The sequence below is a fragment of the Ruditapes philippinarum genome, unplaced genomic scaffold (genome assembly GCF_026571515.1).
Source record: "Ruditapes philippinarum isolate M1 unplaced genomic scaffold, ASM2657151v2 ctg4490_1_1_1_1, whole genome shotgun sequence".
Lineage (NCBI taxonomy): Eukaryota > Metazoa > Mollusca > Bivalvia > Venerida > Veneridae > Ruditapes > Ruditapes philippinarum.
The window spans coordinates 33-72121 of NW_026857414.1; the positions used below are offsets into that span (position 1 = coordinate 33).

Here is a 72089-nt window from a genome sequence, read left to right on the forward strand (position 1 = left end):
ACCGCATAAACAAGACCATTTAAAACACATACGATAGTTTGTATCTAGTTTCTTGTTGTTGTTTGTTGGTTTGTTTGTTTTGTGACCACTTGACCAAGCATTAAAGGAGACATTTAGAAACGTAGATTCAAAGATTTGTAATTTCTGCCAAAAACGCGTAAAATCACGTTCTGTTTAACAAAAGGCGGAAATTGTGAGCGATTTCCACGCAATGCATCCACCCTGCGGTCAGGCCTTGCCCTGCTATTTCAAAATCACTTCAATTGATTATTATGCCGTGGCAATATTACAGATTATCATTAACCAAGATTATCTTGGGCATAATCTTATACAAAGAAAGAAATTGTAACCTAGTCTAACTTTTGGATTATTTTGACAGGACGGCCATTTAAGAATGCCTTTTTCATATACAATGTTTAACTTATATTAAATAAGGGCAGGTGCAAGAACAAGTTGAATGTGAGCCTCTAGCATAATATTATTTCTTTTCTACAAGTTCAATAATTTTTGGTATTTAACCGAAATGAATATAATATCTATTCTATTCATCACATTTCCAAAACGGGTTAAAATGAATCTCATTTTCATTGAAGCATCTAATCTGTAGCGTAGCATTATCATTTAGCGCGTCTTTGCTTATTATGCAAATGACGTCACGGCAAAATATGTGCACGGACGCACAATACTATTTCTAAGGAGTCGCAAAAGTGACAATGGCATGTGATAATATAGTGCCATTTATCACAGACATTCGGAATGCTGCTTTAATGCTATCTCAGGTAATCAATCGGAAAACAATTCTAAGCATTATTATTGGTTGCAAATTTTAAAATGGTTCAAACTCAGTCATGCAGTGCGGCATTGATTGCGGTCTACAGTTTTAAGAGTGGAACTGTCATATGAATAACGATTGATTATAAGGAAATGGTGAATGTTATGAAGATAAAAATGAACGGAAGAAAATATTTGAATATTGTCAATGTCATTACGTTTATGTTATTTAAAGGTAAGATTTTTTTTCCAGAGATTATCGTTTTTTTAGAAACTAACTGTAAATAAGTATTTTAGTACAGAAATGATTAATTTTCCCGACGCTTCAGTTAAGATAGTAATATTGAATCATCCGAAGAAGGAAAACAAAATATTGCAAGTGAGATGCGTTTATATATTTCGAAACGTTTATCTGAATCTTAACCCGAAGCGATTTCTTGAATACATATATATATGTGTTGATAGAAAAAAAAACTTGCATTTTATCTGGTTTTAATTATCTATTTTCATATAATAGCTCTTAAAATGGCTGCCTAAAACAAAATAGTTTTCTATAATATTTTCTTAAACTATATGTAGAGTTGTGTCGCCGCTTACAACAATTTGCAAATGGATAATTAATTATGTATAATTATATCACGGAGATAACAGTCGATTAACGATGTCATGAATTGTGTATATGATCAATTAGAGAAACACTGGTTACATAGCATCATTTACAAATTGCTTGCCTTAAAGGGACTCCCCTGGTTTTTTTTTGACATGATGAGACTGGAAATAATTTTTCGAAATTAATTTTCAATTTGTTGTATGTCTAGACTAACAGAATATGTGCAAAATTTCAAATAATTCACTTGCTCCTTTTTATCTTCGAAAAATGGCAAAAAAAAAGAGATGAAAACGCTTTTCACTAAAATCGGGCTTATAACAGCAAAACTACGATTTTCAATTTATTTCTAAGTATATTTTTTAATTATTTTTGGAAGTCTGTCTGTTTTAAGTGTCTAAACTGATCTTTGTAAGAAATTCAATTTTAAATCTTCTTAAGCCTTTGGACCTCAGTGGAGTTCCTTTAATTAACCATTACACTACTGACGGCCACATATTTTCCTTTGCTACGATTGCAGTGCAATAACATATTCAGTCAGTACAGATCTTTGAAATTAATTCTCGTAAATAAAGAATGGCTTATCCAAATTGAAAGATGGATAAGTAAATTTATGAGAATTTGCGAGGGAAAGAGTTAAGGATAATTTATCAGACGATTTATCGGTCCCTCTCCAGGGAACTTAATCAAAAATACAAAGGAGGTAATTAATTTTGAAACGAAAAAATTTTGTACACATCTTCCATTACATGTATGCAATGTTTTTGCTAGTTCTAAGAACCACAAGTCCCGTCTTTGTCATGATTTTGCTTAATTTTTACACTCTACTTCTTCATTTGCAGACATTGCTCTAGGTCTTGCGTGTAAAGATGACGAAAAAACTCAGGAATGTCAGAGTGTGGATATATGTTACGGTATGTGCAATAACTTTTTATGAAATATCTCAGTCAAGGTTTATGATGTTAATATACGGGAGAGTAGGACTGGAAGGTGATAATCTGTCCGGTAAATGAATAATTGGCCCGATGGCTTCTGTCCGAGGTTTATCAGTTTCCGGCCCGTCAAGGTTCCGTCACACCATGAAGTTCTTGTCAACGCTCTTTGAACGTTTCAACCATTCAATTTTGGAACGTTCTTGAATCTATAGCGTATGATAAATGTGCGTCTAACGAATAACTAGAGTGTGTTTAACGCACCAGAAGCGTGCAGCAGCGACCAAGTAACGTCTGAAACCTAACGTGCCACTGGCGCGGGGCTAACTATTTGTCAACTCCTGACGAGCGTTGTGAGCCCGTGACTAACGCGTGAATAACGAAAGAATAACATCTTGATGGCGTGTTATTTTTACGGCGAAACGGGTACAGAGCGCTGGAAATTTCATTGTAAATTCAGTTGTTCTTGTGAGTTTGAAAAGTCAGCATCATGACGCCAATAAAAAAAATGGGTGAGGGCTTTCCTACTAGCTACATTTTGTATTTCCAAATACTCGACGTCTTTATATTTATTATTCAGTCCAACAATGTCGTCTTCATCGGGGCCTTCTCTGCGGATGGATTTCCTAGATGTGTTCAGCTATGTATAAGTTCAGTACATCTACTTGATTTTTGACTTATGATTACTAGTATAGCCTAATAAATCTTTCAGGATATTCAATAGTAGGTGTTCTCTACGATAGCAAAAAATCAAATGAACATTTCAATTGACATATGTATAGACGTTCGTTAAACGGTCGAATGATGCTCAAAAGATGGACGCCAAATGGACGTTTGTTTACCTTTAGTCACGCGCTTTATGCACTTGAAAACCGTCCAGCGGTCGTTGACAGGTCGCCAGTGAGTCGCCAGTAAGTCGTTCACAGCAAAGCAAACGCTTAGTAACAACCAAGTAGCGATTCAGTAACGACTGATTAACGATAGCCGAACGTGTGCAACGCTCGGCGAAAGTTAGTAAAACGTTTCATGAACGTTCTTAACGTTCTTCAGCGTTTGAAATTTAAACGTTGAAGAACGCTGGTCTGAGTGAGAACTTTTGCGCATGTTCAAAACTTAATTTCCTTACCAGCGTTCTACGTCGGTTTACACAACGTTCTTCTGGCGCTATCCCAGCAACAATGGGCGCCTTCCAACGTTTCCTTAAATGTAATAGAACTCTGACAGGAACGTCATGGTGTGACGGCCATGTTTCTTAATGTATATAATACATGTACTCGTGCTGATACATTAAATATTGTTTCCAAAAACTTTAATATTCTGTCTTCTAGAGACCTCCGCCCCTGGTTCCCACCCTTAAACTAGTACAAAGGCCAGTAGAATCTAGTTCGCTCTGAATAAAACTGCTCTTTTTATTTTTCCATTTCAATGTTAAAAGCATTGGTAAGTCAGCGTATTAAAGGCAAGTATTGTGTTTTGTCGAATGGATGAACAATAACGCATATGATAAATGTTCCTTGTTTTTGTTTCCTCCGTATGGTGGCATATTTCTGCCACCAGATAACCTGATAATTAACTAGTTAATTAAGAGGTTAACTAGTTACGTAACTAGCTGACATGGCCGTATATAAGCTGTTCGGGTTATATTTCCAACACAGCCGTATATAAAAGTTTTATAACCTGTCAAAAAATTTTTATAACTAATATTTTAAACGGTGGTTTGTATAAATATCCAGAGCTGGTATTGCAACTGTTTATATACTATTTATAACAATTTATGAATTTATGATATAAAATACTTCATTCATTTGTAAAAAACTTGAAATGACTTCATAAAATAAAAGCAGCTGTGTACATATATTTTGTGAAGTCACGATTATAGTATGAAAAACTTTGTTATAAACGTGCAGTATTATAAAAAAGAAAACTATGGTGGCTGATTTGGAGCGTTTTGGGGCGTCGTGTTGGTGCTAGCGACATCAAGACAAAGCGCCAAACGGCGCGTTGTCAGACTTTCGACTTGTCATCCTGTCGCTAACGATGTACGCTAAGCGGCGCTTTGCCGTGCGGCGTGTTGTCGCGATGTCACATTGTCGCTCGGTTCAAATCGAAGGATTGGCTTATATGCCAAGCGACAGGGCGACATAGCGACAATGCGCCGCACGACAACGCACCGTTTAGCGTGCTTCCCTAGATACAGGACAACAAGGCGACAGCGCGACAACGCCTCGTTTGGCACTTTGTCGTGTTGTCGCTAGTATATTTTAAATTGTTAAATTCAAATTCACAACAGATCCCGAAGTACTATTACATTGGTTCGAGAACTGACAAAATATCTCAAACACGACAAAGGATTCACTGTAGTTCACTAAAGGAGTCTTTGAAACAGGACCTATACTTTCCATTATATCACAGTGACCCCTTACTTCACTTTTTGTGTCTTCATTCTGATCTCCTCTTTTTCCCTCTCTTCTGTTTGTATCTGTCTTTCTCTCATGTCGAGAAATTATCTAAATTTGTTATATGCATTGCATTTTACACATTTGACATGCACAGCTCTTCTTTATGATACTTTACAAGTTACTTCTTTCGTAGTAGGTATTTGTTATCTTCTTATAAATATATGGAAATACAGCTAACATATTCTGTATACATACATATATTCATAGTATTTTAAAGCAATTTTACCTAGCACTTACTTCCAGTCAACATCTCAATACCATATGTTTCCATTTTTAGTATTGTTCTCTTTTCCCCTTAGTTTTCTCTCTAGGATGAACACAACATTAAACGAGGATCTTATAAGATGCTGGACTTTGTTAATGTATATACCTGTACTTCTTTCTCTCTTGTTGGTGGCTGTTAAATTTCTATTTCTGTTATTAGAAATTACATGAACCAAATTAAGCGGCCAGCGCCAACAACGGAGAGAGTGTTTCGCACTCGCTTTATGTTTAGATTTCTCCTCTTACACCAGTTTTTATTTACATTCACTTACCTCAGCTATATTCCTCTTAGCATAAGATTGTGCATCTGTGATCATGACTTAATATTAAAAAGTATATCTTTGCCTCTTTCTCGTCGCAAACATCCACCTAGTATGAAACAATATTTCAACTTTGTCTTTTTGTTCAATATTCTCTGTTCAATCATTTTGCTTTTCTTGTCCGTTCAAACCTGGAACATTTGTACTATAATTCTTCTGTCGGGTGATGTTCATAAAAACCCAGGACCTGATTCCGATGTCCTTAGTACTTCATCAGTATCTTCTGTCTCCTCAGACAATGAATATATTGATCTTTCCCGGAACCTTTCGTTTGTCCATTACAACGTCCAAAGCATTGTTCAAAAACTTGACACCATCTACTCGGAACTCAAGGATTTTGATATCCTCTCATTTTCAGAAACATGGATCGGCCAACATATTCCATCGTCAGACCTGATGATATTAACAATCGAATCCTTCGTGAACTCTCACATGAACTCAGTGGCCCTCTAAGTTCTCTATTTAACTATTCCATTCAGGTTTCTCAAGTTCCAGACGTATGGAAAGAAGCAAATGTTTCACCTCTTTTCAACTCGGGTGATCCTTCTCTTGTTAATAATTACCGACCAATATCTCTCATAAGTACTGTCAACAAAGTCTTTGAAAGAATCGTATTTAAACACACATTTAATTTTCTGCGTGATAATAATATCATTACATCTCTTCAATCTGGTTTTGTTCCCGGAGACTCCACTGTCAACCAATTAACATACTTATATAATCTGTTTGCACAGGCCATTGATTATGGTAAAGAAGCCAGGGCTGTGTTTTGTGACATCAGTAAAGCGTTTGATCGGGTCTGGCACAAGGGACTTATTTATAAATTAAACTGTATCGGTATTTCTGGCCGTCTTTCCTCTTGGTTTTCTTCTTATCTTAAGGACAGAAGATTAAGTTTTTTTAATTAATATTCTTAAAATAATTTGTTCTTTGAAAATTGTTAACTTATTTGTTTGTTTTTTTATGTTTTCTTGATCTCTAGAAATTAACTTTTTTTTCTTCTTTTTTTATGATGAAATAAAGGAAAATATTAACTGATAAAAAAATTTCGAAAAGATTATCTTTACATTTAACAATAATTATTTTTTTACTTATTAAAAACATTACAAAATTGTTGAAGTAAATTATAACTTACCCGACTGCAGTATCCGAAAACTTTTTAAAAAGTGACAAGAAAATATATTGAGCGAATATTTCCGAATATTGTTTCCTAAGGCGTTTTTCTTTTAAAATAAAGTAATAAAAAGTCATTAGATAACATCTCTGACCGGACATCTCTGACCGGATATTACCTTAGGTGGTTTTTCTTTTAAAATAAAGTAATAAAAAGTCATTAGATAACATCTCTGACCGGACATCTCTAACCGGATATTACCTTAGGTGATTTTTCTTTTAAAATAAAGTAACAAAAGGTTGATGTATAACATCCTTACCTTAGGGGCAAAACAGATGTCAAGTTGGTTTTAGAAAGAGTTTGAAATGTTTGATATTTAATACTTTGTTTAATACTTTTTTTTAAATATTTTTTTATGTAAGAAAAGGAGGATATTTGTCGTATAGCTGGTTGCACAGGCTAATGAGTCATACACGCTATATTCAAAAAGAATGACAAGTCAACATGTGTATACATATATTAAGGTTTTTATTTCATAATGTGCACTATGGAACATGACTTTGATTTATGAATATTATAGTGCAGGATACATGCAGACTGAGCTTATGTCAAAATGATTTATACATGTAACTCTAAAACGTGTGTATTTATATGCATTATAAAATGTTCTTATGTCAGACAGGTTGTCATTATATATACTATTCACAAATGTCCAGCAAACAGTTCGGCTTTGGTATTCCACTCGTACACTGGTGTATTTATATTTGTATATTAAAAGTATGTAACATCCGTGAGTTCTTTCTCCGTTATACGACGACAAAGAGTTATTTTACCAGGTTGTAGATCTTCTCTTAACTCTATTGCGGCTGGTGTGCCACAAGGGTCAATTATTGGGCCTTTGTTGTTTCTTTGTTTATATTAACGATATTATTATCGACATCAATGCCAATATAAGACTTTTTGCCGACGACACTAACCTTTTTATTGTGGTCGAAGACCCCGTGACTGCTTCAGCTATCCTTAATTCAGATCTTGATAAGATTACATCTTGGGCCGAACAATGGTTGGTAAAATGTAATCCCATTAAAACAGAATCACTATTAATAACACGAAAAACAAACCAAAATGTAATCCATCCTACTATCTTTATGCATGGCACATAAATAAAAGAAGTACGCATTCATAAACACTTTGGAATTCCTTTCGCTCATGATTTAAGATGATCCACTCATATTGAATATATCACAAACAAAGCTTGGAAAAGAATAAATGTTATGAAAATATTAAAATTCCAACTTGATAGGAAATCATTAGAAATAATTTATCAATCTTTCATAAGACCGATTTTAGAATATGGAGATGTGCTTTTTGATAATTGTACGCAAAGTGATAAAAAGGACCTCGAACAAATTCAACAACAAGCCGCTAGAATAATTACTGGAACAACTAAGCTCGTATTAATCGATAAACTCATGAATGAAATTGGCTGGGAATCCCTAGAAAAAAGGAGATACAAACATAAACTTACTCTATTTTTTAAAATGAAAAACAACCTTACACCACATTATCTTTCTGATCTTGTCCCTCCGTCGATTGGCAGTGAGCACCGTTACCCTCTCAGGAACGCGGACGACATACAATATATCCGTACAAATACAGAATTTTACTATAAATCATTCTTACCTTCTGTTATTAGTGATTTCAACTCTCTTCCACCTCAAACACAAACTACTACAACGTAAACACCATTTAAGCGACTTCTTAATATTGATATGCCAAAAGTACCTGCCCATTTTCTATGCGGTGAGCGTAAATTACAAATTTTTCACACAAGATTATGTACTAACTGCAGCTCTCTTTCTGCCGATTTATTTGATAAGAACATTACCGACTCTCCTTTGTGTGAATGCGGTGCGAGAGAAAATGCTTATCACTACTTTCTGGAATGCCCTAAATATACTAACCTACGACCTGAATTAATAAGTACTATATCTCAATTTTGTAATCCTTCCATCAATGTCATTCTTACTGGTTGCACTACTTTACCTTATGATTCTAATGTATCAATCTTTAAATCAGTTCAAAAATATATCCGAGATACAAAACGATTTTAGCGTACTTAAACCAGAGATGTCTTAACATACTTGACATTTACTAGATTATGCATCTTAGTTCCTCGTTATTGTTCCATCATTGTTCATCCATTTCTTCCTTCCTTTTTCTAATATCTTTTTTTTCTTTAAATATTCAGTGTATATCTATTGTGCGTATCTGCTAATATACAGCTGTAAGATATTATTTTTCTTCTTCTTACTAAATTCTAAAACAAAAAACAAAAAAACTAAAATAGGTGTTTGTCTATTTGTACTTTTTTGTGAGTTGCTTTATTCTTCAATCATTTTTTTTCTTTTTTTTCTCCTTTTTACTGTTTGCTCTTACATATGTTACATTGCTAAATACTTAACTCGAATGTCTTTGAATACTTCAACTAACCGTTTTGTATGATAATGCCATGAACTGTGTTATTGTAAATTATTATAACTGGGAGAGGACATTCATAAGCTTTATAGCTTTCTGCCCAATCCCAAAATGTACTTTGTAAATATTGTTCACTTGTTGAATAAATATGTTTAAACCAAATATATGGAAGGAATTAAATCGTAATGTAGGCATAATGAACTGTAATTACAAAAATTATATTATGCTGTTACTAAAATAAATTGTTGAAATATTTTTACAGAGGAGAGTTTCATATAAGCTTTAAGCTTTCTACTCAACTCTGAATGCAATTTATGTTTTGAAATTTTGTTTGTTAACATTAAAGAAGAAATATATATCATTTAAACCAACCGGCTGCACCCCCACTCATTCTTTACGGCATACCGTGTCTCAAATTTCATAAGAATTTCAAAAGCCTACCTACACTTCTGGAATAAGGCGTGGTTTTGGACTGTATTGGCACCTTTTTCATGAATGTAATAGCTTGTAAATGTGCTCCTTTCACAGGAGGTTCGTCTGGGATTACAGCGGCAGACGTATTGTGTATTATGAACAACGACTGTGACGACACATACCGGATTGATGCATGTGACAAGTGCGAGAAAAACCCATCGCAATACGATTATGACTCGCAATATAAAGATTGTACAGGAAATTGTTATGAAACAGGTTAGTTTAGCTTAGAATGTTTGACATATCTATGGTGGCTGATTTGTGCCATTCGTGCTTTCGCCCCGCGACCCCGCCAAGCGAAAAGTCGAGAATAAACAAGTTAAAATGGCGGGGTCGCGGAGCGAAAACACGCTAATTAGCGGGGGCGCGCGGCAAAGTTTAATAAATAAAATTTCGCCACGCGATGCGCGGAGCGAAAATTATGAAATAAAACGGCGGGGAGCGGGGCGAAGTTAAATGAAATAAATCTTCGCGTCTCCGCTAATTAGCGTGTTTTTTGTCCCGCTACCCTGCCATGCGAAAAGTCCAAAATTAACAACTTAAAATGGGTGGGACGCGGTGCGAAAACACGAATGGCACAAAGCAGCCACCATACATATCAACATTTTGATGTAATTTATAATGTTATGTTAAGGTTATAAATAAACTGTGTATGGAAACAATTATATAGGTCGCTGGGCTGCCAACTTCACTCAACTATTAGTACAAACTCTCTATCACCCGTTTGGTAAATATAACATTACTTATTTCTTATGTTAAACCTATATCTACGAGTTTCTGTTTGTATCATTTATCTTCTTATTATTTCTTTAAATACAATAGATAAAATGAGCGAAATGAAAAAAGTGGACAAATGTGGGGTTTGTGATGGCACGGACAGCACGTGTAATCCTTCTGTGACGAGTCTAGACATTACCGTGATTCCCAGCAATACAAATATCGTAAGAAAATTATTATTTTTATACTATACGTCTCGTGACTTCGCCTCGGTATATGCACCAAAAGGTAATTCGTAATATCATTAGGTGATATGACTTTTTTACCCTCACGTGGGTCTCACCACAGACACATGGAGTGTGGAGCTCAAAACGCCTTTTAAATCCAAATAAAATGCATATTTGTTAATCCCAGCACAAGTACTTATCATATTTAAAGCCGTCTTGAATTATAGATGTTTTGAGCTTCACACCGCCAAGTGTCTGTGGGTTTTACGAGAGACAGACTATAAGAAGTTTTTACTGACTTCCGGTGTACAAATCGGAATATCCAGCTGGGGAGTAACCACGAAGTTACTTCTAAACAGGTACCAGAGAGCAGTGTTTACATACTATTGTTATTTATAGATTTAATTTTACTAATTTTTACAGAATTATTTTTCATTTTAAAAAAAATGATTGATGTCATGCTTTAATCATAAGAAAATCGACGTAATGTGGCAAAAATTTGTTAAAGCATTCAAGAATAATTGTATTTCACTCGTGAACTTTATATGTTATATTTCACTCGTGAACACAGTCTGTGTTATTTCAGTGAACATCATCTGTCATGCTTTCACTCCTTCAACTGCCACTCATGAAAATATGGCTCTGGTATTTGATATGTCAAATATATTAACTTTACAAATTTAAACAGAATCGCAAGTGTAGTTTAGGAAGAAATATCTTTCGTCGTTTACATTTTCATTTCCTGTTTCGTTAGAAGGCTACGTTATCATATTCTCTCTATATAAAATAGTCGGTCAATATAACCGGACAAGCAATGATGACGGCAAATATCCAAATACTGCTCCTCGAAGTTGTCATAACTAAAAGTAAGCGAGAAGCGCCTAATTATATAGAATATCAACACACTGAAAGTGACAATGCAGCATCTGGTCATAGAATAGTAAAAAGAGCGACTGAAAAAACTGTCATACGTACTCTAAATATTGTCAAAGTCTACACGGACACATCATCTGAGATAAGACTGGATGATATTGAGGCAGGTATGTAAAGTGAAGAATTGTTCTAAAGAGTTCTTAGATAATAACAAATAACAATGCAAGTTTCTTAAGAAGTTTCATTATATTGTCATATTTATCATGTGTAATACCTCTTTCAATGTCTGTATCTATGTAAATTCAAAACGAAATGTATCAAAATGTAGCAAACCAAAATATCACATGAAATCAATTACCAATCAAATAACCGTTTAATTCAAACGTATGGGTAAAATCAAACTTTATCTCTCAAAGAAAGGAATACTTTCGAGCACTTTACAATTGTCATTTAATTTATGTGCAATCTGCAACACTACATGAGATTTCCAACAATTAGGAAGAAGAATTGACATTTTAAGAGACTTTTGTTACCTTAAGGACAATAAAATAGGATATGGATTTTTTATCCTGAAAATGAAAATAACGCTAGATGGAGTAAAATGTGCATTTGAAATAGATATTTATGACTATGAAAATGAAAACGAGGTTAAGAGGGATAAAATATATGCATTTGATATGGGTTGCTGGACTCTGGAAATGGAAACGAGGCTGAATTGGTAAGATTAGGTCCTATAATGTATATATTAGAACATCACGTGGTTCAAATGATGGAACTCCATTGGTTATATTTTGTATGGTGTGAAATAGATAAACTATTGAACATACACAGATTATCATAAATGATGATACTGATGATGGGGATGATAATGATAATAATAATAATATAAACAACATGAAAAAAAAACACACTTTCTAATAGTTATATTATAATTGACACATGTTGTACACAAGTCATGTTTTCAATTTTACTTTCAAAAATGTTGAACACAGTTATATAAAACCTTTTAAAACATGCATTTATAATTCAAACGGTTATTTAACTCGAAGAGATAGCCAATAATAACTACTTTGTTCATTCTGAAGTAAACATTTGAGCAAGTAATGCAGTCTCAAACGTCAACTTCTACTATAAGTCAAACCTTAGTAATGTATCTTTTAAACGTTTCATATAATTGACTGCCGTTTGTCACAAGGGATATATTTCAAAACTATATGTATTCTTTCTCGCCTGAGCACTAAGTTCGATCAATAACTTAGAATCAATCAAACACACGATGTTGCTTGCCTTCAGTGATTATAAAAGAAGTTAAAAATGGTAAAATAACTCATATAGAATATGAACTATGAATAAACTATTAGCTCTACTCTACATTCAGTCAAGCCTAAAACAGATTATATCTATTCAAAGTCGATTGTAAATGCATACCATGGTTTTATGTCTTTTCTATGACCGGGTTAATGACCAGCTGATCCTTATTTGACCATAAGTCACCAAATCTATTTGTCAATTTGTTGAGCGAAGCAAACAACCATTCTTGTTTAAAGAACGCCAAAGTCATTCATTTAAGATTTTAACCTGTTAAAGGGACTCCGATGAGGTGCCTTTTGATGAAATATTTGCTCGAGATTATTGTTCCATTTGATGTAGGTCTAGTGCCAATAGCACGTGTGCAACATTTCATATCATTTTCTCACGCCTTTTTACCAGAATTATCATTCTAATTTAAAAAAAAAAGCTCAATACTGGAAAGCGTTGTATTTTTTTTTTACTCAAACCGGGCTAAGAAAAGCACAACAATACGATTTCCAGTTTATTTCTGAGTATAATTCTATGTAATTATGTTTTTATCTTTCTGCCATACGAGACCTGATCTATGTAAGAAGTTCAAATTTAATGATTTTAGTATTTTGGACCTCAGTGGAGTTGTTTTGCTCATCATTTTAGAATATCATAATGTTAAAAATAACGTTTAATTGAGGATTCACCATAAACGCTGTGTTAAAAACATCACTATCAAATCGGCCTTTGCAAATATTCATTGTTCACTGTATAGCCAAATTTATAGTAGAATTTATTTTGAAAAGGAAAACTTAAAAACAGTACTTTAACCATGAAATATTATGAAACGCTGTAAATACACGTCTGTGGATGTTTAGCAGAACATATATAGCGAACCAGGCGGTCCTGAGCTAGATATTGCACAAAGGAGTGTTGCGTTGTAAATCTTTATACAAAATAAAGATATTTCAATATATATTGTCATTTTTTTGTCTGTACATGCTACGGGCACTGTCGAGGATCTGTCGATGTTTTATATGTTCTGTTCACCGACCATTTAATCAGTATGCAATTGATATGTTAATATATATAAAACCGGGAAATATTACATTTTTACTCCAAGTTTAACTATTTAAAATGTTATTCTGACAAATGTCAGATCAGACTATTATTTCTTTCCTCTTGTAGAAAGTGGATCATTCTGAAGCGCATCCTTATTCTCTGTTTTATACACAAAATGTTTATTTGCAAGAATAAAAAATCATATTTTGGTAATATCTGACCTTGTTATTTAAAATATTACGTATTTTAGTAAATACGGACATCATACAAATTTCCAGTATATATTACGAGTGTACGGATCACGGTATATAAGGCATATAGGTATTGCATGATACACGGTCCCGTACATCTAAGTATTCAAATTTCACTTATTTTTGCCTATCTGTAATATTCGGAATTCATCTGTAATATTCGGAATTCCGTACCCTTTATTGTATCCATATATTTTATGCAGTGGTCATAATGAAATAAAATTCCGTTTACAGCAGGATTTTGACACAGGGCCAACGTTTCAATGAACGTCCCGTGATAGTGTGACTTTATCCAAAGGGGTGGGGGAAATAAAATCACGTGTACCGAAAAAATTGAGTCGGTGACCCCCTATATTTTTAGTCATTTAGACTGAGTATACATTTGAAAGGACGTTTAAAGAGAAAAAAATAAAAAAAAATATTTCAGGAATTTTTAGATAAGCCGCTTTAATGCCGAAAAATGCGGCTAAACTGAACGTCAAATTTTACACAAAATTGACAATTTTCTTTTCATTTTTTAAACATTTTTCGGCGTTAAACAAGAAATTTTATATCAGCTTAAAGGAAAAAAAATAATTTCTGTCGAATTCTGTAGAATTTAAGATATTTTGTACGTCAATGGCGTTGAAATACCCGTAACAGTTGCCAAGGATACGCGACGACGTCATGTTCAAAAACGAGCTTTGATGGTCAACTTTGACGCCGTGTGCACAAAAATTGGGTGAAACTATTGAAATAAAATCAACGGAACCTAATTAGAAATATGGTCAACTTTTTACATGCCAATTTTAATTACGCTACTCGAAAGTTCGCAGTGTCGCGTTCTACCTTAATTAATATCGTTAAGTAATTTGTTGCTGATACCAGTTCTTAAGATTCATAAATGTTAAGTGCCAAAATGCATGTTTGTACCTATGTTTTAATTACCCACTATGTTTATTTTTCATTTAATTGCATTAGACCCTTGTGAAAGAAGAATTATACTATATATTATTCCTTTTTATGTAATAGGTACATATGAGATAGGGGCACGAACGGGTGAAAAAGGTGACGAGTACATTTCTCACACTGGACCACCATTAATTGTTTATAATGAAAATGGTAGGAAAGTTAACATTTTACTTTAACTTAAAATATACTTATATATAAGACAGTCTGCGGTAATAACTTGTACCTTTCAAGTATAATTTTATCAAATAATGCGGATTTTTATTTTAGCCGCGCCATGACAAAACCAACATAATGGGTTTGCGACCAGCATGGATCCAGACCAGCCTGCGCATCCGCGCAGTCTGATCAGGATCCATGCTGTTCGCTTACAAACCGTATAACAAGTAGAGAAACTGATAGCGAACAGCATGGATCCTGATCAGACTGCGCGGATGCGCAGGCTGGTCTGGATCCATGCTGGTCGCAAACCCATTATGTTGGTTTTGTCATGACACGGCTCATATATAAAACAAAAAACACAGTCCACAATCCATGACTTAACTTATTTAATTATTTGCAAATAATTAAATAAGTTAACTCATGGACTGTGTTTTTTGTTTTATTTATATGTGACGTTTTTCCGGCACTTATTTTTCATATATTATATTGTAGAACATTCATAATTCAAAATCAAAATATATTCAATGTTTTCAGATTTTACAGTTCCCAGCATCTCTCCAACTGAACAGGATCTAGATGGAACAACCAAAATTAAAGTAACATTAAAACTAAAAAGGTCTAGGTCTGTCGTCGGGCTTTACGGAGGACTTGAAAAGATATTTGATATTGCTCAGTCATTTACATGTTTCTACAGTACGTTCACATCCAAGACTCCCGAACAATTCTTTTCACTGTTGAATGGTTTCTTTACAAAATATAAATATCTGATTATACATTGGTATTTTTTATTTGCATGTATTTTAACTATCGATAATATCATTAAGGTATAAGACAACCATTTGGCATACTTTTGTTAACAATTTACTACTAGAAATTAGCTTCATTTTGTACAATGTTTACAGAAATCGTAGTTTATTCACTTTTCCTCCTAGCAAAGTAAGACATAATGTTTAGTTCATATGTCATTAGTATATAGGCTGTGATTATGAATAAACTTAAGAAAAAATAAAATGTTTCTTTTTATATCAGATACTTTAATAATCATATTCTTATCTGTTACAAATTTGTATTCTTGTATACAGTACAATAATGATTTGAATGTTTTTTGTTCTAGGTTCGGCAAGTGCAGTTATTGTATCAGAAGCACTCTCTTCTGCTGTTGGTACATACACATCCGCTGACAGAACGCTAGAATGTGAAATAAACGTACCAGATGTTTCTAAAGCCGTCTGGGTGTGTCCGTCTTTCAACACGATCCACTTACTACAGTGTCAAAGCATTGCATTTTACTTACTCGCCCCAAAGCCTGTCGGAAATAACCTAACTTTTACGGATTCAGGTATTAAAAAATGCATGTTGAATTGTTCTTAATTTCCCGATCTTTATTGATATTAAGAGTGTAATACACACGTAAAGAAATTAAACATCAGTAATATAAATTTTAAAATTGTGTTTTTTTTGGCAGTGACATAAGAAATCCTTTTGTAGGTGAAACATTGTATATTTTAATTCTTACATAGATATTTACAATGTGACATGAAACAATTTACGTTCAATTATCTGTTTTTACACAGAAAAGTCTAACCACATGCAGCTGGATTAAGTTAACGCATTTGAAAACGAAGAACAATTTTTAAATAAACCCACTTACCGTTCTATTCTGATGAATCAGGCGTATAAATAAACCCACATACCGTTCTATTCTGATGAATCAGGCGTATTAATGTTGAAACAAGTCGGAATTTACTGTACATTTCAGTCTTAGTTTTTTTTGTGTGACAGTGATTTATGTATGTGACACGACTCATGTTTGAACATTTCGACTTACACATATATATGTTTCGTACCACGATTAAATTACACTTTACAGTTCTTATCTGAAGTATTTACACTCAAATATGTTGTTTCTGTAATCTATATGCCTCGCTCACTTTCAGTACTTTCGGTGCTTTGATTTGTTTAAGGTCGACGTTTGTACGTAGATTTTGACATGGCTGTAGAATCAAGTGTAAATGCACCTTGTTCATCATATTTCACTGACGTAAGTACGCTTGGAGTAGAGCCTAAATGTTACTTTGACGATGATGGTGATCAGTTGTCAATATTGCTTGGTGATAGCAGCACGGCAAACCCAGGTGCGGTTATTATTCTAGTCTTACCTCTTAATATACATCCAGTCCACTGATACGCTTGTATCAAATTTATACATGTACACTTATTCAATACCTACACAAAAATCATATTTTAAAATATATTCATCGAATAAGAATTTGGTCAACACATGGTGGTTATACAGTATCCCTGATAATTCATTCCATTTTGTTGAGCTACGTTTAATGTTTTTTTCCTATTGAGGATTAGTATATTTTATCTGATGGGGACAACATTTAAGGGACATGGAAGGTTCGAGTCTCCCCAATGTTTGAAAGCATCAGTTCATTTCAAATATTATTCTTTTAACCATGTTAAGGTTAAGAATCTAAAATTTGATTTCAGTTTTTCGGGAATAAGAAAATTGGACGTTAACTATTGAAAGTATATTCTTTTTGCCATAAATAAATAGACAAATTCCAACTGAATATGAAAAAAATTATTCCTGTAATATAGTACGAATTTTTAACAAATGTCGTTTTTCTATTAACCAATTTTCGCGTGTTCCTATTTTGAAACAGGTGATACTTTAGAACTTAAGGCCGGCCTTAAAGCACGTGTAGGGGAATTCAGACGGGAATCATTGGCTGTGACGTTGACACTTCTAGTATCACCGTCCCCTTCGTCATCGTCTGGTGATGAAATTGAGAAAATTGAGATTGCAAAAGTAGGTTTTTGGCCGGAGAAATTGTCAGCATCAGCGGAAAGTCCAATTAGTTTGGAAATAGAAATAGTTAACTTACCAGGCGGCAGACCACAGAAATCTATAGTTTGGTCTGTTAATGAGGAACCTATAGGTAAGGTGACAAATGTTATTATTATAGCATGATAAATAATTTTATCTCACACCCGTGCCGATTTTGCGACTCCGTAAAAACGGTTTTGCACGGCCGTGCATATATTTTGACGTGACGTCATTTACGTTTTATAATACTGCACGTTTGTAACGTCGCTTTTCATTGGATAATCGTGACGTTTATATAGTTTTTTATAATACTGCACGTTTGTAACGTCGCTTTTCATTGGATAATCGTGACGTTTATATAGTTTTATATACACGGCTGCTGTCGATTTATAGAGAAATCTCGCTTTATTCCTCTAAAAATGATGCTTGCTGTATTATAAATTCGTTATAAAGATTGTTGACATGTTATATGGCCGTATATAAACGGCTGTTTGCAATATAACCCTCGCCTAGCGGCTCGGGTTATATTTACAAACAGCCGTTTATATAGGGCCATATAGCCTGTCAACAATTTTTATAACTAATAATATACACGGCTACTGTCGATATATGAAGAAATCTTACTTTTTTCACTAAAAAATGTGCGTGCTGTATTATAAATTCGTTGTAAAGATTGTTGAAAGGTTATATGGCCGTATATAAACGGCTATTTGCAATATAAATATATTTACAAATAGCCGTTTATATAGGGCCATATAACCTGTCAACAATCTTCATAACTAATAATATAAATATAGCGTAAGACGCGCTAAATGTAAGCGTTATACTATAGGCGCGTCAATGGAAAATGTTTCTTTATCACTTCAAACGGTCTTTATTTTATGTATGTGATAAATAGAATATTAAATTCGTGTAAGTTCATTACTAAATTTATTGAACTCGTAGAATAAAAATATATTATTCTCGCCAGAGGCTCGCATAATATAATTTTATTCAACTCGTTCAATAAATTCAGTATTAAACTTACACTCATTCAATATCCTCTATTTCTCATTATAATTATATTATTATTGTTGTAATTAGTAAACTTAATATTAATATCTTTATGTATAAATTTATTAAGAGAGGTTATAGTTCTGTAGAACAGTAAATTGGACAGTTTCTATGCCACAAATACGCTCGCTATAATTGAATTCATTCATATTCACTTACATCAACTACATCATACTTCAAAATTAAGGCTATGAACATTGTTTTATTTGGAATTTAACTAAATCTGCAGCCTTGTAAACGATGCTTTTTAAACCAATCTATTGGACAATTATATAACCTTGACATAGAATATAGAATTCAAAATCAAATGCAGTTTTAATACGTGTAAAACGTGTAACAATACGTAAATTAATTGTTATTTTGAGAATTAAAATGTCTTATGTTACAGATGAAACAATTCGACATGCATCTCGTATATTTGCTTAGATAGTTATACTAGTAAGTTGACAAATCATTAGCTTTTGATGATCAGGTCATGTCATCGATACGAAATTGACGAAAGGGGCCGACGTTATACGAAATTATAATGTATTATATGAGCCGTGTCATGACAAAATCAAATTAATGGTTTGCGACCAGCATGTGATCTCAGACCAGTCTGCTGCATTCCGTTGCAGTTCTGACAGATCATGCTGTTTCGCTTACCAAAGTTATACAATAGGAACTGATACAGTCGAACAGCATGGATCCTGATCAGACTGCGCGGATGCGCAGGCTAGTCTGGATCCATGCTGGTCGCAAACGCATTACGTTGGTTTTGTCGTGACGCGGCTCATATATATTTACCTCTGTTACACAGAAGCTGCTAAAGATAAGTTTGTCCTCGTACTTGACATCACAGAGAATAGAGAGTATGACATCACAGTTACAGTCACAGATTTTCTAGGTGGTACAGATGTCATTCAGCATACGCTAGTGAAAACAAATGATAATTTACCGAATGTTGATTTCTCCTCGAGCGGTATATATCAGGGATTTGGGACCAAGTACCTTATATTTCCAAATACAATGTACGTTGCCTTTTCGTACTTTAAACACGCAATTTGCTGAATGTGTTTACCTTTATTTAAATAAAACAGTCTATTCGAATTTTAAGTGTTTTTTTTTTATATCAAAATACGAAAGTTTAGTTTCCCACAGTATAGACCCTGGTCAGATTACACGAAAGTTAGGCTTGCCTCGCTCTGTAGTTGTGGGAAAGGCTATCACTTTCGATTGCTGAAGCTTAAGGGTTAATTTTAGAAAATAGCACTGTTTAAAAGTATAAAAAGAGAACCTGATTTACAGGATATGGTTTAGGTGATGAGTTTTGAGAAGGACCTAATTAAAAGTTTCAGAATTTGCATTTAATAACATGTGTTGTACGTAAAGAGACGTAAAATCTGGCGTTTCAGCGAACAATTTAAAAAATACCTTAAATTCAGTAATGTTATTTAAACTTATTTTTCTACTGTATGCCCTAACAGTATACCAACATGTCAACTAGCGTTTTGTTTAGTTTTTACTTGCCATGAAATTTGGCTAACAACAGTATGAGTTGATTTAGAAATGCAGAAGTCAGTCATTTAATGTAAACAATTATTCCTTAGAATAAATATACATATATTACAGTTTACAATATAGACCTTTTTACAGTACGATTTTCCATCCAACGTATGTTGCATTTCGCGCATGCGTTTCATTATGTTCTTGCGTAGAAAAAATAGAAAATTAAGATAAAAAATCCAAATATTTTTAGTAATGCAATGTCATATGTACACATTCACAGGACGCATGTTTGATATCTAAATATATATATAATTATTATGTTTACTTTCATGTCATTGTATTTTTCATGTCATTATATATGTATGCTTGTATATATGTTAATCACGAGAAACTTGTAATTTAAGTGAAATAAACGTTCTTCTTCTTCTTCTTCTTCTTCTTCTTCTTCTAAAACGTTTTGTACATGCTAAAGGACAACTAATTATACGTTTACCTTAAGTTTGTTATATATTCATTTTCAGTTTTACAATCTCTACGAAATTGATATACCCTGAAGGCACTACCTCAGACGACTATAAGTTCCAGTGGACAAGGAATGGTGTTCATGTACCAGGACAATTTATATATAGGTCAACTGCTGATGAAACAACCATTGAAATGTGTAAGTATGACACTGTAAGAAAATATGTACCCCCTTGTCAGATGCTGGTTTGACTCGATGGCATTACAGCGGATTATGTTTAAAAATCTGAGTCGTGTCACGACAAAACCAACATAATGTGTTTGCGACCTGCATGGATCTAGACCAGCCTGCGGTTGGGTTCTAAGGATATTGCCCCGAATTGTGTAAAACGCATTTCGCCCAACCAAACAGCGGCACCAAGATTTTATTGAAACATTGGTATTGATATATGGAAGGTTGTATTTTCTTTTATAACTTTTTTTATTTAATATTTCGTTTTTATTTTTAGAGGAGTACTGAACAGCCCCGATTCTATTCAGCATTCTATACATATAATGTTTCTTTGGAAAAAAACAACAGAATTTGATATCGTAAAGTGATTCTGAGTTGGAATTTCTGCCTCTTTTCAAACAGTCTACAAAATTTACTAACTTGGCCCAGTCCGCGATTGATTTCTACCTCATGCACTTAACAAAGTGAAACCTGGTATACGCACCGTCTGAAATAGGTATTCTGTACCAATTACAGTATGATAGAAGCTAACCATAAAGAGCAACCTTTGGTCCTGTCCTGGTTGGTGTCCTACTTGGCTCTGGCAAGTGGTCCTGTGTTGTGGGATGAGTTCAGAAAATGTCACCCTTCCTTATTAATCTTGTTTTTCAGATCTTTTTGGCACCGATGTTGCTTAAAATCGTTCATTTATTATAAAATAGAAAAAATATCCATAAAGAAGTTTACAAAGATAAAAAATCAAAGCACAGAAGGCGCTGAATTTGTTTATGTATCAGAATGTTAGAAAGGTGAAGGTTGTGAGATTATAAACCAATTTGTTTTTGTATAGTGCCACCAATGCTTTCCAGCGTTTTAATTGTAGTAAATTGGCTATAAGACTTATTGCAACACTGATATTCAATTCAATGTTTATTTGACTTATATAATAAACGATTTGAAAAAAAACAACAAACAACGAGTTGCCTTAATTGGGATTTGAACTCCAGACTTCTCGCTTCCTAAGCGAGCGCGCAAACCCATCGGCCACGGTGAAGTTATATGTTAACGGACTGAAGAAAACCATATTATTCTAAATTAGGGTTTGTAGCCCTTATTATTTCGACGCTAACTGTTGTTTAACACAGATGTAAATAATCATGGAGATTACTATAAACATGTATATCTATAAAGAATAAAACAATATTAGAAATCTTCAACAATTCGGGAACTTTTTTGCTTTGACAATTAATGCGTCTGTCATTTGACCATCTTTACGCAGTGATCTCCTCTGAATTTTAATGTTCATATAAAGGGAAGTAACCGCTTCAAAAAAGCGGACTTCTTTCGGCATTTGCAATTAACAGCATCAGGGTCTTAAATTTCGCTACCATTATTTGTTTGGTCTGACGACCAAAACAAATTAAAAACACTCACAATTTCTGAAACCTATGTAAATATTTGATGATGTAATATTTCATGAAAAATATGGACATAATAAACTCTTTGTTATGTAACAGGTGACGAGAAGGTGGTTTACACTATAAAAGTCAGTACAACAAATGAATTGAAATCTATAGAATACACTTTAAATGTGTGGGTCTTTTGTAGGAATCCGATTGCGGAAATATCAGGTAATAACAAAATATGTTGTCGTTCTAAATTTATGCGATTGCTTATGCATATTTAAAATGTGTTATATTGTTTTAAATAGAATTGCAATAGGAGTTGATAATTTATGTATTTATAATTTAAAAAACAAACATGTGCAAGCAATCGATGATTGTATGTTCTACCATTGTTTGTCTTTGTTTATTATTGTTATATTTCATATGTAGTTTGTTTCTAAACCTATACTCAAAGGTATATGCCTTCAAATGTTATTTTTATAATAGTAACTAGTTTACTATTTTTCTTTCGAAAACAACGGGTTTGACTATTATTAGAAACGTTGAAATATTTAAACATTTTAGGAAATGACCTCAGAAATGTTGACGTCAGGAGTGACGACGTAACACTTTACGGTTATTCGTCCAGAGATCCCGATGGCGGGACGCTTACTTACGAATGGACGTGTTCTACGCTGGAGAATCCGGTAATAAGTGTTCCATTGTTTGATGTACATGTAAAGATAATTTAGTATTTGACTGATGTTTCAACCAATAAAATGTGTGAGGAAAACTATTTGCATTCTTCATTCTTGTAAACCATCGCACATCTTGGACAACCATTTTTCTTTACATTCCACATAACTCATTACACAAAAGGCAGATAATTCAGTTAAAATCGCATGCGATAAAAGCTTACAAATTCATCAAAATAACATATTGATAACGTTACCATTTTGACAGCAATGTATTAATGGTGTTACAAAATCCGAAACCACCACTGCCTCGTCAATTACAATATCGCCATCCAAAATGAAGGCCGGCAAGAAATACGCAATATTCCTGACAGTAAGGGTGAAAAAGACAGGCAAATTTTATAATCACACAGACAGAGTTGTATTTGCAGTCCAAGCTGGAAACAGGCCTGTGGTATGTTTAACACTTGTGAAGTATTTAACGCTTGAAAGTCGTTGAAGGATACATTGAAAATGTTTCAAACTAGTATTAATTCAGCATATTCGTAGATGCATGATTCCGTCCGAGACCTTAGGTACTGGCCGTCTTCAGCTCTTCAGGAAAACAATTGTGAGATATAGTATTGAGTAATATCTGCAGATTTGTTTTTTCTTCTTCTGCAAGACTGTATGTATGGAGCATCTTTGTGGTTGACCTTTTAACTTTTGCCATTAATAGTTTTTACTTCTAAAAAAAGCATCAGGGAATATGTTATTAACGAATTTCCTTATATTTGATGCTATTAGCGTTTTGTGTTGACTTAAAGAACGAATCTTACAAAAGGTAATTCAATATGTACAATATGGTTTTATTTTAATGTAACATAGATACGATGGGTAACAATGAGAACAAAATTCCGACATGACGTCCCAATAATGATGCGAGCATACGTAGGTCATGACGTCGAAGTAAAATGGAAATTCCGAGATGATCTTAGTCGTAAATATGCTTTACATAATTATCTATTTTTATTAAATTAAATTTATAGTACTGTGTAGTATAACAAATTAAACCTTTAAACGTCGGTTTATTTGGTGCAAAAATAGTGTAAAAATGCTTGAATAGGCGATACAGCTACAGCTACTAGTATTATTGCTAATGAAAAAAACAACAACAAAAATGAATTCAAATATAAAATAAAAGTATTACAAGCGTTTCAGCTGTTTAATGTATATTTTCTCGAAAACGAACACAGACTTATAATCTGGGCGAATTGTGGTTGGTGTGTATTCATGAGGCGTCTTATCAACGAGCCCATGAGGCGTCTTATCGGCGAGCCCATGAGGCGTCTAAGTATCTACTAGCCGATAGTTACGATTGTAACTTTATGTGGTTGTGTTAGAAAGTTTCTGATTATTTTACTTCAGTGTACGAGTATATAGACAGTAAAAATAGATCAATAGGAAAATCAAGGATGACAGACGACGGTTTTGCATGGTATAGAATACAAGAAGGTACGTGTGTATTTATAATACATAATAGTTAAACAAGTTTAACTGCTGAGTTATAATTTAATTATTTAATTTTACCCATGAAATATGGTGCTATGTCAGTCAAATATATTTCATATTTTTTAAAAATAAATATGAAATATATATGAAAGTGGGCGGAGTCAAAAACTCATATTTACTTTAAGGGACTTCTTTCGTCGTTTTGTTTGAAAAAATGTGATAAATACAAAACAACTTTTTCTTAAATTTTGTTTTGAAAACTATCTAGAATGATAGAAAATGGTCTAACTAAGAAAATTAATCCGAATGCCAATATCTTTAATTCAGTAATTAACGCTGTACAGACGTTTAAAAAGTTGTTTACGTGACGTCACAATGTAGCGCCAAACAGCGCGTGCTTACGCATAAACTACTGCGCGCTGTACAATTGTAGTTTGGTAGTAAGCAAGAGAATTCGTTACAATTTTCTTTGATAATGAAATTAAATAAAAAGGTTATTTTTTCGTTTTTCGTGAAATATAGTATATATTTTCACTCAACATGATCAAATGCCACATATTTTCACTCGCCGTACCGGCTCGTGAAAATATGTGGCATTTTATCATGTTTCGTGAAAATATATAACATATTTCACGCAAACGAAAAAATATCCTCTTATTATTTAGTGTTTTTAGCCTTTCTTCAATTTTAGTATATTCATGCCTTATGAGCATAACTCCTCTACATCTTGGCTGAAACATGCTCCATTCCGTCGAATACATAGAATACATATACAAACATATCATAAAATTAATTATATAATTCACGGACTATAAGAAATTCTTCATAATGGTTTCCTTTTATACTTTCATGATTATTTATTTTTTAACACTAATTACGCACATGTGCATAATTTTAATTGGGTTTGTTGTTAAAATAATTAATGACATTAAGACGCTATAGTTTCTTCTAAGATAGAAAAGAGATATAATCTTTATAAGTCATTAGAAAAAAACCCAAAAAACAAATCACTACATTCAATCTACATAATTATATTACACAATCTCAGACCTGACAAAACATGAAACAAAACATGTTTGCATATATTTACAATATCAAAATGTAGCTTAATATACACTTGAACAAATGAACTTAACAAACCGCATAAAATTATTTTTTCGATGTTGTTCACAAATTTGAAAATCTTCTGAAAGATCTACCATATGTACCAAATTGATAAAGATAACGTAAAGAAAAACTTTTCTTCATAATTTTTGTTATGTTTTACGCCCGTATTTATTGTAAATATTACTGTTTTAAATAAACGTTACTTTCGTCAACAATGATTAATCATTCTCAGCCATAAGGAGAATCGTATGGCACTTGCCAGAATTTCAATAAAATATGGCAAGATTCAATACTGTTGACAGTTCCTTCCGCAACAAAGCTGAAATTAACCCCGATTCTATTACAAATGTTCAGTATAGAAAGTATTAATGGCAATACAATGTGGTTATTTTTATTAAGTGATATAATTTTTGACTTTTTTCTACTTCAATTCAGGTGTTCTAAAGCCAGGTAAGCAGTACAAACTACATATTAATGTGACCAAGACAGATTCGGGATTGTCTTCCACCGACGAACGTGACATTTACGTGTATGCACTTCTCCGAGGGTGTTCCGTTGAAACAAATGCAATAACAGAATTTGAGGAAGTTAGTACATTATAATCACCACACGTCTCATCCGCAAGTTTTCCAGATTTATAGCAAAGAATTATACTTGTAATGTTTGATGAAAGATAGTATTTTATCCAAAAACTGCATTTTATTCACGACAAAAGAACCTAATACAAATCTGATTGAGTTTGATTGGAAAAATAGAGGACTATAGACACACCAGATCCGTCCTTGGAGCCAATCAAACGAACTTTATTACATTTATATTGTTAGTATTAAAAACTACCGAAAAGAATAATATGTACTGTAGCCTAATGCATTTTGCTTATAAAGAAGCGTGCTAATTGCTTGAAATAATAAAACACCTGACAAAGTTACGTGTTAAGATTTAGAATTTTATTATCCAAATTTTTCTTTGAAAGGGCAAAAACATGTATCAAGTCATTATAATAAACATACGAAAGCAATTAAGAAACATTTATATGTTTTCCTGTACTTTCAGGCCACCATTTTGCTAAGAAATTGCGCGGAAGACAAGGATGTTGAATGGAAGTCCATTATGTGTACGGAGGGTGACAGAGAACTACATATTTCAAAGGAACATACTTTCATTGTCCCTAGATTTAAATCAGATGTAAACAAAGTCATCCTGAAATGCAAGGTAAATTAAGTACCTGTCTTACAATAACATAGATGTGATTGCATTGTGAAAGCTTACAATTGTTTATGTACACGAGGAGCGAAGAACTAAAGTCTACAAATAAAAATTGTGTTCTGTAATATACGGATACTTAAAGGATGATTTAACGGCTGAGAAGAAGAAATTAACATACATTGCAAAAAAGATAGACTGTAGTGTAAAACTGATTATAAGATAATGTGAGTTAAGCAACATCTGCAGCACCGTAAGTAAAAGTTAATAAAGTGATCGGCAGCTATTTCAAAGCAAGCTAACCATTCCCTCGCAGCCATTTTACGCGTGCATAAAACTTCGCTTGTTCTTATATGTATGATTTGAGTATCCACACAAAGTCAATCATGATTTATATAAACAGAATTTGCTACAAGTTTAATGTTCTATTTTCATGAAATGGTTTATGTACTTCATTTTTATAGATAATGGATAATTTAGGAAATAGCATGATTGCTGAACCTAAAGAAGTAGTTGTGAGAAAAACCGCAGAAGAAACTACAATGGACAAGATGATTGAAGGTCTAAAACAAAACGGTAAGTTCTCGTACTTGAAACATTCAGATATCAGGATACATGTAAGTGAAAACTTAATATAAGATAAAGACAGAAATCAAATTGCAAACTATATTATACAGTATAAGCCAGTTGAGGGAAATTCAGATTGACAATAACATTTGCAAACTACATAAGTACCTAACTAACTTACATTCTTACTGGACGTTTTCGTCTACTTACACCAGAACTAAAACTGCATCCACAACAGTTGAACTAAATGATATTAAAAATAAATTAATTACTATTTCTAATTACATTAAATTTGAAAATCAAATATCCTATTATACTCGTATTTCTCTTTTTTGACGTGCTATATTAAATACATTATATTCTTACTCATTTATAATCATCATCTATCAATTCACTTATTTGAGTTTTATATCTTACCTGATTGTTTTTTTTCCAGAGACAACTTTTTATGCGGTACAAACATGTATTTGTCAAAGAACTACAAAATGAAAAAAAAAACTTGGTCTTAAATGACGTAATCTAAATCACACTGATATGGTATTCATTTTGTTTAATAAAATGAACACTTATACCATTTTTTTCAATATTTTACAGGTGATAAAGTTAAAGCTTTGGCTTTGATATCAGAGATGGCGGATGAAGATGAATATAGAGGAGACGAATCACTGAATACTAAAGCTGTTGAACTTATTAAAGAAATCATCGATGGTAGCCCGTCTGACGATGATATAAGTATGTAACATACATGCAATCATATTTTACGTACTTCGAATCATCAATTCCATTAATTATTACTTTAAGAGTTGCAGATTGAATACTTGACCTGTTGCTAGGGGGCATTAGGGTTGTTACTCTTTGCGTTATCTTTGTTATCTCTCATGAACAAACTCAATCTTCTCTTTCCAAACATAGTTTTTAAATTTCATTTGTTCCCAATGGAACTTCTTTTACGAAAAAATGTTCTCTCCTTTACACTTGTTTTGTGAATATGTTTACTTCTTCGCCTCCTTTGCAATAGTTGGGTTTACTTGAAAAAGGAACAAACCTCTCGTTACAGGTATCAAAGTGTTAATTGTTTACAATGTAAGAGCATGTGTAAGCTTCATAGTGAAATAAACTTTAAAAGGAAAACGTTGTATAATGCCTTGTAATTTTATACTATTACAAGGCATGGTATTCTTGAACTACAATTAAATTTGCTACATCACATGTGCTCGTGGTTTTAATTGAAATAAATTTGAAATATTTTACTTTTTGTTTGTTTTTGTTACTGCATTTATCCATGCAGTTATTTCATCAGCTGTTTTTATAAATTATATTATAGAAGTGGCGACACATTGGCATCAACCACCTTTGCCTTCACAACTCACAACGTTTTTTTTCTGCTTAGTAAACTTATATTTATACAAGCAGGTCTGCTGTTTGAAATAGAGAAACCCGAGTCCCTAGAAAAAGCCCAACACGTAAAAGTTGAAAAATGTTGCAGGTTCGGTTTGATTGAGCATGTTCATGGACGGTACTGGAAAGTGCAAGTTACCGTCCATGAACCTGGCACCGTCTTAAGCAGAAATCAACATTTAAACACGAAAATGGTTAAATTATGAATTTTGAAACATCCTCATATGTTCATACGGCGGTTATGATGTGACACAGAAAGCTTGGACACTATCCTGTGTTTTCCAGTACCGTCCACGAACAGACTCAATCTAACCAAGCATGCGACACTTTCAGTTTTGTCGTTTCGAACGTTCTTAAAGAATTCCTATGTTTTCTTTTTTTCTTTTGTCATCAAGATGATTTGCGAATATTTTCAGATTTCTCATTGAAAAGCTATGGCAAATTAAATGTTGACAAATTGAAGGCAGACGACAAAAAACTACTGGCAGATGACCTGGTATCAATGTTAGATAAACTTTGTCATGCAGACCAAACTGATGCAACCACATTTGATGCTGAACAGACAAAGGTAAATCTTATTTTTTAAAGAAAACATTTTTTTTTCATATATATGTCCAAGGATGTTCAGAAAATCACATTTTATTACACTCATTTCACATTTCATATATCTGGCAAGTCAAAATTATTGTTATAGTATGTATATACTAGTAATACAACTCTGCTGAAAGGTATGCTGTTATATATAAGCTTTTGGTTCCAATAGAGCCAGCAGGTCAAATTAAAAACTTCAATAAAGAAGTCACGTGAAATCAAAAAAGTTGGTTACTCTTCTTCACACAATACGACCAGTTTTAGTACGATAACAGCATTAATATTAATCCTAGTAAGCATTTCTATATCTTTGCATAATTGTTTCCTCACATGTCATCATAAAAGTTTTATCTATAATAGCCAGTAATCGACTTTCAATTTTACCAAGGTTTAAACATTATATTTACATCTACATTGAATGTAGATTTGTTAAGCGTATCATGCTTTTTATATGAAAACATTCGCATTGACGCTCAGTCATGTCTACGTCCCCGCGAGGGGTTTAACATTAATGTAACATTGATTGCCTTCTTATTTTGATTCTTCTATTTGATAGAGTTTGTCTTATCATTACATATATTTCTTTTTCATGATGATATTTAATTGCAGCACATTCTGCGGAATATTAAGCGGCTCATGGCAAGTAATCCCAAGACGCTAGGCAAATTGTATAGGCAAGCCGAGGAGAAATTTGCTTGTGTTAAGGTATAGTTCAACTTGAAATACGTTTATAAAAATATTCGCACAATATATCTCCAAATATAAGCCTCCCTGAAATCAGAGAGCATTTATTTGATAGAAATACTGCTGACTCTATAAATGATGCGATGAGTGGATTGAAATATCCTATAACTTGCCACAACTGGCCATAACACCAATTCGAAAATATATGTCGGCTAAAGATTCAAATATTGCGTTTCAATATTGAAATACATATTGTCATTCTTTACACATCAACACATATTTGTACCTATAATAAGATACATGTGTACTCTGCAGCATTACAGTGTAGAAACTCTAATATCGTTGCAGTTTAAACGAATGAGAAACGAAGATTCTGAAATTATCAGAGACGAAGATGGGACGAAGCATGCATATCTTGTTACTGTGCTCGAAGACATTCCTGAAGAACTTGGTTTTGAATTTCCGGAAGAGCTGAAGGAAAGGTAAATCATTTTAAAGATATAGAGGCTGTGTAGCGGTTTAAAAGGGATCAAAACTTCATCTTTGTGTGGTTACATTTGTCTGGTTTGTTAGTGTATAGGATTCGTGATTGTGTAAAATAGAAGAGATAGAACCCCTAAACAACGTCTAGACAAAACAGAAAATATTGCAGGCCGGTATGATTGAGCCTGTCCATGTAAACGTGCAGTATTATACATTTTTTATAACATGATTGCTGTCAATATATGAAGAAATCTCATATTTGTCTCTAAAAAAGGGAAGTTTTCTGCATTATAAATTCCTTATAAATATGCATAACTGGTAATATGATCGTGTAAAAACGGTTTTTGCAATATAATCCTCGCCTTTCGGCTCGCGTTATATTTTCAAACAACCATTTATATAAGGCCATTTAACCTTGCAAAAATCTTATAACTGAAAATGTATATGTGAACATATGTAACACAAACAGTCATTAACAGATTTAAGTTAAACAACTTTCTTTCTTACTTTTTTAGGTTGATTTAAATTTCATTTGTTTCTTAAGTAACTTAGTATTAATTATTCTAACCGATTTTCTTAAGTAACTTAGCCATTGCTCTGTTCTCGTATACTTGGCGTGTTATAGATATAGGGACCAATGGAATTGTAAAGAGGCAGAATCTTGCTTTGGTGTTGGGGTCATAATGGAGGAGTATCCATCCGAGCCACCGGACCTTCTTCGATATAAAAGAGCAGACGATGGTTGCAGGAAACATGTAATCTTAAAGTTGTATAACCCTTCAACAGGTAAATTGATGATCATGTTTTACTTATATTCTATATTCAAATTAATTGAATGAACATGTCATGGTTGAATATAAACTTTAGTTACTTACATTAAGTATTAAGCGTTCTAGTCTGTAAGTTTATGCTTGAAAATCTGTGACCACATTAATGATGAATAGAATTGACTTAAATAAAGGCTTCGTGGCGCAATGACAGTTGTTGTAGTTAATTCTAGTCTATTTTCTTTACATTTCAACCCATACATACTTAATTTGGACATTTTTCATTGATCATTTACGTTTACGCTTCACAATGACATATGTAAAATTCTTCGTTCTGTATTTTTGCTAAAATAGTTTTGTAATATAATGTTTCCTGTCTATAATTTTATAAAATATATATTTCTATTGTTAATGCAGGCGAGGGTATCGACATTAACAATTTAGAAGGAACAATAAATATGAATCTAGGATCAAAGTGTAAGAGAGGAAAGTGTTGGTACCGGGATGAACTACTACAACGATACAGCCAAGATGGTGTTACAACGATTGTACGGGACAATGGGGACATTATATGTCAGTCAAATCATCTTACAGCTTTTACAGCTGAAAGTGGTAATTTGTTGATATATTAATATATTTTAATATCCTAAGAATTTTCTCCTCCAAACTCGTACAATTTAAACTGAATATTAACTCGACTGATTTAAGATATTACATGATAAAAATATTATACAATAGTTTTCAAGGAATAACCTCTGATATACAATGTATAAGCACGTTAAATAGTATATACAACTCTCTGAAATAATATTTTTGTTTATGTCACATTTAACAATGTTTAAGATACATTCAAAATACCTTAATCTAACTAAATTTTCCTGAAAATTGAAGCAACGTAAGTAATTTATTTCAAGATATTTAAGATTTAAATACAATCACTTTCTGATCGTTTTATATACAAAACTCCTGTTATCCTTTTTGCATTATTTTTATTCCGTTATATTATCTACGATTTATTTGTAAACTGTAGTAATTTGAATGTTTGATGAATTCGGAACGATTGACAACTACTATTACGTTACACCTCTTTAAGTAACATCAATAGTTCAAAATAGGGTGTTGAAATGATCCCTTATTATAAAGAATGATATAGTTATCATCAAATTTACACAAGGTTGACAAATTTGTTGATTATGAAAGTAAGTGGAAAATTTCTGCTTTGCAGAAGTATATATTATACTGAGTTGCCTTTGGATGAAGGTTTTATTGATTTATACTTTGGAAATGGTGTCTGAAATTGAATAAAAATAATGAAAGTATAATTGTATCAAGATATTTTATAGTCACTGCCAGACGTGTCAGAAGATTTAAAACATAAATTTAAATGTAAATTTGCTAAAAAAAAACCGTGATACACACACCTTTTCTTATAGTACATTCCAATAAATAAAACATTTCATAGAGGAAATAGCATTTGTTTTTAGTTTTCTTATCAAAATATAAGAGCAGTTGAACAATTTAACTACTTTTGGAAACTCCGTGATCTGTAAACTGGAAAACTCTAAAGACAAATTATTAATTTTTGGAATGAACTAGTCACTAAAATTGAATTCGATATTTAATTTGATTTTTTTTCTTCTTCAGAGCCTGAGCCGTTTAAAGGTTTGTACACTTAACATGTTTCTCATGTAAATTGAAAAAAAAAATGCTTAAAATATGATGATTATAAAATTCAAATTAGAAAACAACTTTACATGGAAACAACTGTTAAGAAGTGATAACATATACGCGCATTCACTTCTTATTATAATAACAAGTTTTGTTATTTCAACAATATTTGATCCATTGTTGTTGAAATTATACAAGAATAAGTTTAATTGAATATACGCGATCATAATCGAATCTAATTCTTATCATTTTTCGTTATAATTGTAGGATTAAATCTTCCCTATGTGATATCGTTATGTGTAGGAGGAATACTACTCTTGGTATCTCTAGTGATTCTCGTGAAGCTGTGGCTGGTAACAAAACATCGAGCCAATGCCGTTGAAGATGAAAAAGAGTTTGCACTGGATGATGTACCAATGTATAAAGACAACTCTCCTTCATTCAAAAAGCGCTAATAACTTTGAAACTATTTTGTTATTTAGATGCGTTTTTTTTCCTGAGTGATCATCTGTTATTATTTTAAGGACTATTCTCTTAATATAACATGTAACAACCAAGTGCTCGTTCAAAGGAGCAAAGAACACATTATCACTTAAATGGTTCTCCTACGTGTACAAAAGTAACAGTTGGCATAACAACGACCGGTTGCTATAGAAACATAACATAATTCATATGGTTGTCGTTTGTTCTGTGATACTCAAAAACCTGCAAACTAGCTTTCATTTAAATATTTTTTAACGGAACTTAGAACTTGGAACGGAGCTTAGACAATACTTGCTCATATGCTTCTTATACAAAATTATATAGTGTGCTCAGATGATTTTCCTTTACATTATAATGAAGTTAACTGTTTCTAAAATGTATAATATACCTCGAGTTGAAAATAAAATAAACAATAAAAATGTAATTAATGCAGCGAGAATTCCATGTCTAACAAATTTGATGAAGACAGGGTAAACTTAAGATATTTATAAACATGCCATCAATTCGTAACAATTTGAAATATAGAAAATCGTACTATGTGATTTTTTTAAAAGTATCCAAAAGGTATAATTTTACATAATTTATAATATATTTGATGATATATGTTTAATGTTATTTATTAACAATTTACACAATGAAATTTGAATACAAGCAAAACATTCGGTATGTGTGGAGAAATAGAAGAAACGTTTATTATAATTATTTTTCAATGTTTAAAACATGTTAGATGTTGTGTTGATTTTATATTGTTTTATAGTGTATGCGTCAATAGAACATTTCATTTATGTTAGTCAAAACGATGACAACTACTAAAGTTGTCTAATATGAAAGTGTTTTCATTGATAATTTATTTTTATACTTCTAATTGTTATCATTAAAAGTTTCCCGTCATTTCATGTTAATACAATCATAATTGCCATATTCTATTTTTGTGTGTAAACTTTTTTACAATTATCTGCATTATTAATAATAAAGCAATACCTTAGGATTGACAACACGACAGAATTAAAATTATACCGGTAATCTTTCAGGCATAGATTGTTGACATGTTGTAGTGAAGCATGCCTCTTCCTTAAATACATGTATATAACAAACCAAAAGTTTCGAAAATGATGGGTTTTATTTGTATTTGTTTTCAAAATTTTGTGTTGTTAATGCATTGGAGTATTTATAGTTCGGATGAAAACAATAACGTGTTTATGTAAAAAAATACTAATCCGGTTTTGTATTGGGAGAGGAGCATCGATATTTAGTCTAACAGATTTAACATTTATATTTAACCAATATTTTTGTGATTTTGTTTTCATTGTAAATATTTGAGTCTGAATTTAAGAATGTGAAATATCTATATATTCCACAATAGAAATAGGCATACGTATATATTAAGTTCCTTTTCTTGTGTTATCCAAGGTATGATGTCTTTGATATGGTTTCATTTCTTATACATGTTATTTTTGCTTTTCTTCAATTATCATGTATTGGATATGTTTTACCATGTTATTACATAATAATGAAATAAATATATCTGTGCATTAAAAACAGTAGATCAATAAAACATTTAAATGGTTCTTCCACTTTGATTTGGACTCGCCAATGTTTGTAATAAAACACGATTGATTTTATTTCAAACTTTATAACTGTTATGTTGAAACCTAAGTTTTGAAACACAAATACATTTTCTTTGTAGAAATTCTAATAAAATAACATATTTTTTTATGAAACCATCTGTTATGTTAGTACAGGTATGTTTCATTTTTGAACATGAAATATGTGTGAATTATAATTGCACCTCTTTACAGTTAAAGTAAAGCAATAACAATAATTTCATCTGGCAGCGAAAGTAGTTTAAACCTGTTATTAATAGTGTTTCCATTGTTGTAAATATATAATAATTTGTTCAAACACATGTTAACAAAAGTTCTTTAATTTGTAAAACAGTAAATGAACTAATATAGATGTACTTAACAATGTTATATGACCTAGCGGGTACAGTTGTTTAATACACCGATGCAAACTTTATAAGTTAAAATCCTCCGAGAAACATTGTCTTTTACATTAGTTATTTATTCCGCTAAGGAGCTAAACAATATTCCTTTGAAACAAAGCAGTTCACAATTTTCATTAAGAAATAACATACTGACCATAGCTTTCGCAGAAGAGGTAGGTCCATCGCGGTGGAAAGTGCGTTACGTCAAGTTAAACCCTCAAAATATTCATAAATGGTATCGGGCCCATTACACTGCGTTGCAATCGAATCCACCGCCGTCTGCGTTGAAATCAATTTTTTGTCATTTATTTTATAAACAGGCAATAATAATTTCCCAAATTTTCAAATTATGATTATTTTGTGAAAGTATCATTCATACGATGTGATGTCGTTGTATTATGGGTCGTTTTGCACGCATTTGTACGTGTTTTAACCAAAATTAGGCAAAAGTGGCGTACCCTCGTCAAACTGTGCAGAAGTGTTTGCATAAACGGCAATGAATTGCACCGTAAAGATGAATCATTTAAAATAAAAAAATATATATTAGAATTGTTTTAAGCAGGAAAGGGATGTTGTATAATTTCGTTATGTTTTATTTTTGCTTTCATTAAAGTATTTTGAAGATGTTTGTTTTATGTTTTTATTGTATTCTATCAGAATATACATTTACATTGAAAGAACGATGGGCTCGAGTTTATGCCGTGTTATGAGATTCTGATTATATTATTTTGCAAGAAATGCTGTTTGAATTAATTACAAAATAGTATTGCTGATATTCCATACAATTCATATTAAGTGTTATTGTAAAGATACATTTAACGTGTAAGGTTTAAGACTATTCCTGAAGAGCATTCATTTTCAGTAAGAAAGTGAGTTTACATGATATTTGGCGTGGGTTCAAACCCTACATTGGCCAAGTCATAGGGTAAGCCTTTCAAAAAAAAAAAAAAATAAATATTTAAACAAGAGGGCCATGATGGCCCTAGATCGCTCACCTGAATTATCAAACTCATCCAAACAATTACCTAGACAAGCATTCTGACCAAGTCTCATGACAGGTGAGTCAAAAATGTGACCACTACAGTGTTAACAAGGATTATCCATATTTGAGCAGTGCGACCTAGTTTTTTACCCAGGTGACACATATTCAAACTTGACCTAGAAATCATCAAAACAAACTTTCAGACCAATTTCCAGGATACTTGGATCAAAATAGTAGCAACTAGAGTGTTAACAAGATTTTTCTATTTTTAGCTCCGGTGACCTAGTTTCACATGCGATTTCGAACTCATCCAAGCAATTACCTAGACAAACATCCTGACCAAGTTTGATGATAATTGAGTCGAAAATGTGACCACTAGAATGTTAACAAGGTTTTTCCATATTTGGGCGGTGTGACCTAGTTTTTCATCCAAGATGACCCATGTTCGATCTTGACTTAGAAATCATCAAAACAAACTTTCAGACCAATTAACAGAATATTTGGATCACAACAGTAGCCACTAGAGTGTTAACAAGATTTTTTCTATTTTTAGCTCCTGTGACCTAGTTTTTCATCCGAAATGTCCCATGTTCGATTTATTCCCAGCAATGACCTAGACAAGTTTCCTGACCAAGTTTGATGACAATTGAGTCAAAATTGTGACCACTAGAGTGTTAACAAGGTTTTTCTATTTTTAGCTCCTGTGACCTAGTTTTTTCATCCGAGATGACCCATGTTCGAACTCATCCGAGCTATCACCTAGACAAGCATCTTGATCAAGTTTGATGATGATTGATGCAAAAATGTGACCGCTAAAGTGTTAACAAGGTTTTTCTATTTTTAGCTCTGGTGACCTATTTTTTTCATCCGAGATGACCCATGTTCGAACTCATCCAAGCTATCAACTAGATAAGCATCCTGACCAAGTTTGATGATGATTGATGCAAAAATGTGACCACTAGAGTGTTCACAAGGTTTTTCTATTTATAGCTCCGGTGACCTAGTTTTTCATCCGAGATGACCCATATTCGAACTCATCCGAGCTATTATCTAAACAAGCATCCTGACAAAGTTTGATGATGATTGGGTCAAAAATGTGACCACTAGAGTGTTCACAAGGTTTTTCTATTTTTAGCTCCTGTGACCTAGTTTTTCATCAGAGATGACCCATGTTCGAACTCATCCAAGCAATTGACTAGACAAGCATTCTGACCAAGTTTGATGATGATTGGTTCAAAAATGTGACCACTAGAGTGTTCACAAGGTTTTTCTATTTATAGCTCCTGTGACCTACTTTTTCATCCGAGATGACCCATGTTCGAACTCATCCAAGCTATCACCTAGACAAACATCCTGACCAAGTTTGATGATGATTGGGTCAAAAATGTGACCTCTAGAGTGTTCACAAGGTTTTTCTATTTTTAGCTCTTGTGACCTAGTTTTTCATCCGAGATGACCCATGTTCGAACTCATCCGAGCTTTCAACTAGATAAGCATCCTGACCAAGTTTGATGATGATTGAGGCAAAAATGCGACCGCTAGAGTGTTCACAAGTAATTGTGGACGGCCGGACGGACGACGGACGACGGACGACGGACGACGGACATTCACCGATCCTAAAAGCTCACCCTGAGCAAGCTCAGGTGAGCTAAAAAATCTATAATAAAAAAATATTTGCCCCTTTTGTTAATAGTGTAACGCGTACACTATAACTTTCAATTTGCGCACTTTTACGCTATGATTGTAAATGCTAGTGGCGCACCGTCAAATTATATGCACGGCCGTACCATACCATTTTTACCATTGGAGTAGCAAAAGCGGCATGGGTATGTGATAAATTGAATTATCATATGTAATGGTATAAAGTGCATCATGGTTGATATAATTTCCTTCGCTATAGATAGATATCCTTTTTATCAAGATTTAACACTTGCATCCCCGACAACCCATTGGAAGAACTCTACTTAATTTTCAATTATTATGTTTAAATAGTTTTACAGACAAATTTTTATTTATCTTCCTTTTATTACTTTCCGTCGTATTTACCATACACTACAGAACTTCATTTAGCACTGTTAAACCGGCGGAGAGTAATACTGACATATTAAATACGAGTCGTTGACCTCTTTTCTCTAATTAATGTAAACAGCTTCTTTAAATTTGGTTAAAACAATATTTATTTCTTCTTCCGTATTTTCAAACAAAATTTCAATACATGAATTGCACCCAGGATTGAGTAGAAAGCTTTTATAAAGCTTATATTACACTCTCTCCTGAATTGAAACAGTCATTTTGACATTGATGTCTTTTTAATTTTTATTGAAACAATAGGTTTGAAAATATCTTCACTTAAAATATTTGTCAATGCTAAAAAACTGTTAATATATTTCTTCTTTCCTCACATAATTGCAAGAAGAAATGGAATAAATCAAACCGATACACTGATAACAATTAGAAATTAACGTAACAGTGTCAAAAATCTTTTTTTCATATCGGTTATGAATAAAGCTAAAATAATCAAATAATTTAAGCGGTACTTTTTATCACAATATCGATAATTTTTTTTATAAAATTATGTAACACGTCACACAGCTTTCTACAATAGCAATGCACACTTGATTGGTATGAGTGTTAGAATCCTTATTTATTTCTCCAACTGCTGAAAAGAATAAGCACTCACGTTTTCACTTCCATGATAATAAACAACGGTATAAAACACATATCAAATCCATTACAGTGCAAAGAGATTTGATCAAGGTTAATTCTTTACCATTAAGAATAAAAGAAGTGTGCTCTTTACTTGCTAAGGGTAGATGTAATTGAATGTCTACTGATAGCAAAAATAATAATACGGAATTAAGCCTCAAGACCATTCTGTAATGTAATAGCGCATTTGATAAAGCTTATCACAACACTGTTATTATATTCTAAGTACAGTCTATCCATTTGGGTTTAAATAATTAAACAAATCTATTACTTTGTAAGTTATTACATAAAAACAGCCAGCTGAAGGCGTCATCATTAAGATATCACTACAACAAAAACTCCAGTTTCAATCATCGTTATCACCCGGATATATCCGAAGTACCTTCTTACCATTTGGGTTTAAATGATATATTAAACAAATCTATCACTTTGTAAGTTATTAGATAAAGCAGCTAGCTGAAGTCGTCAACATTCGTAGCGTTTTTCTTAAGTAACTTAGCCATGCTTATTCTAAGCGTTGTTGTGCAATATGTGCTTGGTGTGTTAAAGGTATAGGGACCAATGGAATTGTAAAGAGGCAGAGTCTTGCTTTGGTGTTGGGGTCATAATGGAGGAGTATCCATCCGAGCCACCGGACCTTCTTCAATATAAAAGAGCAGACGATGGCTGCAGGAAACACGTAATCTTAGAGTTGTATAACCCTTCAACAGGTAATTTGATGATCATGATTTACTTATATTCTGTATTCAACTTAAATGAATCAACTTTAGTTACTTATTAAGCGTTTTAGTCTGTAAATCTGTGACCACATGAATGATAAATAGAAGTGATAAATAAAGGCTTCGTGGCGCAATGACAGGTGTTGTTAAAAATTCAAGTTTATTTTCTTTACATTTTGGCTAAATATACTCGATTTGGACTTTTTTCATTGACTATTTCACCAAGACATAAGTACAACTGGAATGTAAAATTCTTCTTTCTGCATATTTGCTAAAATCGTTTTGTTATATAATTTTTCCTGTCTATAAGCTGATAAAATATATATTTCTATTGTTAATGCAGGCGAGGGTATCAGCATTAAGAATTTAGAAGGAACAATAAATATGAATCTAGGATCAAAGTGTAAGAGAGGAAAGTGTTGGTACCGGGATGAACTACTACAACGATACAGCCAAGATGGTGTAACAACTATAGCAAGGGAAAATGGGGACATAATTTGTCAGTCAAATCATCTTACAGCTTTTACAGCTGAAAGTGGTAATATGTTAATATAGTTATATTTTTTAATATCATAAGATTTTCTCCTCCAAACTCGATTGATTTAACCCATTACGCGATATACAGGCCTTTTAACTCCCTTTTCACACCCCTATTTAGTGTCTCAAATGGTGAAAAAATGCTTTATTTAGGCCTCCAACACTTGTTTTTGTTTGAGAAATGTTGCTAAAGAAAGTGACCACTTTTCGGCGCCGCCCCCATCTAAAAGATACATCAGGGGATTGCCGGAAGGGGGATGTGCCCCCTTCTGTTTGGGGGGTTTGAAGGGGGTGGTAGACTTGTGAGAGGCTAAAAATGACCCCAGGTCGATCATAAGGTAACGTGTAACCAACGCTGAAAAGCCTTTGATTCTATCTCAATCCATTGAAAAGTTGCAGCACTTTGAAATCAATTTTGATGGAAAAAAATCAACGCAAAATAGTAATTTTTGGCAATTTTGAGATGGGCCCTCTTTGCTATGGTAACAAGGAAATTTAAGACTGAGCATGTCGTTACAAAGGCAATGGTCCAGTTAACATTTATGCCAAGTTTGATTAGTATTGTAGCAATTCTTATAGTTTTATAGCAATTTGAACTTGTAACGGGATACTTTTCAATGAAAACAGCCATTTTTCACAAAATGCTCATGAAGAAATGGGTTAAGATATTATATGATAAAAATATTATACAATAGTTTTCAAGGAATAACCTCTAATATACAATGTATAAGCAAGTTTAATAGTATATACAACTCTCTGAAATAATATATTTGTTTATGTTACATTTAAGATAACATTCAAAATACTTTAATCTAAATAAATTTTCTTGAAAATTGAAGCAACATAAGTAATTTATTTCAAGATATTTTAGATTTAAATACCATCACTTTCTGAACGTTTTATATATAAAACTCCTGTTATCCTTTTTGCATTATTTTTATTCCGTTATATTACCTATGATTTCTTTGGAAATTGTAGCCATTTGCATGATTGTTAAATTCGGAACGAACGACAACGACCTTTACGGTACACCTGTTTATGTAACATCGATTGTTCAAAACAATAATAAGAAAGTGTTGAAAAGATCCCTTATAATATAGATTGATATAATTAGAATGATGTATCATCAAATTTACACAAGATTGACAAATCTGTTGAGTATGAAAGTAAATGGAAAATTTCTGCTTTGCAGAAGTATATACTACACTGAGTTGCCTTTGGATGAAGGTTTTATTGATTTATACTTTGGAAATGGTGTCTAAAATTGAATAAAAATAATGAGAGTATAATTGAATAAAGAGATTTTATAGTCTCTGCCAGACGTGTCAGAAGTTTTACAACATAAATTTAAATATGAATTTACTCAAAAACCATGATACACACACCTTTTCTTATAGTACATTCCAATAAACAAAACATTTCATAGAGGAAGTGGCATTTGTTTTTAGTTTTCTTATCAAAATATATGGCCCATTAAACAATTTATTTTTTTTTGGAAACTCCGTGATATAAACTGGAAACTCTTAAGATATTTTTTTTATGGAATAACCTAGCACATTAACTAAGGTCACCAAATTTAATTCGATATTAATTTTTATTTGATTTCTTTTTTCTTTTTCAGAGCCTGAGCCGTTTAAAGGTTTGTACACTTGATATGTTTCTTATGTAGAATGCGAAAAAAATGCTTAAAATATGATTATTATAAAATTCCAATTAGAAAACAAGTTTACATTGAAACAACTGTTAAGAAGTGATAACATATACGCGCATTCACTTCTTAACAATTTTTGTTATTTCAACAATATCTGATCCAAGGAGAAGTTTATTTGAATATACGTTACAATAACTGAATCTAATTATTTTCATTTTTCAATATAATTGTAGGATTAAATCTTCCTTACGTGATATCGTTATGTGTAGGAGGAATACTACTCTTGGTATCTCTAGTGATTCTCGTGAAGCTGTGGCTGGTAACAAAACATCGAGCCAATGCCGTTGAAGATGAAAAAGAGTTTGCACTGGATGATGTACCAATGAATAAAGACAACTCTCCTTCATTCAAAAAGCGCTAATAACTTTGAAACTATTTTGTTATTTAGATGCGTTTTTTTTCTGAGTGATCATCTGTTATTATTTTAAGGATTATTCTCTTAATATAACATGTAACAACCAAGTGCTCGTTCAAAGGAGCAAAGAACACATTATCACTTAAATGGTTCTCCTACGTGTACAAAAGTAACAGTTGGCATAACAACGACCGGTTGCTATAGAAACATAACATAATTCATATGGTTGTCGTTTGTTCTGTGATACTCAAAAACCTGCAAACTAGCTTTCATTTAAATATTTTTTAACGGAACTTAGAACTTGGAACGGAGCTTAGACAATACTTGCTCATATGCTTCTTATACAAAATTATATAGTGTGCTCAGATTACTTTCCTTTACACTATTATAGTGAAGTTTACTGTTTCTTAAATGTATAATTTACCTCGAGTTGAAAATAAAACAAACAATAAAAATGTAGTTAATGCAGCGAGAATTCCATATCTAACAAATTTGATGAAGACTGGGTAAACTTAAGATAGTTATAAACATGCCATCAATTCGTAACAATTTGAAATATAGAAAATCGTACTATGTGATTTTTTTAAAAGTATCCAAAAGGTATAATTTTACATAATTTATGATATATTTGATGATATATGTTTAATGTTATTTATTAACAATTTACACAATGAAATTTGAATACAAGCAAAACATTCGGTATGTGTGGAGAGATAGAAGAAACGTTTCTTATAATCATTTTTCAATGTTTAAAACATGTTAGATGTTGTGTTGATTTTATAATGTTTTATAGTGTATGCGTCAATAGAACATTTCATTTATGTTAGTCAAAACGATGACAACTACTAAAGTTGTCTAATATGAAAGTGTTTTCATTGATAATTTATTTTTATACTTCTAACTGTTATCATAAAGTGTTTTCCGTCATTTCATGTTAATACACTCATAATTAATTACCATATGCTATTTTTGTATGAAATTTTTTTGACAATTATCTGCATTATCAACAATAAAGCAATACCTTAGGATTGACAACACGACAGAAATAAAAAAATAGATGGTTGACATGTTCATGGTCGGTAGTAGTGGAGTATGCCTGTTCCGTCAATAACCTTAGACAATTCAACATTTTAATACATGTATATAACAAAGTATAAATTCCGATGATGATGGGTTTAATTTGTATTCGTTTTCAAAGTTTTGTGTTGTTAATGCATTGGGGTAGTTATAGTTCTGATGAAAACAATAACTTGTTTACGTAAGCAATACTAATTCGGTTTTGTATTATCCAAGGCATGGTTTCTTTGATGAGGCTTTATTTCTTATACATGTTATTTTGTTTTTCTTCTTTTATCATGTATTGGATATGTTTTTCCATGTTATTACATAATACTGAAATACATCTGTGCATTTAAATACAGTAGAGCAATAAAACATTTAAATTGTTTTTTCTCTTTGATTTTGACTCGCCAATGTATGTTAACACGATTGATTTTATTTCAAACTTTATGACTATGACGTTATGTTGAAACATTTGAATGCTTTTGAAACACAAATACATTTTTCTTTGTAGAAATTCTACTAAATTGTCAGAATATTTCATGAAACCATCTGTTATGTTAGTGCAGGTTTATTTCGTATTCAAACATGAAATTTGTATGAATAATAATTGCATCTATTTACACTTAAAGTAAAGCAATAACAATAATTTCATCTGGCAGCGAAAGTAGTTTAAACCTGTAATCAATAATGTTTCCATTGTTGTAAATGTACAATAATAAGTTCAAACACATGTTAACAAAAGTTCTTTAATTTGTAAAACAGTAACTGAACTAATATAGATGTACTTAACAATTTTATATGACCTAGCGGGTACATTTCAATCATTTATTTATGTTAACACTTAGATGAAATATTTATAAGTAAAAATCTTCCGAGAAACATTGTCTTTTTACAGTTAAATTTGATTCTGCTTAAAAGAAAATATATGATTTACGTAAACAATATTCCTTTGAAACAAAGCAGTTCACAATTTTCATTAAGAAAGAAATAAAGAAAGAAAACAAGAAAGAAAGAAAGAAAAAAAGAAAAAAAGAAAGAAAGAAAAATAAGAAATAATATAATTTGTTCGCCTGTTGTCAAACAAACGTACCAACTAAAATTATATTTTACCATGACATAGTTGTATGATAAATTGTATGAACGAAATATATTTTGAATTATTGCCCAAACTGAGACGATTATTAAATCTATCAGTCAGAACTTTATTTTTTTAGTCATCTGATAGTTAATAAACATAAACATAAAAAAATATTGATATTTTTAAAATTTGTTTTAAGCATGAAAACGTTGTTGTACAATTTCGTTATGTTTTATCTTGGCTTTCATTAAATTATTTTGAAGGTGTTTGTTTTATGTTTTTATGGTAAGTAAATCTGGTTATTCTATCAGAATATACATTTACATTGGAAGAACTATGGGATGGAGTATACGCCTTGTTATGACATGCTAATTATATTATTTTGCAAAAAAATGATGTTTGAATTAATTACAAAATAGTGTTGCTGATATTCCATACAATTAAAATTAAGTGTTATAATAAAGATACATTCAGTATTGACAATTTAACGAGTATGGTTTCAAGATGTCTAATTTAGAATCTACTTTCTGAAGAGCATTCATTTTAAGTAAGAAAATGAGTTAACATAATATGGATCATGAGTTCAAACTCTACACAGGGCATGTTATAGGGCAAGCCTTTTAAAAATATTTTATTATTATAAAAAAAACTATATTAAAGAAATATTTGCACCTTTGTTTATAGTGTAACGCGTACAGTATAATTTCAATTTGCGAGCTTTTACGCTATGATTGTAAACGCAAGTGGCTCATCGTCAAAATATATGCACGGCCGTACCATACCATTTTTACACAGTAGGAAAAGCGTCATGGGTATATGATAAATTGAATTATTATATGTAATGGTATAAAGTGCATCATGGTACACAGAAATGCCATTGCTATAGAGGGATCTCTTTTTTTCCAGATTTTTTAAATGTTTTTTTTTTATTCACGATGAAGCAAATTTACACCTGCATCCTCAAATACCAATATGAAGATCTCAACTTAATTTTCAATTACTACATTTAAATAGTTTTACAGACAATTTTTGATTTATCTTCCCTTCTTTTCTTTCACGTAAATAGTTTTCGTCGTATGTACCATACACTACAGAACTTCATTTAGCACTGTTCAAACGGCGGAAAGTAGTACAAATATTAAATACAAGTCGTTGGCTTTTTTGTCTGATAATTGCAATCAACTTCTTTAAATTTGGTTTATACAATATTTATTTATGTCTTCTTCCATATTTTCAAACACAATCTTGAAATATTAATTGCATCCAGGATTGAGTAGAAAGCATTTAAAACGCTTATATGAAACTCTCCTGAATTGAAACAGACACCATTGATGTCATAAAACCGTTTTCCTTTTCATTTTTATTGCAAAAGTTTTTCTAAACCATAGGTTTGAAAATATCTCCTGCTAGATATAGATAATTGTCAACAGTGAAAGACTGTTCATATATTTCTTTAGTAAGAAGAAATGGAATAAATCAAACAGAAACACTGATAACACTTGGAAATTAACGTAACAATTTTCATATAGGCTATGAAATTAAGTTAAAATAATCAAATAATTTAAGCGGTATTTTTTTTTATCACAATATCAATTAAAAAAGAAGAAAGTTATCTAACAGTCGTCGTAACACAGCTTTCTGCAATAACAATGCATATTTTATTGATAAGAGTGTTAGAATCCTTATTTATTTCTTCAACTACTGAAAAGAATGAACACTCACATTTTCACTTTAATGACAATACAAAACGGTATAAAACACATATCAAGTTCTTTACAGTGCAAAGAGGTCTGACCAATGTTAATTCTTAACCATTAAGAATAAAACAAGTGTGCTTTTTACTTGCTAAGGGCAGATTTAATTACATTTCAACTCATAGCAAAAATAATAATACGGAATTAAGCCTCAAGACCATTCTATAATGTAATAGCGCAATTGATATTTAAAGTTTATCACAACACCGTTTTTATATTCTAAGTACCTTCTATCCATTTGGGTTTAAATGATATCTTAAACAAATCTATTATTTTGTTAGTTATAAGATAAAAACAGCAAGTTGAAGGCGTCATCATTAAGAGATCACTACAACAAAAATTACAGTTTCAATCATCGTTATCACCCGGATAATCATCACTCAAAGGTATGGTGAAATACAACAAGATGTTATCAAAATCTACAAGAAAATATTACCAATTACTACTTGTTTTGTTCGTTTTTGCTTTGAGTGTTTGTATCATTTATTATCTTAAAATTGTAAATGTTATATTTCTTTTCCGTTTTGCTTTGAAAATTTTCGATAATAGCATCAAATCAATTTCAAATATAGCCGTGCTTATTTTCCTCTAAAATAACGCCACAAAATGTAATACATTTGTTTTCACTCTACCTTGATTTGCTTTACTGAAATCTTAAAGCTAATTTTCTTACATGTGAAACGGTGCTTTATTTCATTATTTGAAAGACAGTAATAAGATTTGTGGAATTAAAATGTCCTTTGCATTACTGAAATTAAAAAAAACACACCAGGTAATCTTATCAAAATATTGGCGATATGATAATTCAGTATGAAATGATGCTTCTTTGATAGATTTAACTTGCAAAAATAACAAAGTACAATTCTTAATTAATTTTTAAAGGCATTATATTTTTTTCAATAATGATAGCACTACCACAAGGTAAATACCAAACAGGGTAATAAAGATTTATTTAACAGATGGCTTAATCGAAAGATTAGGCTTACATGCTTCCTATTGATATTAACAATATATTCATACGTCATTTCCGGTACATATGCATATTCTGTAAATTTGTGCTTCATATCTGAGAATAAGATTATTACACAGACTAATTAAAGTTCAATTAATGAAAACGTTTATGGTCTGTTAAATCCATTATTCGTGGCATAATATATTCAACATATTGGTGTTGTATTTAATATTAATTAAAAAAACAATACTTATCATCACTCATTATTAATTAACTTTTCAATATAAGGCACGTTTTTACTTCAAATGTAAGGCTAATATGAAGTTCACCACGACATTATGAACATAAAACAAGGCAAAAAGTACAGTATTTATGAGAAAATTCGGCCATTATGAGATTGGAGAATTTTGACTGGCTCTCAAGCTCGGCCATTATGAATCTGCTAGGACAGTCTTCATCTTAATAACAAGACCATTATGAAAACACTTAATTATTAACATTATATCACTGACAAAAATTAATTTGAAATTAAAATTTGATAATAGTTTTTCCGTTGTGAAACTGTTGAACATGATAAGGTGTTATGGAGCGTCAATATTTCAGTGTGCTTTTTTTAAAGGGACTCTGACATGACGAGACTGGAAATATCTTTTTCGATTTTTTAATACTATTGGATGTAGGTCTTGACCAATGTCTTGTGTGCATTATTTCAGATCATTCGCTCAATCTGTTTTATAGAATAATCATTTTTATTGTGCGAAATGACACTTAACTTTTTTTTACTGGCTAAAATCACAAAAGAAATAGATTCTCAATTTAATTCTGAGAATAATTCATTGTTTTTCGTTTTTATATTCCCGGTGCATCTTTCTAAGAATTTGAAATTTTATGTAGTTTTTGCCATTTGGACCTTAGTGAAGTTCCTTTTATCATTTATAAAATATTGAAGATGAAGATATTATAAACATAATAAGGATGAAACAACTGTCCAATGCCTCCGGTCTTCTTTCAAACTTCAATTATATTTAATTAAGCCCTGGTATTGCTGGAATGCACTGGCATTCTTTTATTTGGACCTTGCACAGCTTTTCATGAAATCTCACGAAATGTCATATTGAAGATTTCATGATGATCGCCGTATGAAAATATCTGCGGTTGTTTTAAAATTTCACCATTTTCTAGTTTAATTGTTAAACTTTCCTTACGCTACGGGACGTGTACGATAGATTGCAATAACCACTACCGTCCATGAACAGGCTCAATAAAACCAAGCCTGAATTATTTTCAATTTTTCCGTTTGGGCTTTCTTTAGGGATTCCGTTTTTCTCTATTTTAGGAAGCTTGATAATGTCTTCTACAAAATCCTAACCAGCTTCCAATTTCTAAATTCGAAATATATTATCATTTCTCAAAACAAATAGTTTAGAAATCACAACGTATGCATCATATGCTATAGATAACATAAACGCATCTATACTTTTATTTGGCAAATCGGCCTGATAAAGAAACGTAAGTTTGAGATTCCGTATTGGCGTTAAACTTTAGACATATATTTGGATATGTTTTAGATGTGTATATTGATATATATCAAAATACGGTACAACAATAGGTTTAAACAATCACTGTTTCATTTCCCTAAACATAAACATTATTACTTGAAACAAAAAAAACCACAAAAAAAACAATATATCATTGAAATTATGCTTGATAAGAACTAATAAACATATTTCCGAAAACAAAACACCTGCTGTTTGTGAGATAATTTACAATGAATTATCAGATGTACAAACCGCCGAGCAGAAAATCCAACCCAAGAAATTTATATCTTCCTTAAGCTCGCGAACAAAGCTTTCAGATGTAAATATTCAGGTGCCGCATAAAAATCAAGTTATTGTTAGCAATGGAAATAGAATAAATTGCTAAAAACTAAATGCATACGATTATAATTAGATGTATATTATCGTAATGCTGTCGTAAATTATCACCTTATGTCCTGGGATTGGCTTAATGAAATGATGTTAGAACATGTTGCCCAATCCGTTTGCTTTTGTTTTCTTGTTCTATTTTCTGTGTATATTTACATGCATATAGGTAATTAAATATGGTTAAAATAAATCACCTTCAGTTTGCAGTACTATAGTATTTATATCTGCTGCATTATGCTAGCAAAACTATTACTTGAATATTTAAGAATAAATGCTTCCAAAATACACGTATGAAATAATTATGCGAATACAGGAAATCTTTGCAATTTAGTTATACACTTTACTTAAGATGGCAGCATAATATTTGGTTCCAAAATGTTTTAATCTGTCTATGTACATTCATGTGAGTAAAATGGCCTTCTATGTTATAACTTTTACAGCTTTCCAAAATGGACCATCACTTGACTGGAACAACATAATTTTACCGTTCATAAATAATCCAAAAAACTTCCATGACATAAATCAGGCAAAACTTAATTAAGCAAATAAAACACATCGCAAATACTTCAGTTTAAAAAACGAAGTACTTCATCATTTCAACATTTCACGAGAAATGTATAATTGTGCGCGTTTAGTAAATGTCACAAGCGATATAGCAGTTTTAAAGTTAAGCATGCTACATTGAATATCAAGACTTTCTGAAAACCTTCAAACCAAATGCAATACATTTATTTTATATCGCTTTTCCATTACGTTCTCAACATAAAAGCGTTCCTGACAAACAACTGTCAGTTGTGTTTCTCTTTAAATCTAGACATAAAATAGACAGTTTCATAAATAATGCGCTCATAAAACTATTGATATGCTTTCTGTAAGTTGCAACCTTTCCCCTGTAGCATAAGCTTGAAAGATTTAAGAGTGATCAAAGTAAAACATTTTTAACCTCAGATAGCTGACAAATATATGTATAATCTTAAGTTGATCGTTACAACTTTATTTTATGTATTGTATGAATACTTTTGTATTGAGCATCATAAAATTCGGATATAGGTGATGGTTTGGTAGTTTACCCTTAGGGTCATGGCAGTAAGTCACCTTGAATATACCAGAGCAGAGTTCAGCCACTACATTGTTCCTTTGTTCTCAAGCAGTAAACCAGTACTTCTTGCCATAACTATCCCAAGAAACTGATAAACTTCTGTACATTGGTTAATACATCCATTGTATATGTTTGATTCTAAGACATCTTAACTACTTAGTATTTACTTCTAAGTATGTTAAGAATGCAGTCCTAAATGTTTCTTTTCATTTTTTGAAAACTGTCCTTTTATCAGTATGATGCATGATTGAAGAAATAACAATTTTTATTATTTACTCACTGTAAAAGTTCAAATGATTCATTTTTATATTCATTACAAATATATCATAACAGAGTTGTAATTTAAAATGATGATACTATTCATATAACTTCAGTTTAATCCTCTTACAGGGGATTAGAATGATAAAGTTTTGGCATCTCGTAATACCTAATATAAAGAGATTTTTTTCAGTTCAAACGTGCAAACAACTGTACTTGAAAGATGAGAACTGTACATTAATTACGCAGAAAGACATGTCGACGTAATTTCTTGAATAGTTCATCACTTAAGCAATCAATAAAAAATGTGGTCGATATCTATTTTATATCTTGGTGTGCTTACTTGCTTTGTGTAAAAATGTGTGCAGAAAAAAGGAAACCAGATTTGGAAAAGGCGCAGAAGAAAGGATGTGGATTTCATTCATTTGACTCTAACCAGCTTTCAAAATGTCGGTGGTTCTACTACGCTGTCCGCTTGTGCTTGGAACAATCCATGGACAACAACATCAATAAATACAACAATGTCTTTATACTATTGCATTTTATTCCAAACCGAAAACCGTCTTATTATTTGAACTATCTCTTTCCGAATATTTATTTAACTTCGGGTAAATTTTGTTGATATACTTTTTACATTCAATGCAAAATATTAACACATTAATATGTAATCATGGTATGTTTGTTTACATTGGCATAAATGTCTGTATTTTTGGAATCTGGCATAACGCCTTGTAACCATAGTTTTAGTCAACATATGACGCTTCTCTATTAGTTTACAGATGAACATTAAGTTCTTGTTTATAAATATTTATACACCTTGCTTTTTGTGAAATTTCATTTATTCACAGATATCTTCTGTTTTCTTTGTAAAAATACCGGACCATCTATTAGCTAAGAATGATGATTTGTTTAAAGTTTTGTTTATTGTTAAACAATGTTTGTTTTATTTATTTCTCCAACATCCGTGATCGCATATCTTGAATTATGTAAACTGTCAGTTATTGTTATTAAGACAAGACATATTACCATATTTATTATAATAACAACTCACCAGCTGTGCAAAGAAGTTTCTGATGTTTCAATCATTGATCAATGCAAGAATTGACGACCAGGTTGGCTGAAGAATTTTTAATTTACCCTACATACCAGGGTATATGGCAACAGAAACACGAACGAAGATATGGAGCACAACAGATATTTATAAATTGGGTTAAAAATCGAGAGATTTCGCTTACATGAAAATGATAAGCAATATATTTTTCATAATTATATGATTTCATTTATTTTAACATTAGGGAATGTCAATCAAAAAAACCATTCACATACATAACAATTTATTTCATAAAGTGATAAAAAACGCCCATTATTCAAATAATATTTTATAGAAAAAATATTAAATTCAAAAAATAGATAGCAAATACATATATGTATATGAAATCTTTAATTTTAAACATAATCACTGAGCAACAATTTTCAGATTTTGAGTTATTTCTTTAAAGTTCTACTTTTCTAAGAATCTGATGATTAAAGAGGTATTCTCATGTTTTCAAACAGCAATTAATACCAGGCATGCAGATACACTCAAAGAGAATTTTCATCATCATCATGAAGTCTCATTAAATATCAATTTATAAAGAGTTTCCCCGGCAAGTTAAATTTTAATTTGATTTTTAAAGCTTTGATTATTTTCATGATACAGAGCGAACGCTTTAAGGGTTTTGACCTTTGCAGTTTTTGTACTGAACATATAATACAGTGGATATCGCATCTCTGGTAAATAAACTAAACGACATTCTTACTGAAGTTAACTTGACAACACCTATTAAATTATAAATTTATATGAAAGAGCACCTGCTGTCTGAATGACTTATTAAGAAAGTCAATTGGAGAAACTTTATTTTTCCCGAAGTTTGCTAGGGAAGAGGAAAAAGAATCACAAAAAGGTTATGCTATTTTAACATACCGTAACATCACTAAATTTTGATTGATAATGTATGTAATGTATGAAATGACCAGCAATGAACTATCAAACTTTCCATTTGTCTTAATAACTATGTTCATATTCTTTATAAAAATGTAATGTCATTTAAAAAATGCTCTTTTATTAAGGTGCAAGTTCGTTAAGACATTTATTAGCATAAGTGTTTTATCATAAAATGTCAAAATGTTTCACCGATACAATCTCTTGATTTTATTGAAGCATTTGGCACTTACAGCGCCTACATAAACACAAAAAGGTATCATTTAAAAGAGTACGAGTAAAGAAAAACATGCACTTTATTGACGGTAGGTTCTGTGTAAATATTTTGATGATACATTGTTTTGCTGATGTTTCAATGTTAGCTTGTAGGTACAAAGTCAAGTTAGAGAATATCTAGTAAAGGTTAAGTCTTGTACAAATAATGGCTAATAACTTAATTGCGTTTCTCTCACCTCCTTTCGCCGCACTTGTGTCCTCTCTCAATTCTGATTTGATGCCTTCTGAGTGTCCTGCTGTTGTGGCTGGAGTGTGTCGGGGACTGCGTCTGTGAACGTTGCCTTTGCATTGTTTATCTTCATTCTCTTATTTTTGCTGATATTTTGTCTTTAATCTTGTTCAATATTACAGTCGAAGCTGAACTATGTTCGACTAGTAGCTATCAGCATAAGGTCAAAGTGGTAATTGCATCGTACAAATCAAATACTGACAATATCGTGATATATATATCAGACTAAATTTTGTTTCTTTCATGTGAGAAAGCTACCCAGCTAGCTTACGGAAGCTCGATGGTACTAACCGGGTGCCCGATCGTGCCTAAATAATGCACTGATGGGCACCTGAGGTCTACCTCCATCAATAAAGCTGCAAGTCTGCATATGACATATACTGTGTCAACTACCAAATAATATATACTTGCGGTTTATGGCTGACTTTAAGTAATTAAATTATTGCAGCTTATCTGTATCTTTAATTCTGAGCTTGCTGGTGGCAATATAAACTACCCATGCAACGAGTGCAGACCAAAATCAGTCGGTGGCCCCACCCGAAATGATTAATGATTTGTCTTAATTAATTATAAGCTGGACAAATCCATTTAAGATATTTAATTTTACGAGGCATTTGCTGCCGAAGGTTTAGGATTTAAATGAGTATTTGATGATTTTGTATTATTTTTTATGTACTGAACGTGAATTGAGATATTATGTCAGCATTCATTCATTCATTTCAAGTTTTTAGGTAAATTACGATTTTGTTTTGAATGTTGTTTAAGTCAATCCGTCGCTGTGCATGTCTTTAGGCCCTTTACAAGGTTTATTGTAGAAGACAAATCTCAGCTCTTTTTTGCAATATCATAGACTCGAAATGAAAACATTAATAGAACCACCGATATTTTTTCGATAGATGAATAGCACTTCATTCAATGTGTTTATAAAATTATTGGGCTATGCATATGCAAAATATACAATAGTTACTTAAGGTATTAAAAAAATATTTTGTACAAATGTCACTACATATATTCAAATCAACATGAAATCATTAAATGTAAGGTGCGACATAGCACCAATATGTATTTTCCTTCTTAAACTTCTCATTATTCTGAACGATAAATAACAAAGTATTTTTGTGTTTGAAAATCACTTTACGACCGCCGAGCACACTAATAGTTCCAATTATAAACTCTTATTAATTATAGATTGATATTGATACAATGTTTTTCAGATCTAGACAAGCCTAATTCCCACTTAAAATAATAATAATCACTTAAATCATTAAACGCTTTCAGAACTTTGACTCAAAGAATCCAGTCCTGCCCAGTCCTGTATAGCCTAGTCCAGTCCAGTCTAGTACAGTAAATCTGAATCCGATGGAAAGATAAAAACACATACCATTTCTTCAATTGAATACACAAAATGTTTAAATTGATGCCCCTATAACCTTTGGTTCACATAATGGATTGTAGGAAAGACCAGGCATCTTTCTGATCTTTGATCTTGTAGAAAATTCTAGTGTTTTTCTTACTTAACGATGCTGATATCATCATAATACGATAATATGGTTTTTGCATTGCAAGAAACTTTCCCCTATGATTTTTATTGAAATATCTATCAGGAACAAGTGTTTGGGGATATTAAGATTTTAATCAACACCGTGAAAAACGTTCATGGTTTCGGATGGATGGAACGTTTTACTGATTTATATCAATATATCATAAACAATTACACAATCTTATAAAACCATTTTTATATGGACAAAATTCAATGAAATATAAAGAAACACAAAAAGGGTGAAACTTTGGAACGTTTTACGGACTCACAATGTCTTGCTTATAGAACAGAGATTAAAAACATTAATAATGTCTAATGTTAGTCTTAAGCAGTTATCATGTTACTATCATGTATCAATTTTATTTCCTCACTTGTATGACAACACCTTCACCTGGCCAAAAAAGATTATTACATTGTTATACATACAAAATATAACGCAGTTTTAACCTTAGTTTCACAACATCAATAACGCTGAAAGATTTGGTTATCTTCACATCTTAACAACAAAAGAAAACCAATGTCATTCCGGATAAGATAAAGCTATAAATCAGACATAAAATATACTCTGTAGAGTAGTTATTTCTAAAGAGAATCATAATTATTAATAACTTGATGTTGAAATATCTAGTTTTGTTTTATACATTAACGTGTTTTGATTGTGTTATGTTGCAAAATAGTAAATAATTTTCAATTTCATTCCTATAATGATCAATTAAGTCAATTTTCGGGGAGCTTTGAGAGGCTGAATTGATAAATAACGTGACTTAAAAAGAATATTACTGGATACCTTCCATGTTTTGACAATATAGAATTAATTGTAAATTGAATAGACAATAATGGTAATGCATTTTCATAAAATATCGAAATTCATTTTACTTATTTTTGTTTGTAAACAACAAACGCTGACACTTAGAAATTTTTCTTGAAGCCTACTTTCAATAAATAAGAAATATATATTTGATACGATGTTTAACAATTTAATTCAAGATAGTATTATTTTTTTAACGCGGCATTAATGAGAACTTCTTCAATGATTTCATCTGATGGATGTAAAGATTTTTCAATGTAAAATGTATAGTTTGAGCAAACGATTTAACGTGAAATATATCCATTTAAATAAACATACATTATTTGGCATTAACTGTTACGAATATCGTATTTGAATGATAGAGCTTTTTTAAATAATTCTTTGATTAATGGATACGTCTTTGGATTATGAAACTAACAAAAATAGAACACCAATCGTATATAATTACATTTGAAGCGAGGTAAACATCTGTGAGTTTAGATGTTCAATACGGTTACAGCTTTTGAATACGCAGAAACGATGTTCTTAATCGTAAAATATCTTTCTACTGTTATGTGTTTTTTTTGAAAGAATAATGATGATAGATTGAATAAGAAAAAATATTTAAAGGTGATTGCTGCTTCCCGAACATGTACATAAGTCAATATATTGCACATCGGTTATTAAATAATTGCAACATGGGCAAACATTTAACCCTTTTTGACATTGCCATTGATTTCTTAGCAAGTAAATTAAATGCAGGAGAAATATTGTGATACATGTATAAAAAGATGTGTTTATGACAAAAGTAAACAGTATGGACTGTTTCTGTTATGCCAAAGTTGGGAATTAAGCTTTAAGCTACATTTAATTCATTCTAAGTATTTTAATATTCAATCCAATTATTTTATAATAAGATATTCAAGTTAGATATCAGTCTTTTTATTCATTTCATTACGACACACTTTCTTAAACATGGTGAACTACTTTAAGATATAATCCATAAATATCACTGTCTTTCTGCATTTATCGTTATTAAACAGCCATTTGTATTATTTTAAGTGTTTATATCTGCTGCATTAAATTTACAAAATTATTGCTGGAATCTTTAAAAATACATGCTTCCAAAATATATGGTACTCTTTGCAATTCAGTTATACCCCCATTACTTAAAATAGCAGCATAATATTTGGTTCCAAAATATTTAGTTCTGTTTATGTACATACATGTGCGTTTCAGTTTATGTCAATACACTTTCCAGCTTTTCAGAATGGACCATCAAATGACTGGAACAACCTGATTTTACCGTGCATAAATAATCCAAAAGAAATCGTCATTACATAAAGCAGGCAAAACTTTATTTAGCAGATAAAACACATTGACATTACTCCATTTGAAAACGAAGTACTTTATCATTTTCCACATTTCACGATAAAACACTTAATTGTGCATAATTAGAATATGTCATAGGAGGTATAGAAGTTTTAAAGTTGAGCATGCTACATTAAATATCAAGACTTTGATGTGGACCTTCAAACCAAATGCAATTCATTTATTTTTATCTGTTTTCCATTACGTTCTTAACATAAAAGTTATCCTAACAGACAACTATCAGTTGTGTTTCTCTTAAATCTAGAAATAAAATAGACAGTTTCATAAAAACTACGCTTATAAAACATTTGATATGTTTTCTGTTAGTTGCAACCTTTCTCCTATAGCATAAGCTTAAAAGAATAAAGTGTAATCTTAACATCAAATAGCCAACAAATATATGTTGAAAGTTTAAGTTGATTGTTACAACTTTATTTTATATATTTTACGAATGCTTTTGTATTAAGCATCATTCGACTGATTACAATATTCAAGTTCGGATATAGTTGGTGGTTTTATTTGTTTACCCTTCGGATCACGGCAGTTAGCCACATTGAATTTATCAAAGCACAATTCAATCATGGCATCGTTCCTTGGCTGTCAAGCAGTTAAACAGTACTTGTTGCCTTCACTTTCTATAGGAACTGATAACTTCTGTATATACGTTATGTACATACAACCATTGTATATGTTTGATTCTAAGACATCTTAACTACTAAGTATTTACTTCTAAGTATGTTTAGAATGCAGTCCTAAATATTTCTTTTCATTTTTGAATATTGTCCTTTTATCAGTTTGCTGCATGACAGAAGAAACATCATTTTAATTATTTCATCATTGTAAAATGTCACATGTTTCAGTTTTTATCTGCATGAAGTTGGTTTTATCATAACATGCTGATATTTTTCATTTAACATCAGTTTAATTCTCTTACAGAGTATTGGAATGTTACAGTTTTGGCATCTCGTAATACATAATATAAAGAGATTTTGACAGTTCAAACGAACAAACAACTGTACTTCAAAGAAGAAAGAAGGAAATATACATAAATTACGCATTGGTATAAATTCATGAAGATTTGAAGAGTTCAACACTTTAAAAAAGGCGGCCGATTTCTATTTTTATATAATTTTGTGCTACAGAGTTTTTATTGTGTGTAAAATGGGTGCATGAATCTATCTACCTCCAGAATGTCCGTGGTTCTACTAAGGTGTCCGCCCCTGTTTGAAATAATCCATGAAAAACAAAAACAACAACAAGAACAAAAAACAACTATGTCTTTATCTTGTTGCATTTTTTACACACGCCAAATATACATGTACCTTCTAATTATTTGAACTCTCTTACTCCGGATCTGTAAAATGTTTATCAACTTTTTACATTCAATGCAAAATATTAACACATTATTTAATCATAGTATTATTGTCTATTTAGAACTGTCTGTATTTTTGGAATCTGGCATAACGCCTTGTAACCATAGTTTTAGTTAACAAATAAAGCGTCTCTATTATTTTACAGCTGAACATAAAATTTTTGTTTATCAATATTTATACATCTTGCTTTTTGTGAAATTTTATTTATTACAGATATCTTCTGTTTTCTTTGTAAAAAATACCGGACCATCTATTCGCTAAGAATGATGATTTGTTTAAAGTTGTGTTTATTGTTAAACAATGTTTGTTTTATTTATTTCTCCAACATCCGTGATCGCATATCTTGAATTATGTAAACTGTCAGTTATTGTTAGTAAGACAAGACATATTACCATATTTATTATAATAACAACTCACAAGCTTTGTGAAGAAGTTTCTGATGTTTAAATCATTGATCAAGAATTAAAGATCAGGTCGGCTGAAGAATACTTAATTTACACGCCAGGGTATATGGCAACAGAAACACGAACGAAGATGTGGAATACAACAGATATTTATAATATTAATTGGCTTGAAAATCGAGAGATTTGGCTTGCATAAAAATGATTAGCAATATGCTTTTCATATATGATTTCATTTATCTTAACATTAGGAAAAGTCAATCAAGAAAACATTCACATACATAACTGCAATTTATTACATAAAATTATTAAAAAACGTTCATTATTCAATCAATATTTTGTAGAAAAAATATGTTTTTCAAAATTGAATAGCAAATACATTATGCATATGAAATCATTAATTTAAAGCACAATCACTGAGTAACAATTTTCGGTTTTTGAGATCATATTTTAAAAGAAACTGATGATTAAAGAGGTATCCCAATGTATTTAAAATCTATTAATACCAGGCATGCACATAAACTCACAGAGAGAATTTTCATCATGAAGTCTAATTAAGTATCAATTTACATTGATAAAGAGTTTCCCCGACAAATTGAACTTTAATTCGTTTTTCAAAGCTTGATCATTTTCATCATATTAAGCGAACGCTCTCCGGATTATGACCCTAACAGTCTTTTTGTACTGAACATATAGTACAGTAGATATCGCATCTTTGGTTAATAAACTAAACGGCAAATTAACTGACGTTAACTTGACAACACCTATTAGATTATTTATTTGTCAGAACACCTGTTGATTTTCAAAATAAGTTACTAAGAATTTTCCAATGTTTCACCGAAAACGGTAAACTGGAGAAATTGTATTTCCCTAAGTTTGCCAGAGTAGAGGAAAAGAATCACAAAAATGCTATGCTATTATAACATACTGTAACACCGCTAACTATTGAATACTCGGCTTAGTATCTTTTAGTATTTTTTAGTATCCTGTTTTTTCCTGACTTTTGAAAATTGTACCTATTGTAATAACAAAATTATCCACTGATGAAATCTGTTTAATACTTATTTGAGACATAACAATATATAGTAGTATTGTTTGGGTTAAGATTTCTTCTACTTCACATGTGGCTAAAATCTTGAATAATGGCTTTGATATTCATCGAAATACTGTATGAACTTTTAAATCAAATAGATTGTCTTTATGTTAAGTAACTGTAAGACAGAAAGTGTCATTCAAATAGGTAAAGGGCAATTTCTTAATTTGACCTAAATTTCAAAGACACAAAATGTTTTAATTTTTTATAAAGAAAGTTGTTTATTTGACAATAAAAATAGAAGCCGTTCAATCATAAATTGTGAGATTGTAAAGAAGTACTATGTTTATCGATTAGCATGAATAATGGCTTTTGAAGTAAAAAACCCCAAACTTATGAATAAGTCAGTTGTTACTTAACACGGATATTCATACCGGATATCCTGTTATTTACCTAATCCTAACGTTAAAATGAAGTGCTGAAGTATTTGGTATTTGTATTATTTTTTTTTGCATTATCGCTGTACGTAATGTATAACTGCACAAGTGTTTTAAGATCACATGCTAAGCTAAAAATGGTATTTTGGTATTTCAAAATCGGAATACAGATAATTTTGCTTTATCTACATGTATATCAACCTTGAACAGTCTGTACATGTATTAATTTTGGATGTTTCAGCTATTCCCGGTTGATTTTTTTTATTTTGTATTAAAGTTTTTTTTTTGTGGTTTTGAGGTTTCAGAAAAAAGTGTTATATTTATAGTAAAAATAAACACTTTCAATAATTATTACATTTGTCTTCATTTTATTGCACCCTTATTATCAAGGTGCATCTTCGTTCCGACGTTAATTTGCATTAGTGTTTCTCGTAAAATGTCAAATGTAATACCACTTCTTTTGCAAATAGATCTCCGTATTTTATTGAAGCATTTGGCACTTACAGTGTGAACATAAACACAAATAGAAAACATTTAAAAGAAAATCATACACTTTCTTCTAGGTATAGTTTGTGTAAACATTTTGATAATAGATTAATTTGCTGATACTTTAAATGTTTTCTTGTAGGTACAAGTTAACTAAGTGAGGATTTTGTAAAGGTTTAGTCTTGTAACAATAATCGTTTGCTGATATTTGGCTTTCATTATTTTCAATAAGAGTCGAAACTGAACTATGTCGGTAATTATATCGTATAGATCAAATACTGACAGTATTTTGATATATACAAGACTACTATAAAATTATGTTTCTTTCATGTAAGGAAGCTATTCAGCAAGCTAACGCGAACGTCGGTGGTTGTGCTAAAGTGCCCGTTAGTGCCTGAAATAATAGAAATAACAGCCCCACCCGGAATGCTTAATGATTTGTCTTAATTGATTATAAGCTCAAGAAGTCCATTAAGAAATATTTCGTTCTACTTGTGTTAGAAAGACCGATACAATTGCTTACAATATTTCTGAAGTAAGTAAACATTCATAGTAGTAACTATTCTTCATAATTTATTTTCTAATTAAAATATATGTTTTCTCTAAGATATTCAAAATTAAAACAAATATATCAAATTCAAAGCAACGGTAATACAGTCCAGTATGAACAAAGATCAACAAAGCAAGGCGACATTCACAGAACGTAACATTTTTTTTAATTCACACATACATCGAATTGCTATGTTCGATGAGTTTGTAGAAAGGCTATCATCTGATCAAATTATTACCATGCCATTTAAGTCAAGTAATTGATGAATTCAGCATTAATACTTATAAATGCAGCTTTGTTAAGATTTAAAACAGATAAAGTCCTTTAAAAGAATAGTTTAAAGAAATTTTGCTTTTTTCAGTTACTCTGGTTTGACAAAAGCTGTCAGATTAAAAACTCACAGTATCAGGATCAATAACATGGCTAAATATATTTGCTTAAGGTTTATGGATGTCTATTTTAATACTGATTTTAAAACCTTGCAGTTCAACGGTTAGAAAACGTAAAAGTATGACTGTATATGTATTTTAAACAGTTTCATGTATCAAATACCCTTTTAACAAAATTTATCCTATACCTCGCACCAGCAGCGTTAAGGTCATATAGGGACATTACAGCTATACTGGTGGAAGAAGACATCAGAACCCCAATAGTGCATTTCAGGCACGAACCAGCACCTGAGTAGAACCTTACATACCATACACTACGTCATTGATTAATCAGTATTTTATTAGCTCAGTTAAATAGTATTTTAAAGGAGCATTCTTTTAACATATGATTTAAGCAAAACCATATTATTTAGTCTATATTACTTAACAATTTAGAAAAATGCTACTCGCTCTTTTCACTTCATGTAAGTTGAGACCGACAAAATACCAGCAATTACATACTATTTTAAAATGATTTGTTCATTTATCAGTCTTGACATAACTATTTAATAGTATGTTTACAGAAAATTTACAAGAATAAGTACTAACTAAATAGCGAAAAATAAAGACCATGAGCGTGACGGCTGATCTTTTTCTGCACTTGTTGCGAGGTTAGAGGCATTTGCTGATTAAAATAAGTATTTGATGATTTTGCATTATCTTTTGTTATGCTCTTAACGTGATTAGAGGTATTTTGTCAGCATTCATTTTTTAGGTAAATTACGATTTTGTTTTGAATGTTTTTAAGTCAACCCGTCGCTGTACATGTCTTTAGGTTCTTTACAAGGTTTATTGAAGAAGAAAAACCTCGCGTGCTCTTTTGTGCAAAATCTAAGATTCGAAATGAAAACATTAATAGAACCACCGATATTCCATTATTAGATAGATGAATAGCACTTCATTCAATGTCTTTATATACTAATTAGGTTATGTATATGTAACATATACAAAGATTTACTTAAAATAGTTAAAGGATAATTTGTACAAATGTCACTATATGTAATCAAATCAACATGAAAGCATTAAATGAAAGGGGCAACATAACACCATTTTATATTTTCCCGTTAAAACTTCCCATTTATTCTGAACGCTTAAGAACAAAATATTTTTGTCTTTGAAAATCACTTTATAAACCGCCGAGCACACACATAGTTCCTACTATTATATGTCATTAATTATCGATTAATGTTGATATACTATTTTCCAGACAAGCTTAATTCTCATTTAAAATAATAATCACTTAAACGCTTTCAGAACTTCGACTCAAAGAATTCAGTCCAGTCAAATCAGTACAGTAAGTGCATTACGCGTAAATGTGAATAGTAACATATGAAACATGTATGTTGTAGTGTTATACATAGAGTATAAAAGTATCTCGAAATTGGGTTTAAAATAGCATACTAATGAGAATATTTGAGCTCCATACACTCATTTCGAGGACTGAATTGAATTCATAAAGGGTGAGAAATAGACAAATGGATAAATGTAGACGTAAATATCGAATTGGAGTCATACTATTATTCTATAACAAAACGATAATGGGAAAATATCCTTAGATGTCTTAGTTTTTTTTCTAGTCAAGCTAGAATATATCTCGCACTATGCATCTTCTTGTAAATGTCTACATATGATTATATCTGATCACATATTAGGAAGGTCCGTCTGCTTTATATTTGTCATTTTTATCTCCATTGATAATTGAGTTGCACTGTGTGTCATGGAGATAAACTGACGGTTGATTGCGGTTGATGACATTATTTTATAATTTAACTACATGCAAGGGAGTGGAGAGAGTTGACATGTATTCTACACCATTCAATTCAAGGGCTTGGCCGTTCCCTTGGTTTTCTTCGATTTGGGAGACGGATAGAAAATGTATTACTTGGCAACACTCTTCGTAAGATCTATTTAAACTTGTCGGGGGGCATCCATTCCAACCAGAGTAGTGCTAGATCCTTTCCATTACTCATACCCTGACGGGACGACGAGAGCAGATATATAGGAGCGCTGACGTTCTCTACTTGTCTCTGTAGTCTTGCTTGGCATCTTTGCTAGTTCATTTGGATGACATTGCGTGGCTATACTACTGTAAGCTAGTTACTTGAGCGTTCAATTGCGTAATTAATTTAGTGCTTATCCATGCCATATATCCATAGCTGTGACAACTTTCCTTATACTAGTATGTGTTCTACTCTCTGCCTTCTTTTCAAATGTATTTATAATAAGTACAAGAGGTTCGAACGAAATTTAAGAGCAGAACCGCCAGACACGCGGGTTCACTCCCAGTGGCTTCTTGGGCACTAGTGAGCCGCCTGGCTTTTTGGCCAATCAAGATTCTTGTTGTGCGTCAGCGACTATAACCAACTTACAACCTCTCGACGGCGAACCTCCAACAACAGGGCGGAAAAACGGTCTTGGTTCTTTCAACTTGAAACAAAACAAAACCACAAACCCAACCCAACAACAAAATGCAAAATACCCAAGTCATCTAGTAAGAAGTTAAAGAGCGCTAGATATGCATCAGAGTATAGGAGTTGAACTGTCCAAAGAGGAGATCATATAGGTTTCTTCATAAATAAGTGTTTAGAGATGTAGTGTAGATTGGACCAAAAATATATTATACTTGGTTTCTGTACTTGTAGAATGCTCTTATTAAGCTAATCGAAGTATAACACGCGGGTTAATTATCAGAAGACGGATCATTTCATTCGTTATATGAAGATGGTGCGGATTATATTTGTGATGTATACTATGTGGTGCGTTGCTGACTACACTCTAATATATAATGATATTTCTTATAATGTGATATATGAATCACTCTTTGGTAGCACTTCCTAGCGATCATCATCTACAAAAATCAAACTACGGGTTTTCGCGGGGCCTGCGGGTCGACACACATTACTGTTAGACCACTATAAGATTTTTTGGAGTGGAATTTTCGGCGATATGTGCAGGACCGAAGTAACAAAGGAACAACTGGTAGTACTGTCCAAGAATCAACGGTCTGTCAACTGATTTTATTGAGTGAATGCGCTTAACTGCGCATGTAGTGTTGTTATGATTTTGGAATGAACATTTTCCATACTCTATATCACTCATATACTCTCTTTCAAAAGTAGAACAAAGGAGATGTAGTGCAACTCGAATCCCATTTTTTTGTACGTACTGTTGACATTCATTGTTCTTGGCAGTACATGTACCGGTCGACTTCCCATATTTGGTGTTTATCAATTCACTACGCAGATCATTAGAAGGATTGAGACTTAGAATCCGCTGATCATCACTTTGTTCTATTCAGTAGCCACGAAATTTACTTCTTTGTGTTGTTGGGTATATTTTCCATGGTAGCCCGTTGTTCATATAGACACTCCACTTTCTTACCTCCATCATTTTTGCCCCTATTTACCCTACCTCATATTGACTTATTTATATTATGAACTTTAGTAAAATAAAAACGATCAATTTCAACTAGTGGAATCACCTCCTAGACCTATAAGTAGGAGGTATGTCCACATCTGTACGGGTTATTAATGCTATTTTTCTTAAAAACTACAAAAGCGATAATACTTTGCTAAATTAATGTTTTACAATTAATTTCAAGTGATTGATGGAACCTCACACTTATTACATTCCTCATTCGTTACTCATTGATCGATAACATCATATAATTGTTCTATATTTGACATGGCTCCCCATGCGCCATACACAGTATACCAATCGACACGATGTTCCCACAGGGTATAGTACAATCAATAAGTATGAGGAGTTGGTCTTTATCGGATTGTAGAGGATCCAGGAGACAGCTCTTCACTCTGATAATGGCCTCGGATCGGACCCGTTGTCGACATTCATTTTACATAAGCATATCCGGAATTCTAAGTCACTGCGTCACATAGGTTATATGTCTTTTGATCGTACTCTCGTTCTCGCATTCGGCCGCCTCACTATTATCCGGTTGTCTATATTGTTAGCTTAACTTGTTATGATATTGATACGTGATTATATTCTCACTACCAAGTAGGCATGCAAAGTGCTCTTATATACTACACATTTCCGACCTCCACATCTTATAATAAGTGTTCCACTAATATTGTTTCGATCGCATAGCCTTCATTTACACTTTGTATGGCCAACATCATGATTGGAGATATATCTGGATATCACTAATACCTCAACGTGACATACATTTTTATAGTTTTAATGGGCGCACTATAACTCTTCTTTATTATTACATACTAAGGCACTTTCATGTCACACTTGATATGGCATTTTGCAGCCAGCTGACACTGCATGTTGTGGTCATCGAGCATACAATCGTTATTCTTCGCGCTAATAGTCAACTAGCGGACAGATTGGGGACGTCTATTTCTATTACTGCTCGTCGACTGTCTAGTGGCATTTGTACTTTGTTTGACTTCATCGAACACTGGTTATAGCGAAATGTTCAACGACAGACTAGCTTGGACAATAACTTTGTCTTACTCTAACGAGGCGGCACCGTGGAATACTGCAGGCTTTATAGATCATCACTCGATCGAGGTTAACCACCTATAGGCAACATATGCTATCCGGTTTAACTGTGCGTCAGAGCTTATCGAAGGGTCTACATTGACATCCCACTGGACGGCCCCACCGTTGGATGCATGCACTTATACATATCTGCCTCGGTCAACGGAGGGAGGTACTTCTGTATCACACTGTATAACTTTCGTGGTGACCACGATAATGTTCACATTAGTACTTATGGAGGATGGCAGTACTCATCAGCCCATTGCTTCAATTCGTGATGGAGGGCGCCGGCTATTCAAGTTGGTGTTACTGTTTTTTCTCATCAAAATTTATGAGTATACTTCGAGTATATTAGAAACTTGAAAAAAGGTCTTTCAAATGCAGCCAAAAAAGAACATGATTTACAAGGGATTATCGAATAGCATTGCGATGTTATAAATACTTTGTTTTGAAAGTGATTTAGAAGTCGGTATTTACAAATGGAAGGGAACCATACTCACCGCTCACTAGAGACACGGTTTTATCGACCTTGGGATGTATCCCTGTCCACTTTCTTACTCGTTTATATATTCCAATGCCTTTTGGTCTTATTGTTGTGTCTTCTGTCATGTGATTGACATACTCGGCTATAATCACCCATACACGCAGTCTTGACGGGGGTTTTTTTTTCTTCATTAATTTTCACTTTTCATTTCATTCATTTTCCCTTTCCCATTTTTTTTTACCTGGTTTACAGTGCACAGCCGGCCGTCTTCTAAAGAATTTAACACCTCTATCTAGTGAACACAGTTGCTTCGTTATGTTGCTAAACTATTGCACTATTTGCTCGCACAAATCTCTAGTAACTCAACCGTTGAGTAACTATGTTAAATGGAGGCTTAGAGATTATAGGTGTCGCTTTACCCAATTTCCTATGTTTTGTCGTCATATTTTATGGTAATTACTGTTGAGCGGTAATGCGTCCGGGAAACATTGAGATTCTAATTCATACTCGTTGCAACTACCACTCATAACATGAAAGCCTACTACTCTAGGTAGTTACGCAGCAATAATCACTAATATCTTTACTGTTTAAAGTTGGTATTTTTGTTTAACGACCATGGCGCTTCTACTCCTTGTGACTAGTACACATCCTTTAAGCAACCGGCTTCTATTTCATATCATCTTGGACTTATGATAGAACATTATTAAATTCTTCTCATTCTATCATTTGACTCTGTTTTGCAACCAACAAGTTTCAATTTTTTTTATAATTTCGATCTACTGTAATATCTCTGGCCCATAGAACTCGCATCTCACCTCTCACCGGTATAACCTATTGATTTTAACTACATCCCGAGATATTCTGCTACCCTGCGGCTGAGTATCATGTTTTATGTTGTGTACATATATTTTGAGACTGCTGTTATGAGTCTGCCTTATTCACTCCTGTGTACGGTACTAGAAAAAACTACCCAGGACTTTTGTTCCTCGGCCATTTGGGCACCCCTCTACTTTCTTCTTGTGTCACTTCGTCACACAAATTCCTTTTTAATTCTATCCTAGGCCTTCGTTGTTCTTCATTGTCTCTTTGACCTTCATCAGAACACACTCACAGCTACAACAGAAGTTTTGAGACTCCTCCCTCTTCACACTCATTAACGCCCGATATTACCCTGTATACTCTGCCGTTCTCACTCTACCGAATTAGAAATTCGGTGCATGAACGCTTTTTCAGCACTCCTCACTCACTATTCTAAGACTTGCTCGCGAAGAGTGCTCGCACCGCACTGGGCGTTCCACTTGCACTTGTAGCCCCATGTCCGCCCTTTTCTACTGCTGACAGCAATTCTCCGTGTTGTACTTTCCTGTGCTTATGCAGTTCCGCTGAGAAGAATTGGCCGTATATCAGATCTTTTGGTAGCTCATCTTAGCCATAGCGTCATGTCAAAAGAAAGGCCGGCACGGCGCCACTCATCTGAGAGGAGCGGTTGCGTTAGCTTATCAATAGACCAGTGCATCCATGTATTGCTTTGGCAATGTAAGCGATCTTTATCTCTATACACTGCATATTCTTTGCATCTAGGAGTGACACGAGTTATGTCACTACAATGCTTTTCGCGTGTCAATAACTGGTCACAAAACACCCGCCCAACATATCTGTTAACCCTCATTTTCTCATTATTACTTCGCCTATTCATAGTAACTTTTGCGTATTTAACTGCTCAAATAACTAAACATTTGCAACGTTTTCGGTTGCTCGTTCTTCATTAACGTGAGTGAGAGTCACATAAAATAAATGAGCGCATCAACTAATTTTTGACAAACTGCGAGTCGACCCTTCCGTGAGGCGCATGTCGTAGATTAGAATTAATTGCTTCATGAGAATATACGCGGTCTGCCATAGATAGTCACAACTCATCGAAGAATTGGCTTCACATGTGAGACACATCGTAGCTGTATTTCACATTGTTTGCACTGTTCGTTTGGTTTTTTTTTGTTGCCATAATTAAGATGTCTTGTGTTCAGGGGTTTTGGGCTTACTGTTGCACACACAACATAGACTTACTTTCTATGTACTGGTTTTGGGGTTAAACCTGGACACCCCTCAGATTACGCACAGATATATGCGTAGCACGGCCACGAGACTATCCAGGGTTACACGCATTGGTAGATGCATTTTAGCCCGCTCTTGTTCAGTTGTATAAGTGTGATTCTACAGTCAACAAGTACCCATAGGCAGATGATTAGCGGAGCCGAATACCCACAAGGCCCTTGGGCACCTTGTTGCATCGTTTTATCCGCCGTTTTACTTGCACGTTTACAGCCACTTTTCTTTTCGTCGCTCTTACCTCCACGATGCCCACTTCGTGAGGTTCCCCACTGCGTTCGGAACCTTTGGACTCATTCCATGCCAGTACTTTTAGATCGCGTGTTTCTTTTACGATAATCACGGTTTTTGCAAGTACACAGATTTGTGTATGGTCACAGGTTTTTGCACTGTACGGTACAGAAACTACTTGATAGCTAGCTATCGTGTTGCGATGTGGATTGATCTTTTGCTTATCGAACTCTGGGTGAACTCCCGCAACGCATAGGTCTATCATGTCTCAGCAATCACAATCCGATCACATGCTTTGCCACAGGGAACACGGTTGTACTGGATTAATTGGCTGCTCACCCATATCCACACGAACCACCACACGGAGGACTGTGAGAGTGCACTTCTATTTCTGTTACTCAAGTATCACTCTAACGATTCTCTAGATAGATACTGTAATTGTCTCACTCACTCTTAATACAATATCCTTAATGCATATTGTCAATATGAATGCCTGGCAAATTGCAGTAAAGATTCTACAATAAATAAGTTATTTTGATATTATCTGCCAGTGTCATGCTTTTAAATCCTTAATAATACTTCTACACATTTAGTTCTGAGGTGCCTCTTTATTCACTTAGTGTTACTCCTTGTATTAACCTCGTGAATGTTCGCATACTAGTCTTCCGCGGTCCTTAATGCTTTCTTCTCTCGGCCTTGCAGCGGTCGAATGTCTTTCTGGCTGGTTGGTGGGGCTGACGCGCCGGGAGCATGCTGGTTTAGTTCATTACTCCCACTGGCTTAGCTCTACACTGAGCACGCTAATATTCCACACAACGCTAGTTACCTTCCTCAATTCACTTCCTAATTGTAATTTCAGTTCATTATTTGATAGCACTTAATTTTATCTAGCTTACTAGGAGTACATATGGCCTTACTAATCATAACTATTAATCTATTTATTTTTCAGTATTATCCTTAGGATATTTGCCTAGTAGTAATTGGCTTGTTACACAGTTAATTCCACTTCATATTCGTTATTCGCGACTCAAACTTAATAAGACACGCTGCCAATTTCCTATGTTATTTAATGAACTAAAATTCTCCTTCTAATTCCTTTCACGTTCTTTATGTCTTCCATAGTGCAATGTGATTGTTAAATTATTTATTTGTATAATGACAATGTAAGTCGCTTCTCGGGATTGTTTTGCACACCATCTAGCACTTTATGAGAATTCTCTTCTTTATGAGATTTGGCGACGAGCTTGTCTTTTCACTATTTATTGATGGGAGCGTGACCGACCATTATCTGACTCTAGTTAATGCAGGTACTTCCGAGGTAATTATTTAATTAACTTAAAGATCACTGTGACTTCTCAACAGTCTATTACATTACCATGCCTCCACCTGTTATTATTCAATCTTCTATTTTTAAAATTTCTGCTCCATTACTGTGCCTGTAGCAATTACTTTCGATCTATCACTTGTGTTGACACTAGTTCAAGGTCTAACAACATTACTCACATATGTATATTGAGATTGTGCATCATCCATAACTACAAACAAATAGAGTTATACTAAAGATATATAATTCTATGACTTCCACCTCTAGCACGGCGTTTAGATCTGATCATTGGTAGACAGTAATGGAGGTTTGCATCATAGTTATCATTAGGGTTCTATTCTGTATTCACTTTTGGTACCTGCAATTCAGGAATGATCCTGGAATCACGTTTGTATTGTTGAAGTGCCTGATTATTCTACTTATACTCTCTCTTTGACTGAAGGTTATTTCTCACGTTCACCACCAATGGGTTTCCTGTCAAAACGCATTGATTGTACAGATCAAAGACTTTAGAGTACTGTTTGTAGCCATACACTGTAGATGAGATTAATATGACCCCGTCTCCACAACATAGTACTAATCATCTACTTTCCAATATGCTATTCTAAGTGTACTAGGGCGCGTAGATATTATTCATTTAAAATAATGGCTTTATTAATGTGTAATAATGTGGTGTAAGACAATTAAAGAAGACCATGCTTTAGATGATTTAGACACTTATCTTTATCTTACATGTCATTGTTTACATACATTCTCATATAAATTTCTTACATTTAAAAGTTCACAAATATCCTTAATATATAATCATTCCTTATATTGATAGTGACATATATTACATAAAAATTTCTTATATTTGATAGTTCACCATTTTTTACTCATAATCTCTATATAATTCATTTTAGATATTTAAGTAGTTTACGCACATATAACTGCAAATAATATTCTTGAATGTAAATAATTCACAATATAATCATCTTATAATATCTTAAGTATATCTCATATAATATTCTTATATTGAAAAGTTCAGCATATACGCCTCATATAATATTCTTTAGCAATTTAATAGGCTTATGGTAAGGGTTAGATAATCATATAGTACTAATTATTTTTCCCTTTTGTCACGGCCAAAAATTTGTAGTAAAAGCTGTAATGTAACCAAGTGTTTGAATTTAATTTTTGCAAAATGATATTTGGATAAATGGAAAATGTTTGCATTGCAAATTTAACTGCCTATCATGAAAAGTTTCAGGGGCAGTTACTTTGGTGTAACTGAAATAATTTTATTATTTTGATCCTGATTAATTAGCTATTTTTGTCGTATCTCAAGGTTGCAAGTCAAAATTTCGGATGAATCAGGTCCATTTTTTAAGTAAACTTTTTGACTGTGTTATTAAAAAATTATTATATAATATCATGTCATTAGGGTAACGGGGCCTTTTCTACTCATTAAGTTTATATTGTCCTGTTGGTACTTTGGTTTCTTCACAAGCGAATTATATTATGGTCTACTCCCCTCTCTCGGCACTGGCTGTAATTTCATTATATTTATCAATTTGACCTAGATACAAAGGCAATTTTAGAACAGGCTCTAAGGTATATTTTTTTAAGATGTTGTAGTATGTGTTGAACCTTTAGTCCTTCCCGGCCACCCGTAAAATCATTATTATAGAATAATAACCGGGCATTATAAAAATTTTGTGATTATAGTTTAATAAGTATAATAAATTGATGTTGAACACATGATTATATTTTTGTCTCTAGCTGAATACACCCTTTGAGGTGCGATAGTAAAGTTTTGTTGTTGTGTCTCTCCCACTCTAGATTCCCCGTTTGGAATAAAAGCGGGCGATGAAATACAGTGGTTTGCTGCAGTGTGTGAAGCAAGCCCTTATTGGGGTGTAAAGGA

General features: G+C 32.4%; 2 protein-coding genes across 2 annotated transcripts; both read left to right on the forward strand.

Moving 5' to 3' along the window:
* The first annotated feature begins 881 nt into the window (after nucleotides 1-881).
* On the forward strand, nucleotides 882-36126 carry LOC132749651 (uncharacterized). Its single transcript, XM_060739498.1, has 28 exons — nucleotides 882-1006; nucleotides 2221-2292; nucleotides 9474-9635; nucleotides 10242-10360; nucleotides 11154-11403; nucleotides 14842-14931; nucleotides 15475-15633; nucleotides 16055-16279; nucleotides 16905-17075; nucleotides 17613-17888; nucleotides 19629-19839; nucleotides 20839-20978; nucleotides 22508-22621; nucleotides 22961-23082; nucleotides 23339-23524; nucleotides 23938-24049; nucleotides 24478-24564; nucleotides 26104-26255; nucleotides 26722-26880; nucleotides 27336-27447; nucleotides 28033-28170; nucleotides 29253-29404; nucleotides 30037-30132; nucleotides 30460-30593; nucleotides 31220-31380; nucleotides 31779-31973; nucleotides 33006-33023; nucleotides 33297-36126. The coding sequence occupies exons 1-28, from the start codon at nucleotides 925-927 to the stop codon at nucleotides 33482-33484; spliced, it is 4083 nt and encodes a 1360-aa protein (XP_060595481.1). The 5' UTR covers nucleotides 882-924; the 3' UTR covers nucleotides 33485-36126.
* A 4083-nt stretch (nucleotides 36127-40209) lies between these two features.
* Nucleotides 40210-44912, forward strand: LOC132749652 (uncharacterized). Its single transcript, XM_060739499.1, has 3 exons — nucleotides 40210-40444; nucleotides 42065-42082; nucleotides 42328-44912. The coding sequence occupies exons 1-3, from the start codon at nucleotides 40291-40293 to the stop codon at nucleotides 42513-42515; spliced, it is 360 nt and encodes a 119-aa protein (XP_060595482.1). The 5' UTR covers nucleotides 40210-40290; the 3' UTR covers nucleotides 42516-44912.
* The last annotated feature ends 27177 nt before the right edge of the window (nucleotides 44913-72089 follow it).

What these genes read in the sequence shown, in the direction of transcription:
- LOC132749652 (XM_060739499.1), top strand. Translation starts at nt 40,291, where the DNA reads ATGAATCTAGGATCAAAGTGTAAGAGAGGAAAGTGTTGGTACCGGGAT.
- LOC132749651 (XM_060739498.1), top strand. Translation starts at nt 925, where the DNA reads ATGGTGAATGTTATGAAGATAAAAATGAACGGAAGAAAATATTTGAAT. An exon ending in CCTAACTTTTACGGATTCAG is followed by an intron (nt 16,280 to 16,904) that starts GTATTAAAAAAT and finishes GATTTGTTTAAG; the next exon opens with GTCGACGTTTGTACGTAGAT. An exon ending in TTGATGCTGAACAGACAAAG is followed by an intron (nt 29,405 to 30,036) that starts GTAAATCTTATT and finishes ATTTAATTGCAG; the next exon opens with CACATTCTGCGGAATATTAA.